Source organism: Pinus tabuliformis, chromosome 2_2 (assembly GCF_031772625.1).
Source record: "Pinus tabuliformis cultivar Carrire ecotype Pingquan chromosome 2_2, CPIR1, whole genome shotgun sequence".
In the NCBI taxonomy this organism is placed as follows: Eukaryota; Viridiplantae; Streptophyta; class Pinopsida; order Pinales; family Pinaceae; genus Pinus; species Pinus tabuliformis.
In genome coordinates, this window is record NC_142300.1 from 1,247,629,637 (window position 1) to 1,247,701,725 (window position 72,089).

General features: G+C 39.6%; 2 protein-coding genes across 2 annotated transcripts; both read left to right on the forward strand.

Moving 5' to 3' along the window:
* The first annotated feature begins 36,187 nt into the window (after positions 1–36,187).
* On the forward strand, positions 36,188–43,485 carry LOC149198018 (putative beta-1,3-galactosyltransferase 2). Its single transcript, XM_089406056.1, has 11 exons — positions 36,188–37,606; positions 39,883–39,979; positions 40,157–40,215; positions 40,371–40,582; positions 40,707–40,767; positions 41,208–41,280; positions 41,388–41,508; positions 41,713–41,800; positions 42,026–42,151; positions 42,258–42,367; positions 42,474–43,485. The coding sequence occupies exons 1-11, from the start codon at positions 37,506–37,508 to the stop codon at positions 42,674–42,676; spliced, it is 1,251 nt and encodes a 416-aa protein (XP_089262182.1). The 5' UTR covers positions 36,188–37,505; the 3' UTR covers positions 42,677–43,485.
* Positions 43,486–62,193: 18,708 nt separating this feature from the next.
* On the forward strand, positions 62,194–63,324 carry LOC149198019 (uncharacterized). Its single transcript, XM_089408894.1, has one exon. The coding sequence runs from the start codon at positions 62,194–62,196 to the stop codon at positions 63,322–63,324; it is 1,131 nt and encodes a 376-aa protein (XP_089265020.1).
* Positions 63,325–72,089: the final 8,765 nt, after the last annotated feature.

The following is a 72,089-nucleotide window of genomic DNA, read 5'->3' on the forward strand; positions in this document are numbered from 1 at the left end:
TTTAGATAGTTTGATCATTTTGGGGTTCTCTGTTGTCCCAATGTTATGTTCTTCTATCTCAGTGTTTATGGGTTGCAATTTTGGTTTTCTGGGGACATCATTGGTGTCAAACATGTCTTCTAGCAGGGTGAGGCCAACCGGGAGAAAATTTTCCTTTAGATCAATGATTTCGGCCTCTGTTTTGGCTATTTCCTCCAAATGCATCTGTTTCAGCTCTTCTATGTTTTCTTCATCAAAGATGGTTGGCTGTAGCAATTTTCTAGCTGTTTCAGTTGTTACAGTTTGCTGGATTTGGTTTATTGATTGCAATGGATCATCCATAGCATCCACATCAATGTTTAGGCCTGAAAACTCATGCTGAATTGTTGATTTGAGCATCATCCTCGAACACTTTCCAGTCTTTAATGTTATTTGGGACAACAGGCCTATGTTTTATTTCAGCAGTGAAATGGTGATTTGGCTCAAAGGGAAGCTTGCATGTACTAGCGAAAGTAGCTAGGCTATGAGCATGAATGTTATGATTTCTTGAAATCTTGGCAAGCTTGGATTTAGTGAATGTATCAAGTATTTCAGTGGCAGCAGTCCTATAAGCTCTTAGCCTTCTATCATTGGTAACAAAGTTGCCTTTCATTTGTTGGATTACTAGGTCTGAGTCACCTAGAATGGAAACTTTGGCAGCTCCTAAAGCTTTGAGAAGCTTAAGGCCTAAGAGGAATGCCTCATACTCAGCCATGTTGTTGGTGCATTTGAAATTCAATCTATAAGCATGACCCTCTGCATGGTTGTTATGTGTATTGTGAATCCATATTCCTGCTCCTGCTCCTAACTTGTTAACAGAGCCATCAAACTCTAAATACCATGTGATTTCTTGCTTGTGGTTAGTATTAAGAGTTTCAGTCATTTTAGGATTGGGCAGATCCAAGCCTTGTGTTTCGGGAAGTTTTTCTTGTGTGCTAGTTGCATTGGCTGTTGTGACAGTCTCATGGGTATGTGCAACCGATTATTCATTGATGTGTGCTGGTTGCATTGGCTGTTGTGACAGTCTCATGGGTATGTGCAACCGATTCTTCATTGATGTGTGCTTGTTGTACTAAAGGCAAATGCCTCTCATTAGTTGGAGAACTTGTTTCATCATTAAACAAAATAAAAGAGACCATATCAGAATGGATTGAATAGATAGGGAAATTCTGGGGATTTTCCTCACTACTTACCACATACTTCATTAGTGTTTCTCTATACAGTCTCTTTGGTTGCCCAAAGACTGAAATAGTGGCATAGGAGAGGTCTAATTGGAGAGATCCTTGGAGTTTTTCCCCCCAAGATCTTGACAACAACATGCCATACTTTGGTGGTATGTCAGCAACCACCACATCCATTAGGATTGTCTTGTTGGGAAATTGGACTAAGGAGACACATAAGTCTTTGATTAAGCCTAAACACTTGACCTGACTTGAGTCAAAGGAGAATAGATCTTTGTAGGGTCTTGTTACATCAAGGTTTAGCTTCTCCATTACAGCTTTGGGCATAAGGTTGTGTGAGGCACCTGAGTCAAACATTGCATTATGTAAAACTTTATCATGTATGTGCAGACTGACATAAAAGGGTAGAACAGATCCATATGTTGATTTTCCATTAACTTCAGGACCGAACAACAGCTCAGGGGTATCATCTAAAACATTCACATCATCCTTGACCTCTGGCATTTGAAGTGATCTTTGAATTTGTTGCATGTACACATCATGTTTGGCAAGTTTTGATAAGGGGATGGAAATCTTAAGTTTGCTTATTTCTGATTCTAAGTTGAATGGTTTCTCCAATGGAGTCTTTGTGTTGGCAATAGCAGATTTCCCCTTTTCAAGTGTATTTTCTGCGTTTTCCTCTTGATTATCAGTGTTATGGTGAGTGATACCTTGCAGTATTTCTATTTTGGGAAGGCTTTTAGGAGTGTTGTTCAAGTTCTCTTTCGAGGAAGAAGGTGACAGAGGCTGATCAATATAAGGCTGTATGTCTGTTATGTCCTCTACAGTCACTTGGTGTGGGTTTGGGACAGTTATATCAGTTGTTTCTGTTATAATAGCCTTGCCTCTTATCTGGTTGGGCTGTTTTCCCTCCTTTGGTTTAACTTTTTCGGGCACATCTATGGTTCTTGTCCTCACCTTATACTGTTTGTGGACTTCATAAATAGCTGAATCATAACCTTGTTTAAAGTCAAAAGACTCACCAGACTTAGTCTGAAATTGACTTATCTCATGGCCATCTTGGTCTTCTTGAGTTAGGAAAATTTGTTGCTCACCCTTCAAATCCACCAAGTTCATGTGAGTGTCCTCTATGGCATCACTAGATGTGGATGCTTCTGTATAATTTTCTTGGAAAGGAGGCCTTATATCACGGTCTGGGCTAGATCTACAAGCGTTTGAGTTCTGAGTGTTCCTGAAATTTTGGTTCCTTATGGTATTGGGCTTTTGTCCTTCACATGATGATTTCCTCTCAACACTCTCTACTCTGTCTCCCAGCCTGTGCATGCAATTGATAATAGCATCTAGCTTTTGATCTAAGGCTGAGGGCTCTTCCTTGAAGGTGGTTCTTCTCTCAGTTCTAGCTCTGTTTCTTTTGGCAATTAAATTTGCCTCCACAGTGACAGCCACATTTTGCATGTCTGCAAGGCTGTTAGGGGCTCTTTCTTTTAATTGGTAGGCCATATCTGGGTCGAATCCATCAGGGAATTTATATAAGGCAAGGTCAGGTGGGGGTCTTAATTTTTGTGGGATAGCATTATAAACGCTATTGAACCTTGCACAATAGTCCAAGACTATTTCTTGTGGACCTCTTTTGGTTGTATCATATTCAGCTAGTATGTGCAAAGGGTCTTTCTTTTTCTCCCATCTGTTGATAAATGACTGGTATAAGGCTTCTGGGTCTGCTATGGAATTGGCTGGAAGTGCTCTAAACCAAGTCCTGACATCACCTGAGAAGCTTTGGACAAAAATCTTCATTCTCACACCATCATTGTCAATCTCATAGCTTTCAAAGTAATCCTGCATTTTCTTTGTATGCTAAAGGGCTGTGCAGGCACTTGTGCCATCAAAATATGTGATTTTAGTTTGGTAATCCTGAGGCATAGCTCCAGGATTCGCAGGTAATTGCAAATGTGCATATCTGTTAGCCATATTCACAGGGATAAGAGGGACAACAGGGATAAACAGAACAGCTAAAACAACTGGGATAATAGGAGTAGTAGTGGTAGTATGTGCAGTGAATGGAGGTGTGGAAGGAGTGCTTTGAGAGGTGGATGAAGAACAAGGGGAACTAGGGGTTGAACGAAATAAAACTTTGATAGGGGTTGGGCCACAGCGTGGGTGAACTGCTTCAGGACTATTATCAGCAAAATCCTCTCTTCGCTCTAGCTTCCTGAGGTTTCTTTGGATTATATTGGGATTTTCAAAAGCTGCTGGGGGATTTGGGTCTGGATTTGACCTTGTATAACGTGAATTATTTTTGGGAGCCAGCTTCTAGCTTGTTTTTTGGGGATTTTTCTAAGAATATAAGGGTTAGAAAGAAACTTTTGAAGGTCTGGTTCCTTCCCAGTGGAGCTTTCCAACTTGATTTGTGAAATTAACTGAGGATTGTCCCCAGTGGAGTCTTCTTACCTTCTTTGTGAAACTTTATGAAATTATCTGAGGAAGTCCCCAGTGGAGTCGCCATTATGTTATCACTCAGGTTGTCCTTAAAGCTCCTTAAAAGATACGGCCGAGGTAACCACAAACCAATCTTTGGACTGCAGGTCCTAGCCTACCTACAATCAGAGAGGGCTCTCTCTATATAATTTAGCTTTTTTTTGGGTTGATTTTAGGCTAGTTATGATTTTCTTGGGTTTTGTTTTGATTTTGGTGGGATGGAGGATTCTTTCAAATAGAGTTGGGATGCATAGTGTGAGAAGTTCAAACCATTGGGCATGGAGTCGTGGATTAGGCTTGCTGTTGCGTTTTCTTGGTCACAAGAGGAATACAGAGCAGGATAGCTACACATAAAACAATATCGAGCTGGAATAAAGATGGAACGAAGGTCAGTGAATGAAAGGCAACTAAGTATCTCTCATTATGCAAACAGAGGGAAGGTGAATGAACATTTATATAGGAGCAGTCAAGGATTCCTAAACAACATTCATATATGAAGGAACTAGCGTAAATATGAGCAAATCAGTATTCATATTTAGGACTAATTCAGAGGAAAACATAGATAAATCACAGAAATTGAGAACATAATACAACTAAGTGAGCTCTGAACTATTCTTTCTTTCTACTATTTAGATAATGAAACAACGATGGCATAAAACATATAAACTGTAAACAGAGATAAGAAACACTTATTGGGCTATGTAGAAGCGTTAGGATTCCATAGTCACTCTTCAGTCATTAAAACACAACAGTCAGTTCATCTCCCAAACATTCCAGCGATCTTTGATTATAGAGACTCTCAGGAAATACAATGCAAGTCTAGAGGAAGTTATCGACCAACCAACCCTTAAAACAGTGCAGAGGGTGGTTTAAATAGAAAATATTTACAAACATCCCTTGAACAGGTGTCAAGGGAGAAAATATCTCAGAATATCTATCAAAACAGATTCAAAAGAGATCTGTGCAATGACTGCTTCTAATGCTAAGTTTTGCTGGAAATAAATGCAATGAAATATCTAAAATAGATGCACATGAGGGAGCAACCTCATCAAAATGGCTCTTTAGGGCTGCACAGGGTCCTGCAGCTTCAAAAATGGACTGAAAGAGTGCCTTGAGCCACGCGCTGTCCTCTATGTGATAACTGCGTAATTAAGGAAGCAGCGCTGCTCCAAAAATATGACTGGGAACAATATCTCTACAATAACTCTGACTTGAAAGCCTTCATCTATGCCTTTAGGTGGCTTTAAAGCAACAAAAGAAGTGTTGGTGAGCCTTAATGGTTGAATGATGCTTGATTGACTTTACTGGGCTTGCTTTGCTTTCATCTGCTTTGAAAAACTGGACTGATACACTCTGTCGCTTCCTGATATTCTTTGGCACGCACCTGGGCTATCTTGGCTTCAAAAATGCACTTAAACTATCAAATCAACACTTACTGGCCGCTGATCGGCCCAAATATCTGCTGTGAGGCCTTCTGCCGCTTTTGGGTGGTTGTCGGCCCTTGGCCGACTCAATATGCTTTAGCAACACTTAAAATCACGAACTGGATGAGTAAAGGGTCATTGAAGGCTTGCTGCGGTGAAAACCTGCTATTTGGGGCAATTTGGGCCTGGAGCGATCCAAGAATGGCCTGAGAAAACCATGTTTTCTTTATACCTGGGCGGGCACGGGCGCCGCACACAAAACCTTTGAAAACGGCCCATTTCCGAATAACACAGAAAATGTGCCAAAAACATGAAATTTTAATGAAAAATTGGCTTTTGGCGGGCACTGTAGCAGCCTTTAAATCCTGGCCGTTGGATCCGGCGCGGGCCGATCCAACGGCTATCGCTAAATCGCATCGGGGCGGACCGGGGGGCGGCACACAAACAATCGCCGAAAGCACGGACCCGAAATGCTTATAGGCCCTTTCTTTATTTGAATCGGGTCCGGCCCATCGGCGATGTCAATCGGCAGATTTAATAAAAAAGAGTTAGCGGACCCGAAATCTATATATGCTGCAGTTTATTATATTTCGGCTCCGCCCCGTCGGAGCCTTCCCTTTTTGCTGTGCAACGCCCCCTTACGGACCCGAAATCCTTTATACGCCGCGCCTTAATTTTATTTCGGCTCCGCTGGTCGGAGCCATATACATGGGGTGACCGCCGATTACATATGGGCCGTTGATTTGGGGCCCAAAAATGGATGGCTGTGATTAATTCGGCAATTCGCTATCGGCGGGGTCATGGGGCTGCCACATAGAAACGCCGAAATGTGGCGGACCCGATATGCTTTTACCAGTCCACTTTATATGTTTTCGGGTCCAGCCCATCGGCATTATGCCCCATGCCTTGAGACTTAGCCATTTCGCTTATATATGCCACTGCCCCCTCCCGATAGCGATATCGCATCGGAGGGGGATCAAATAGATCCTTTTCTCATCAGGGCATGCATTTTATTAAAATGCAAAGGAAACATGAATTCGGAGGAGTTATATATGGTGTTTGAACATATGATTGCCCCCTCTCGATAGCGATATCGTATCGGAGGGGGACCCAAAGGACCCATTTCTCATCGGAGCCATTATTTATTCAAAAATGCAAGTCTTTTGAATTAGGAGGGGGTAACCTTTATGCTTTTGCTTGGATTCTAAGGCATCAGAAGGGGTCCGATGGCCAAAAAAGGGAGGATTTTGTCATTTTTTGAAGCTTTTTCATGGTTTTTGCATGGTTTGCAAATTCTTATGCCTTGGAAGGAGTCCAAAGGCACTTAGGAGGAAAGTGATGTGGTTTTGAGAGGGGTTTAGTGGCCAAAGAGGGTTTCATGCCTTATAAAGGAAAACCAAGGTCAAAGGGGTGATTTTTAAACATGTGAAGGGGAATTATGCAAAGGAATGAGTCCTTATGCACTTGGGAGATAGTTAGGGGGGATGAAGGGTTCTATGCATTGGAAAGTGTCCAAAATGCATGAGAAGATGGTTTGAGGGGGCAATGAGGGTTCTTGTTGAGTTTCAGATAAACTTAGCAATCCCCAAGGATGCATATGGTTATTTTTCAACCAGGGGGAGGGATAAGTATAGAGGGGAGTTATATACATAGTTTTAGTAGGGGAAGGGGAAATAGATAGGGAGCTACATAATAAATTTAGTAGTTAACATGACAAAGATGAGAACAAGCGCTAAGTATGATGTCTTAGGCTATCAATGGGGGAAAATGACTGATAGAAGAAGTGTAAGCATTCCTTGAGTGAAGCAGATCTCCACCAAGGCAAATGATATGGAGAATGATGAATCTAAGAGGTATCAAGAAAATCTTGACCTCTTTGGGGGAAGTTAGTGAGTGATATGGGGAAAGAGGAAGAAGGGGAGTTAGACATGCCTCGCTTGAAGTCCTCCAACTAAACAACTGCCTTCAACTTGTGATATGATAGATATAACACTTGACAATATGAGATGGATCACAAGCCATGATTCTGCAACCACAAAGCTACCTACCCGACCTACTCACCTAGAATTTTCTCTTCTTTTTGGTTTGGGTGCACTTGAACTAGCATACCTAGCTTTTCATTCTTTCTTCTGGTTGTGCTCCTATCTACTTCTACACTTATTTCAGTCGGGGGCTCAGATTAAGCTGTTGAGCACCCTTGTTTCTCTACCTATCTACAAATCTGCCAAGATTAAGCTGTTTGGACAGATGTTCATTCTCTATATTCTACAACAGGAAATTGAAACCTAGGGAAGCCAAGATTAAGCTGTTTGGACTTCCCATGCTTGAAAACTGATCAAAATGGATTACTCATCAAGACTGGAACAAAGCAGTGGCGCTTTAGACTAGCACACTCTCAAACACACTTCTTTAGCCAACTGTAGCAAATATGGAGCATTGCAGCATGCATAGTTCGACATATTTGGCATGTAAAAATGTCGATCATGAAAGATGATTAACCTGCTGCAGCAGGAGGCTAACAGTGTAGTTGTTGCAACGTTCAAAGAGTATATCCACAAATTCATGGAGGTCTATCTGCATGATTGGACTATATTTGGATTGTTTAAGCACCATGTAGTGAGCTTACGCTTGATGCTGGATACTTGTCGACGACACCAAATTGCGCTAAACCTCAAAACTTGCATGTTCCTCATTCTCTTTGGGAACTTGTTGGGACATGTGGTATGCAAACAGGGACTAATGGTAGACCCCACGAAGATTGTAGTAATTCTAAATTTGGAAGCACTGCGAAGTGTTAAACAGTTGCGCGTTACCTTGGGACATACGGGGTACTACATGAAGTTCATAAAAAGCTATGCCTAGATCACCGCGCCAATGGAGAAACTGTTGAAAAAGGATGTCACTTTCTACTGGAATGATGATTGCATGAAGAGCCTAGATGTACTAAAAGAGAAATTGGCCTCCGTCCCAATCCTGGACTTCCTGAAATGGGATGTGGAGTTTCATGTCCATGTGGATGTGTCATGTATAGTGCTGGGAGCGGTGCTCACACAAGAAGGCGGAGAGAGCTTGGACCACCCTATCGCGTTTTCAAGTCGCAGGATTTCCAAAGCCAAAAAAAACTATTCCACAACCGAACGTGAAGGGTTGACTATGGTGTACGCGCTCCAAATATACTGACACTATTTGCTAGGAGGACATTTCAAGATGTATACATACCATTCCACACTGAAATACTTGGTCAATAAGCCTATGTTGGGGGGGCGCATATGCAGGTGGTTCTTATTTTTCTAAGAGTATGACTTTGAGGTCATGGTAAAGCCTGGATGCCTGAACGTAGGATCGGATCACTTGTCACATACTAAGACAGGCGAGGAACCTACTAGTTTGGAGGAAGGATTACTTGACACACAACTTTTTTTTGTGCATGTCACGAACAGACACTTTGAAGATATAATCCGCTTTCTGATGAAAGGGACTGCGCCAAAGGAATACTCTGTCCAGCAAAAGAAGGAACTGGTGGTGCACGCGACTGACTTTTTTGTCATCGCGAGGCACCTGTACAAAATGGGGAATGATGAGATACTATGAAGGTACATACCTAAATTTGAACAAAGTCAGATCCTCATGGAAGCGCATGGCAGCACTGTAGGAGGACATATGCAGGACGCGCGACCATGCAAAAGATTCTCCGTGCAAGGTTGGGTGGCAAAACCTTCACCAGGATTCAAAAGCACATTATAAGGCCTGTGATATATGCGAGAGGACACGTAAACCATCGCATAGGGACGAGATGCCTTTGAATCCACAAATGACGTTGCAACCCTTTGAAAAATGGGCAATCGATTTTGTAGGACCTATTGTTGGCTTGTTGGGGCCTGACCCAGGTTCGAAGTTAATTAGCTAAACAAATCCCAGTACTACTGGCCCTTTTGGCAACAATCCGCAGAGCGCGGACTGAGGCCTCACCTAAAGTAGTATGGAAGGGTGCTAGAACTAGGTTTTTGCACCCTGGAGATGTCTGATGAGTTTTCTTGGTTCGCGGTTTGTCTCTACGTGCAGGTTGCTTCGTGCACTTTCCCATTCCTCGTGGCCTGATATACTGCCTTCGCGTAGCCCTACCTAGGGGTTGTGCACCGTGCTCTGCGTTATTACCCAAAACCTTGCTTATATTCTAATATTAGTTAATTATCTTTACCTACTTGAGTTCTTGAAGTTATACTTAACAACATAGGACCTTCATACAGGTGTGCGCAGTAAATAAACAATATATTTGCAAATTATATCAATCATGCATTAACTCAAGAACATATACACAAAATTACAACAAAGCTTCTCTTTATTGATTCTTTCCCCAGTTACAGACTCGACTCGCCCTGCGCACTTAGATGCGGAGGTCCGCGCACTCAGCTACGGACTACTAGGCCTCCGCGCACTCAGATGTAGAGCCTTCTCCTACTCTACGACCCACAGACATGCTCTACGCTTTGACTCCACCACTTAGACTTCTCATTCTTCCTTCATTATTAGTTATTCTTCTTTTACACTTAGAGCCTCGCCCTATTTATACAATCCCATGGTCCGTGGACCATGGGTAGTTCTATCTAGCCGACATTACATTACAAAACTAGGGTGGACAACCCTGTGACTCTATCATACTTTCGCACCCCGTGCCCACAATTCGCGAAGCTTTACAACAAGATTTAGTCAAAACTTGGGCTTTAAGCCCCACAACATGCCTTGGGGGGATTCCATGCCCAACAGACCCCCAACACAAACATCGTGACTTGCCCTCGATTCACTCTGTCAGCGTGGTGATCTTTGCGCGGAGTCCCTCCAACTGTTCTTGAACTGCAGCAAGGTCAGCAATGCACTGAGCTGCTGCTTGTTGGATTTGCTACATTCATTGTTCTAAGACCTCTGTTTCCAAACTGCTTCTCTGCATTTGTGCCGGTGTCCCCTGAATTTGTTTATAGTCCCGTGTCTTTGTCCAGATCCTTGGAGTGCGAAGACTATGCTTCCACCGGTTAGTCAGATAGTCGGGCCACCTATGTAGGGCTTCAAGTAGCTGCCATTCACTTTACCTGGGAAAGGCTCTCCATTTAGTTTGACTAGCTGTACTACACATCCATCTATGACCTGCTTAACCATGTATGGTCCCAGCCAATGAATTCTGAACTTTCCTGGGCATTTTTCATACTTACTGTCATACAGCAGCACTAAGTCATTTACCTTGAAGGTGGGCAACTTAATATGGCGATCATGCTAGGCCTTTTAACGCTACTTTTGTACCTGCTGATGAAAACCAGCCAGGAACCATTCCTCCTCAAGTTCTTCCAATTGCACGAGCCTTTCTTCCATAGCTTAGGGGTTCGTCATACCTATGAGTGTTGTTATGCATAGACTAGGTACAATATACTCTATCGACATGATAGCTTCCATGCCATAAACTAATCGGAAAGGTGTTTGTCCCGTCAGTTTCTTGCACGTTGTCCTATAAGCCCATAGTACTTCAGTTACGTGCGGGTCCCAATCGCTTCACTGCGCATTATACACTTTGGCTAGCGCAGTCTCCAGTATTTTTTGTATGCTTCTACTGTCCCATTAGCTTGTGGGTGATATGATGTGCTTTTTTGATGATACACGTAGAACTCTTCTGTGAGTGTCCTGATGGTTTCGTTCAGGAAATGTGTACCACGATCACTCATTAATATTTTCGGACAGCCAAATCAAGTCAACACGTGTTAAAATAAAAACTTCGCAACCATGGCGGTCGTGCAGTCTTTGACCGGCTGCGCTTCCAGCTAATGAGTTAGGTACTATGTCATGTTGATGATGTATCGCGTGCTCATTTTTCCCTAAGGTTTGATAGGTCCTACAAAGTCGATTGCCCATTTTTCGAAGGGCTGCAGCATCATTTGTGGATTCAAAGGCATCTCGTCCCTACGTGATGGTTTACCTGTCCTCTGGCATATATCATAGGCCTTACAATGTGCTTTTGAATCCTGGTGAAGGGTTGGCCACCACAACCCTGCGTGGAGAATCTTTTGCATGGTCGTGCGTCCTGCACAGTGTCCTTCGGCAGTGCCGCCATGCACTTCCGCGAGGATCTGAATTCGTTCAAATTCAAGTACGTACCATCATAGTATCTGATTATTCCTCATTTGTACAGGTGCCCCATGATGACAGAAAAGTCAGCCGCGCGCACCACTAGTTCATTCTTTTCCTAGATGGAGTATTCCTTCGGCGCAGTCCCTATTGTCAGAAAGTGGATTATATCTTCAAAGTGTCTGTCTGCGATGCGCACAACAAAAAGTTGTGCATCACGTAATCCTTCCTCCAAACTAGTAGGTTCCTCACCCGTCTCAATACGCGACAAGTGATCTGGTCCTGTGTTTAGGAATTCAGGCTTTACCAAGACCTCAAATTCATACTCTTGGAACAATAGGAGCCACCTGCATATGCGCCCCCCAACACAGGCTTATTGACCAAGTATTTCAACATGGAATGGTCCGTATACATCTTAAAATGTCCTCCTAACAAATAAAGCCCGTATTTTTGGATTGCGTACACCATAACCAACCCCTCGCTTTCAGTTGTGGAATAGTTTTTTTTGGCTTTGGACAGCTTGCAACTTGCAAATGTGATAGGGTGGTCCAAGCCCTCTCCGCCTTCTTGTGTGAGCACCGCCCCTAGTGCTATACAAGACGCATCCACATGGACATGAAACTCCACATCCCATTTCGGGAAGACTAGGATTGGGGTGGAGGCCAGCTTCTCTTTTAGTACATCCAGGCTCTTCATGCAATCATCATTCTAGCAGAACGTGACATCCTTTTTCAACAGTTTCTCCATTGGTGCGGTGATCTGGGCATAGCTTTTTATGAACTTCCTGTAGTACCCCGTATGTCCAAAGGTAGCACGCAACTGTTTAACACTTCGCAGTGCTTCCAAATTCAGAATTACTACAATCTTCGCGGGGTCTACCATAGCCCTATTTGCAAACCACATGTCCCAACAGGTTCCCAAAGGGAACGAGGAACGTACACTTTTTGAGGTTCAACGCAATTTGGTGCCATCGACAACTATCCAGCATCAAGTGTAAGCTCGCTACATGGTGCTTAACCAATCCAAATACAATCCAATCATCCAGATAGACCTCCAGAAATTTGTGGATATACTCTTTGAATGTTGCAACAACTATGCACAAAAAGATGGCCGACACGTTTTTAACCCAAACGTCATAACAATGTATTGAAAGCAGCCCCACTCAATCACGAAGGTGGTCTTTCTCCTATCTTCTGGCGCGATTTTGATCTGGTGGTACCCTGAGAACCCATCAGTAAATGAATATGCTTCTTGCCCACCGACATTTTCCAATACTTCGTTTGCGAATGGAGTCGAGAATGGGTTGTGCACACACGCATCATTCAATTTCCTAAGGTCCACGCATATTCTTATCTCACTCTTCTGCTTATTCTCCTCTATTACCATAGGGCTTACCCAATCGGATTCTTCCACTGGCTCAATGATTCCCGCTGCGAGCATTTTGTCTAGTTCTACACGGCTACTTCGGATTCAAGCGGTAAGGCCTCTACTTAACCAACTTCATGTCAGGTTTTAGGGTGATCTTCATCATCCCAAAATCACCAACAATCCCCTTTAAGTACATGATCTTGTTTGGGAATAAGTCTTGGTACTCGTAGAGTAACTCAATGACCTTATCCACCATTGCATCATCCCAATAGTCATCAAGCATTGCATACTTCGATTCAGCCTCCGTACCAGTGTTTACTTGCTTTTTTTTTACCAGCGCGATAATGTCAGGGTCTTCAATCAATGGCCCTTGAACCTCATGATAGCCTTCAATTTCTAGAATGTTAACTTTGCGTGGATCTTTGTCGTCTTCTTCAATGTTTACATTGTAACACTCTAGTGTGCAGCTCAGCTGGGTTGCCCATTTAGGCTTAAGCACTTCCATTGGCTCCTAGGGTATTTTAAAGATAGCTGCTTTTACTGATTGTAGCACATCATCAACAGTATCCCACCAACGTTCCTCAAACATGAAGGTTAACAGGAATCCTTTGTGTAAGATATCCCCTTCATTCATGCCATGGTGAAGCTCCATCTCTATATACCAATTCATGGGTATAATATCCAGGGTGTGACAGAATAGGTGCACCCACTCAGGTTGTGGCTCTTCCCCATAGACCTTTGTCCATTTTGCAAGGTGCGTACGTGGATCATCCTGTCCATCATACTTGTCTTTCAATTGCATCTGAGGCTTCCCAAATCATAAGCGCATCATCCTCCTGCATTCGCACCAGTCCTCAAAACTTCTTTGGTGCGTACCCCACCACCTTGCGGGCGTAGGATGTAGTACCCATTTTAGAGCACCTAAACGTTGTTGTTCCAACACTTCTTTTTCAAATTTGTTCAGGAAATCATCCACCTCACCAAACCCATCATACGTAGGCAGGTCTCTTACCTCTGTTTCTATGCAGCACAATGACCTTTTCATCATATTACAGTTGAGCATGGTTACCTTGTGTAACCAGTTCTGCCATCGTTCTATCTCCTTGTCAGAATCTAAGGTGCAGGAGCTTTCACGTTCCCAAGTGATTCGGCCATCCGTAGTTGGATTTACCCAATCTTGCTCCAGCGCGGTTATCTTGTAGATGCAGTCAAGATCGTCGTCGTTGTCATTGTCGCGCACTGGTTCCGTGTAGCACGATCCTTCTATAGGGTCTAAAGGTACCACTATGCGTAGTGACTTTTTGTCGAAGATCATCTTGCGCTTCTTTAGATTTATTACTCCATTCATGTTAGTGGCCCAATCTATTCCCAATAATGTGGGATAGGGATTGTTGTTATCTAAAATGTCTATCACTTCAAAATCTGCTAGCGTAATCACTCCTTCAATGTCTACTGTGATTCCCTACAATCTCCCCATAGGTAGGATATTTTGGTGGTCTGCCATTCGCAGTTGGATAGGAGACCATTGCAGCGCAGGCCTGCCCATGCGCTCCCATGTCTACTTTGGTAGGACATTCACATCTGATCCTAGATCCAAAATCACTTGATCCATCTCATATTCCCTGATCTACGCAGTCAATCTCATCTCCCTTCCTATTTGTGTCGTGTGCTTCCCGAGCTTCCGAACTACACACGGTTCTCCTCGTGCAGTCCTAGCGCATCTAGTTATGAGTTCTTGCAGCCCCTTTATAGTCTTGTTGTCGCATAGCAGCTTCATGCATGTCTCCAAGAACGTAGTGAGAATCGATGGGTCCATTTCCAGCTCCAGTCTGTCTTTACTTCCTGAAGTGGAGGCATCCGCGAAGCTCCTCTTAGCTTCCATGAATGTCTCCTTAGCGCGCTCCAAGTCAAATTTTGGTTCCTTTATTGGAGCCTTGCGAACCCAAGTACTTTCTTCAGGCTGCTTGCCTTTGTCCTCCCCTATCGTAATACCACTTTGGAGCATGCTATTTACATTTGGGTCTTCCTCGCGCGGCTTAGACCTCATCATTTGTAGGTTCTGAATCAAGGGAGGCTGGAGTGCTCCTTTATCGTGCAACCTCGCTATCAATGTGGGACAGTCCTTTGTCTCATGATCAAACTGCGTGCAATATAAGCATGATGGTCTCGTTGGATTTGTACAATCGTGGGCATAATGCCCTGGCCCTCCACAATTGTAACATATCAGTTATCTGTGACTTCTTCCTAGTCCCATTCCACCTCGACCTCGTCTGTGCCTCTGAAATCCGGTTCGCGCCATCCCTGCGTTCTGGTCAAGGGGCCGTATTTTGGCCTGAACTCTGTAGGTAGGACTCTGATCCATCATCAACTCATAACTTCTACAGGTGCTCTCATCATGGCCTACTGATCTATAGAAATTACAGAACAACTGTTGTGAATTCTACGTATACTTCTGTAATAGATGGCAGTTATCTATAGCATGCTTTCCTCCTATCTAACAAATCACGCACCATAATGCAGGCGCCACGCTTGATCGTACTTGTGCCTCCGGTCTTAATGGAATTGGTCCTTCTCCCGCGAGGTAATTCGTGAATACTAGGCAGTGGTCCTTGTCATGCCCTTGGCCCTTGCATTTTATGCACCATACCTCGTTGCACACTTCTGGACGACCAGGTTAAGATCTTGTATCGGAGTCTCGTGTAATCTCATTGCAACCTCCAAAGCCTCAGCCTAAGTGGTTAGCCTTTGTTGCAATAGTGCACTCCATAGATGAGGTGTTAAGGCTACAAACCATTCGCAGTGTTGCCCATCTGTTAAGATCATGTTCTCTTCATGAATTCTGCACTTCAGTCTTTGATCCAACTCCCACGGGGTTTCGCCTAGTAGCATTGTGATTTCCTTGAATCCAATGATCGACTGCGCCTCCAATTTTGGTCTGCTAAATTCCTTGTTTAGCACAGCTTGGATATATGCTATCCTCACATTCGGATTGTCATTGGGATTCTTAATGTACCAGGTCAGCGTGTGATCCTACAGAGCGCTGACCAATGTTGCTTTCTTTATATTGTCGTCTATGACAGCCTGTGTTTCCCATACCACTTTTATCACAAACCAAAACTGGTCCGGATCTTCATTCCCTACTCCTTTGAACACTGGTAGTTTTATTGTGCTAGCCATACTACTTCGTGGTGGTAGCGGAGGTGGTATGGGCGAAGTCGGGGGTGAATATGGTGGAACTAGGGGTGGTGTGGGTGGGGGTGGTATGCGCAGAATTCTCTGCCTTATCAGGTTGATCACGCTTCTTGGCGAAACCTTCGTGAGCTCTTCTTCGCCCCCTCGTGGAGGTGATATCAAGGGGCTAGTTTCTAGTTTTGTGCTACCTTCGTTTCTATAGATTTTCTCACTCTGCGTAGCCCCAAACATCAATTTATTCGCATAACCCACTTTTCACACAGTAGCATTTTAATCCAAGTGTTCAAAGATTTAACGTACTTGCCTTGCAGTCCCTTGAGGAAGCATCATTCTGCCTTGCTATAGGTGACCGAAGTATCTACCGCGAATTTAGTGATGAACCCTCCTATGATTCAATCCAGCCAGTGATCGACAACGTGCGCAATCTTATCTTCCGATGCCTCTAGTCTGCACACCAATTCTGGAGTCCAAACAATAGGTTTGCCGAGTTTACACATTCCTTGGTTGTCTTCTAGCCTGGTGATCCACTCGTACAACTCAGTAGTGAAGGATGCAAAGAAAATTTCATGGATTTCCATATATAAGTAGAAATCTAGCCACTCTTCCTTTGATAATTGCGGATTCTTGTCTTCCTGCGCCGCGAACTCATGAATATTTCTATCCAACCACTCTTCAATTCCTTTCTTTGTCGGATTCCAATGATATGACATCAGACATCTCTATGCAAATCTCGGTCCCAGTAACGGAACCATTTGTTGGCTTGTTGGGGCCTGACCTAGGTTTGGAGTTAATTAGCCAAACAAATCCTGGTACTACTGGCCCTTTCGGCAACAGTCCGTGGAGCGCGGATTGAGGTCTCACCAGAAGTAGTATGGGAAGGTGCTAGAACCAGGTTTCCGCACCCTGGAGATGTCTGATGAGTTCACCTGGTCCGCGGTTTGACCCTGCACACAGGTTGCTTCGTGCACTTTCCCATTCCTCGTGGCCCGATATACTACCTTCGCACAACCCTACCCAGGGGTTGTGCGTCGTGCTCTGCGTTATTACCCAAAACCTTTCTTATATTCCAATATTAGTTAATTATATTTGCCTACTTGAGTGCTTGAAGTTATACTGAACAACATAGGACCTTCATACAGGTGCGCGTAGTAAATAAAAAATATATTTTCAAATTATATCAATCATGCATTAACCCAAGAACAGATACACAGAATTATAGAAAAGATTCCCTTTATTGATTCTTTCCCTGGTTACAGACTCGACTCGCCCTTCGCTCTCAGCTGCAGGGGTCCGTGCACTCAGCTGCAAACTACTAGGCCTTTGCGCACTCAACTGCAGAGCCTTCTCCTACTCTATAACCCACAGACATGCTCTACACTTTGATTCAACCACTTAGACTTCTCATTCTTCCTTCATTATTAGTTAGTCTTCTTTTACACTTAGAGCCTCGCTCTACTTATACAAGCCCATGGTTTGCGGACCATGGGTAGGTCTATCCAGCTAACATTACATTACAAAACTAGGGCAGACAACCCTATGACTCTATCATACTTTCGCGCCCCGTGCCCGCAATTCACGGAGCTTTACAACAATATTCGGTCAAAACTTGGGCTTTAAGCCCCAAAACATGCCTTAGGGGGATTCCATGCCCAACACCTATCAAACCTTAGGGAAAAACGACCGCGTGATACATTATCACCGTGACAGAGTACCTGACGCATTGGGCAGAAGTGCAGCCAATTAAAGACTGTACGGCCGCCATGACTTCAAAGTTCTTGTTTGAACATGTGTTGACTCGATTTAGCTGTCCGAAAATCTTAATGAGTGATCATAGTACACATTTCCTTAATGAAACCATCAGCGCGCTAATAGAAGAGTTCCAGATGTATCATTAGAAAATCACACCGTATCAGCCACAAGCCAATGGGACAGTAGAATCATTCAACAAAATACTGGAGACTACGCTAACCAAAGTATGAAATGCGTAGTAGAGCGATTGGGACCTGCGCATACCTGCAGTACTATGGGCTTATAGGAAAACATGCAAGAAACTAACGGGATAGACACCTTCCCAGTTAGTTTATGGTGTGGAAGTTGTCATGCCAATGGAGTATATTGTCCCTAGTCTGAGCATAGCAGCACTCACAGGTATGATGGACCGCGAAGCCCTAGAAGAAAGACTTGCGTAGCTAGAAGAACTCGAGGAGGAATGGTTCCTGGCTGGCTTTCATCAACAGTTGCAAAAGCAGCATGAGAATGCTTGGCACGATCACCATATTATGTTGCACACCTTTAAGGTAAATGATTTAGTGCTGCTGTATGACAGTAAGTTTGATAAATTCCCGGGAAAGTTCATAATGCATTGGCTGGGACCATACATTGTTAAGGATGTCACAGATGGAGGCGCGGTACAACTAGTCAAACTAAATGGAGATCCTTTCCCTGGAAAAGTAAATGGAAGCCGCTTAAAGCCCTAGATAGGTGGCCCTACTATCTGACTAACCGTCTGAAGCACAATATTCGCGCTCCAAGGATTCGAACAAAGGCTTCAGACTATAAACAAATGCAGGGGATACTGGCACAGATGCAGAGAAGCAGTTCTGACACAAAGGTCTCGGAACAACGTATGCAACAGATCCAACAAGTAGTAGCTCAGTGTGATGCTCACCTTGCCGTAGCTCGAGAACAGTTGGAGGGACTTCGCGCAAAGATCTCCACGCGCCATAGAGTGACTTGAGGGCTAGTCACGATGTTTGTGTTGGGGGCCTGTTGGGCATGGAATCCCCCCAAGGCATGTTTTGGGACTTAAAGCCCAAGTTTTGACCAAATCTTGTTGCAAAATCTCCACGAATTGCGGGCGCGGGGTGCGAAAGTATGATAGAGTCACATGGTTGTCCACCCTAGTTTTGTAATGTAATGTCGACTAGATGGACCTAACCATGGTCCATGGACCATGGGATTGTATAAATAGAGTGAGGCTCTAAGTGTAAAATATAACTAACTAATAATGAAGGAATAAGGAATTCTAAGTGATTGAGCCGAAGTGTAAAGTGTGTCTGTGGGTCGTAGAGTAGGACAAGGCTCTGCAGCTGAGTGCGCAAAGGCCTAGTAGTCTGCAGTTGAGTGTACGGACCCCTGCAGCTGAGTGCACAGGGCAAGTCGAGTTTGTAACCGATGGAAAATCAATAAAGAGAAGTTTGGTTATCATTTTGTGTATCTGTTCTTGGGTTAATGCATGATAGTTATAATTTGTAAACAAACTATTTATTTACTACGCGCACCTGTATGAATGTTTTGTATTGTTAAGTATAACTTAAGACATTTAAGCAGGCAAAGGTGCTTAACTAACACTGAAGGATAAATAAGATCTTGGGTAATAATGCAAAGCGCAACACAGCCCCTAGTTAGGGTTGCGCAAGGGCAGGGTACAAGCTGCGAGGCACGGAAGATGCACAAAGCCACCTACTAGGAATAGACAAAGGACTAGTCGAACTCATCAGACATCTCCAGGGTGTGGAAACCTGGTTCTAGCACCCTCCCATACTACTTTGAGTGAGACCTCAGTTCGCACTCCGCGGACTGTTGCCGAAAGGGCCAATGGTACCAGGATTTGTTTGGCTAATTAATTCCGAACCTAGGTTAGGCTCCAACAAGCCAACAAATATTCTGGGCGCATGACAGCTCAATTCTCAAATGACCAAGTGTTGTTTGTTGGGCAGTCCTTTGCAATTTATAACGCCTTTTGAATTCAAATTCAACTGTTCCCCCCAAATTTGGTCCATTAATGCTCCTTTGGCGGCAAATTTTCCCAAATCTTGCTCATAAAGCTCACCTTAATTGCCTACTGCCCACTCCATTTGGTATCAAACCAAGCATCACATCATGAATAGTGACTATAACGGTCACTTTCCAGGCAACCCGCACGACAGTGCAGCTACCCTTACGTTATCGCGGACCCTGTGACACTTCGCTCTTGCGCACAGTCCTGACATCACGCAGCTCTTGGGCAGAGTAGTTTATAGTCCCGTGCCTCCTTTCAACTGCCTAGAGTGTGAAGACTGTGCTTCCCACGGCTAGTCAGGTGGCTGGGCCACCTATATACGGCTTCAACCAACCATCAATTACTTTTCTTGGAAAAAATCTGCCTTTAGCTTTACTGTCTACGTCACACACTTCACCATCTGCATCATGCCACAATTGGTGATCCCTTTAGTAATATACGGTCCAATCCAAGGCACCAAGTTGATCAAATCTCGGTGGTAGACCCCAAATTTTTCAACGTAATCGTGTGCATCTTGTTTTATTACCACAGTTTTCTTATCGAGAAAATCCTTCTTTATTCCTTCCTCAAGCTTCTTGACTTCTGCTTCCACCAGAGTGCTTTTCTCCCTTAACCTAGCTCTTTCATTCATGAGTTCTTGGAGCCTAAGATTAACCTGTTGGATCTCTTCATCAGGTCCCAATCGTTCTTCTTCATTCAGCTGCGCGATCCCTTCTTCCAAGGCTCTGCAAACCGTCATATCCATATGCGTGGACTAGGCATAATATACTCCATCGGTATTACAACGTTTGTTCCATAGGCCAGCCTAGAAGGTGTCTGTTTCATCAGTTCCTTGCACATCACCCTATAAGCCCAAAAAAAATTTCATACGTGTAGGCCCCAATCACTTCGCTACACATTATATACCTTGTTTAGTGCTTCGAACACTTCGTTAAATGCTTTTGCGTGGGTAACCTTCTGCACACTCATTCTTTCCACACTCTGTCATTCCAACTTGAGCGACCGTTTGCATAATTCCCCCCCCCCCAACACATGCTTATTGACCGTGTTCCTCAACGTGAATTTCATGTGCCTCAGCAGGTTGTTTATCATATGCTTGTACCCACCTAGATAGATGCACGCACTAACCATCATGTTCATTGTATTTTTCTGTTAATTGCACTCTAGGCTTCCCAACCTGTGCACGCATCATCCTCCTATAGGCACACCAGTCATCAAAGTTTCCTTTGTGCATACCCCACCACCTTGCGAGCGTAGTGCGCAGTACCCAATTCAAGGCTTCAAAACGTTTCTTTTCCTGCACCTCCCTTTCAAATTTGTCCAAGAAAGCATCTACCTCACCTAATCCATCATAACTCTGGAGATCTTTCACTTCTATCGATATGCAGCGCAGTGATCTTGTCATCATATTACAGTTCAGTGTGGTCACCTCATGCAACCGGTTCTGCCATCACTCTATTTCTTCATCCGAATCCGAAGTACAGGAGCTTTCACGCTCCCATGAGATTCATCCATCTGCAATGGGATTTACCTAGTCTTTCTCTCGCGTAGTTATCTTGTAGATGCAGTCCAAATCGTCGTTGCTTTCATAGTCAAGCACTGGCTCAGTGTAGCACGATCCCTCAGCAGGGTCCAAAGGTACGACTATGCACAGAGACTTCTTCTCAAAAATCATCTTGCACTTCTTCAGATTAATCACCCCGTTCATGTCAGTGGCCCAACCGATTCCTAAGAGCACGGGGTAGGGATTGTTGTCATCAATAATCTCTATTATTTCGAAGTCTACTAGTGCACTTGCTCCTTCAATATCCACGATGATTCCCTGAAATATCCCCATAGGTATTATCTTTTGTTGGTTCGCCATTCATAGCTGTATAGGAGACCATTGCACCGTAGGACTTCCCATGCGCTCCCATGTCTGCTTCGGCAGAACGTTCGCGTCTGATCCTAGGTCCAAAATTACTTGGTCCATCTCATATTCTCCAATCTGCACAATCAACCTCATTTCTGTTCCCATCCTCGTCGCATGCTTTCCAATCTTCCAGACTACGTGCAACTCTCCTAGCGCAGTCCCAACACATTTGTTAATGAGTTTCTGCAATCCCTTTACAGCCTTACTATCGCACTAGCTTCATGCATGTTTCTAGGAACATCGTAAGAATAGATGGGTCCATTTCCGACTCTAATCTATCTTTTCTTCCTGAAGTGGAGGCATTAGTGAAGCTCTTCTTAGCTTCCATGAAGGTTTCCTTAGCGTGCTCCAAATCAAACTCTGCTTCTTTCGTCGGAGCCTTGCCAACCCAAGTACTATCTTCGGGTTGTTTTCCTTTATCATCTCTTGCCGTAATTCCACTTCGGAGCACAATTTTCACATTTGGGTCTTCCTTGCATGGCTTAGACCTCATCATTTGTAGGTTCTGAGTTGGGGGAGGTGGTAGTGCTCCCTTGTCGCGCATCCTAGCTATCAGTGTAGGACAATATTTCGTCTCATGATCAAACAAGGTACAATACAGACATGATGGATGCGCCGGATTCGTACAATCACAGGCATAATATCCTAGCCCTCCACAATTGTATCATATCAGCTGGTCGCGACCTCTTCCAGGTCCTCCTCCACCTTGGCCGCGCCCGCGCCCCTAAAATTCGGTTCACACCACTCCTGCATTATGGTCAAGGGGCCGCAATTTGGCCTGAACTCTGTAGGTGGGAGTTCTATCCATCATCAGCTCATAGCTTCTACAAGTGCATTCATTGTATCCAACCGATCTACAAAAATTACAGAACAACTGTTGCGAATTTTGTGTGTACTTCTGTAACAAATGGCAGTTGTCTGTAGCATGCTTTCCTCCTATTTGACAAATCGCGCACCACAGAGGTGCCGCGCTAGGTACTTCTTGTGTCTCCGGTCTTAACGGCACGGTCCTCCTCCCATGTGGTAATTCATGAAAACCAGGTAGTGGTCCTTATCATGACCCTGACTGTTGGGTCCCTATAATACTAGTGATTACCCCATTACTATTGTAGTTATACCCCTTATTTATATTGATGTACCCATGTAGTGCCCATATTGTTACTATTGTGCCACATAGAAGCCCACTATTGTTATTGTTGTGCCCTACAATATTATTGTTATGTAGGCTTTGATTGTATTGGGACCACTTAGACTCCTATATATAGAAATGAGGTATTTTCATTTGTATCATCCAAGAATTGTTCATTTATGTAATGTAAAGGAGGTTGCCCCCTCGAAGAGGCTGAATTATAAGGCGTGGATCTCTCTTTTCTATCTTTTTGTGAGCTGGTTTCATAACATTTGGTATCAGAGCTTTGGATTCTAGGGTTTCGCTGCTCCAAACAGGCCATCGTGGCATTTTCGCTATAAATTTTTTTCTGTGACGTTTCAGAAGTCGCAAAAAAAACCCATTTGAGAAGTAATCGCGCTGAACCTTGGATCCGAATTTCAGATCTTTTCGCGTGATATTTTCGGAGATATGATCTCAGGAAGTTGGTCTTTTTGCAAACTCCTGAATTACACTCAAAACAGGTGACCTGGGGAAAATCGTCATAACTTTCTTTCTGAGCATCGGATTGAAATTTCGTAAGAAGTTACAGAAAGAGGACGAACTGTAGTTTTCTTTTATATATTTTTCAGAGTCAAGGGTTGAAACAGTGACACGTGGCACTTCATACAAGTTCGCTCTACTGAACCAGTCTATAATCAGGTCACTGCGGGAGATTGTGCATAACTCTTTCTTGGAGAATTCAATTTGGTTCAGACTAGTGGCATTGGAAAGAGGACACAGAAAGCTACTACAGATCACAATTTCAGAACTAGATGATTCGAAATTACATAGGTACATCAGATTCAATATCAGGCTTCTACAAAGTAAAAAAGGTGTGTAGTTTTTATTTTTTATTTTTGCATAAGCTTGGTTTGAAGGAATTCAAAGGGCCTAGTAAAGCATTATTATCGGTAACTGATGCCCCGAGGAAAGAAAATGCAAACACCTAGTAAGGAACCTGAAAGCTCTAGCATGACTCATGAAGAAGAGGAAGAAATGCTACATGATATATCAAAATTACAAGAACAAGTGCAACAAATGTCACGCTCACAAAAGCTAACAGATGCTAAGATAAAGGGCATGGAAGCTAAGATGGACGATTTGAAGACTGATTTGAAGACAGATTTGAAGAAAGACATGGCAAGTTTGAAGACAGATTTGAAGACAGACATGGCAGATTTGAAGACAGATTTGACAAATTTTATACAAGAGATACTTACTAATGGTGAAAAGGTTGTAAAGGAAACTCATGATATGAACAAAAGTAATGTTAATCATGATTCCATAGATTCTAATGTTGGATCGAAGACCCACCATATTCCAAAAATCGATATGAGGAAGTTTGATGGGAAGGATCCCGCCACATGGATATTACAGATGGAGCAGTTCTTTGATCTCAATAATGTGCAAAACACACAAAAGGTACGTATGGCAACTTTATATTTGGAACCAAATCAATTTGTTTGGTATCAATGGCTTTGCTCTCGTAAACAATTTATCACTTGGGCAATTTTTACGGAAGAATTGATAGCACATTATGAGGATACAAAAAGCAACACTTTTTTTAGCCAATTGATAAGTCTCAAACAAAAGGGTTCAATAATGGAGCACATTGAGGAGTTCCAAAAATTGAACATAAGGGTAAAAGATATTCCAGAGCAGCATAGGATTGATGTGTTCATAGGGTCTTTAAAGGATAATATCCAACATGATGTTCGCCTTTGGGAACCTGATTCATTAGAGAAGGCATTCAGGTTAGCAAGAAAAATGGAAAGTAAAATTATGGCAACTAGGAAGCATACCATTCACAACTATAAAGATGGAAGTGTTGTTGCCCATAGTCTTCCACAACCTACAAGGTTGACACCACAACAATTGGAAGAAAAAAGAGCAAAAGGGCTTTGTTACAATTGTGATAGCAAATACACAAAGGGTCATAAGTGTGGTGAGAAGAAATTATTCTACATAGATTGTGAAGAGGAAGAAGAAAAGGAGCAAGAAAGGTCAAAAGAAGAAGATATACTCCAGGAACAAAGCCTAGATGAAGAACAAATAAATCCAACCATATCTTGTAATGCATTGGCGGGAATTACCACTCCTCAAACCATCAAGATAGAAGGACAAATCAAGAAGAAAAAGGTGATAGTGTTGATTGATTCAGGAAGCACCCACAATTTTATTCATTGTAGGGTAGCAAAAGAATTGAATTGCTTCCTATATCCAGCACCAGAGTGTCAAGTGATGATTGCAAATGGAGGAACAATAAATTTCTCTGGAAAGTGCCATAATATCAAGCTATCCATGGGAGAATATGTATTGACTAGCCCAATGCTTTCCATTCCAATGGGAGGTGCTGATGTTGTACTAGGAGTCCAATGGCTACAATCCTTGGGTACAATAGCTTTTAATTTTCAAGAACTTTTCATGAAATTTTCTGTGGAAGGAAAGGAAGTTGAATTAAGGGGTATTGCAGGGAAACCAGGAAAGATAATCAGCTCTAATGGTATGACAAAGCTTCTAAAAAAGGAGCAAAGGGGTGTAATTGCACAATTATGTTCGCTAGATGTTTCCACATTAGAATCATCTATTTCTCCAGATCTCAAAAAAGTCCTGGACAATCATTCCAAGGTATTTGAGACTCCCAAAGGTCTCCCACCTATGCGTGATCATGATCATGCTATTCATCTGATTCCAGGAAGTGTTCCTCCAAACATCAGGCCGTACAGATATCCCTATGTCCAAAAAAGTGAAATTGAACGTATGGTTGCAGAAATGCTAGAGGCTGGTATAATTCAACCGAGTCAAAGTTCTTTCTCTGCTCCAGTAGTATTGGTGCACAAGAAGGATGGATCATGGCGCATGTGTCCGGATTATAGGGAGCTCAACAAGCTCACTATTAAAGATAAGTTCCCCATTCCTGTCATTGATGAATTACTGGATGAATTGCATGGATCAATTTACTTCACCAAGTTGGATCTTCGTTCAGGATATCATCAAATCAGAATGAAGATTGAAGACATTCCGAAAACGGCATTTAGAACTCATGAGGGTCATTATGAATTTTTGGTCATGCCTTTTGGCCTTACCAATGCACCTTCAACATTTCAAGGTTTGATGAATTCAATTTTCAAACCATTCCTTAGAAAATTTGTGTTAGTATTTTTTGATGATATACTAATCTACAGCAAGTCTTGGAAGGATCATGTTGAACATGTTGACAGGGTGCTACAACTATTGGAAGAGAAACAATTATATGCCAAAAGATCCAAATGTTTCTTTGGAGTCCAGGAGGTGGAATATTTGGGTCATATTGTATCTCATGAAGGAGTTAAGGTAGACCCTAGCAAAATTAAAGCCATTAAGGAATGGAAAATCCCCACATCCATAAAGCATTTGCGAGGATTTCTTGGGTTGACAGGGTATTATCGCAAGTTTGTTAAGAATTATGGGAGAATAGCAGCACCTCTAACAACATTATTGAAGAAAGATGCATTTTCATGGACTCCGGAAGCAACAAAGGCCTTTGAACATCTTAAAGAGGCAATGTGCCAAGCACCGGTCTTAGCTACACCGGACTTCACAAAAACCTTTATTGTGGAATGTGATGCTTCAGGAAATGGAATTGGTGCTGTTCTAATGCAAGATGAAAGACCCATTGCTTTTGAAAGTCGTCCAATCAAGGGAAAGTTTTTAAGCAAAGCTATTTATGAGAAGGAAATGTTGGCAATACTCCATGCACTTAAGAAATGGCGACCCTACCTAATGGGAAGACACTTCAAGGTAAAAACAGATCATGATAGCCTTAAATACTTTTTAGAACAAAGATTATCCTCTGAAGAGCAACAAAAGTGGGTCACAAAGATGTTGGGTTATGACTTTGAAATCATCTACAAAAAAGGGAAGCAAAATGTGGTGGCAGATGCACTCTCAAGGAAGGATGAGGATGTGGAAGCATTGTTGTGCGCTATTTCTATCATCCAACCAGATTGGATAAATGAAGCAAGGGAGGAATGGAAGAATGACGAAGAAGTGTGGGCACTTATTCGAAAGCTACAACAAGATTCCAGTACGTATGATACATTTAGCTGGAAAAATGATTCGTTATGGTACAAAGATCACTTATACCTCTGTAAGAATTCCCAGCTAAAACAAAAGATTCTTATGGAATTGCACACTTCTCCCTTAGGAGGGCACTCAGGATTTTTAAAAACTTACCACAAGGTTAAGAAGGATTTTTTTTGGGATGGCCTTAAATCAGATATTCAAAAGTTTGTGGCAGAATGTTTGGTTTGCCAACAAAATAAAGTTGAAACAATTAAGACACCGGGTCTATTACAACCTTTATCCATTCCAAGCCAACGTTGGGAGGAGGTATCAATGGATTTTATCACAGGTTTACCCAAGTCTGAGGGAAAGAGTGTCATCATGGTGGTAGTTGACAGACTTACCAAGTATGCACACTTTTGTGCATTATCACATCCATTTAAAGCCAATACAGTTTCTACTGCATTTATGGAAACAATTCAAAAGCTACATGGAAACCCAAAGATTATTGTAAGTGACAGAGATCCCATTTTCACTGGAAATTTTTGGACAGAATTATTTTCTTGTCTTGGTACTCAGTTAGCTCATAGCTCATCTTATCATCCTCAATCTGATGGGCAAACTGAGATAGTAAACAAATGTTTGGAAGGATATCTTCGTTGCTTTGTATCTGATAAACAGACACAATGGGTCAAATGGTTGCCTCTGGCTGAATGGTGGTATAACACTTCCTTTCATACAGCAACAAAAATGACCCCATTTATGGCACTTTATGGGTATCAACCACCATCCATCACATCATATTTAAGAGAAAATTCTAAGGTTCAGGCAGTGGAACATCACATCGAACATCAACAACAAGTCCTCCAACTCTTAAAGGATAACCTTGTGTTGGCACAAAATAGAATGAAACAACAGGCAGATCAACATCGTAGTGAAAGAAGTTTTGATGTAGGTGATTGGGTATTCCTACGGCTACAACCATATAAGCAAATGTCCCTCAAGCAAGCTAAGAAGGATAATAAATTATCACCAAAGTATTATGGTCCGTACAAGGTGTTGCAAAAGATTGGTACTATTGCATACAAATTGGAGCTTCCTGCAGCTTCTCGATTGCACCCAGTTTTCCATGTTTCATGGTTAAAGAAGGTTATAGGCGACAAGCTCCCAGTTCAAACAATATTGCCAGAACTTGACGAAGAAGGAAAAATTATATTGGAACCGGAAGCAGTTATAGAAACAAGAACTCGACAGCTACGAAATCGATCAATTTCAAAGTACCTTATCAAGTGGAAGAACTTATCCGCTGAAGATTCCACATGGGAGGATGAGAATTTTATGCAGAAGTATCCTGAACTACTCAAGCGTTGAGGACAACACTTTTTTGAAGGAGAGGGGCATGTTGGGTCCCTATAATACTAGTGATTACCCCATTACTATTGTAGTTATACCCCTTATTTATATTGATGTACCCATGCAGTGCCCATATTGTTACTATTGTGCCACATAGAAGCCCACTATTGTTATTGTTGTGCCCTACAATATTATTGTTATGTAGGCTTTGATTGTATTGGGACCACTTAGACTCCTATATATAGAAAGGAGGTATTTTCATTTGTATCATCCAAGAATTGTTCATTTATGTAATGTAAAGGAGGTTGCCCCCTCGAAGAGGCTGAATTATAAGGCGTGGATCTCTCTTTTCTATCTTTTTGTGAGCTGGTTTCATAACATTGACCCTTACATTTAATGCACCATACCACTTTGCGCACTTCTGGTCGAGCTGTCCTATCTTGTTTCAGACTCTGCATCTCAAGGCATAAGTTTTTCAACTGCACGTGGATCTGCTGAATTCCCAAGTTAGGATCCTGTTTTGGGGTCTCATGCAGCCTCATCACGATCTCCAAGGCCTTTGCTTGATTCATTAACCTCTGTTGTGATAACGTGTTCCTCAAATGCGGCGTTATCGATACTACAAACCATTCGCAGTGTTGTCCATCTGTCAAAGTCATATTAGCTTCGCGAATTGTGAACTTCAGTCTCTGATCCAACTCCTAAGGAGTTTTTCCTGGTAGCATTGTGATCTCTTTGAATCCAATGATCGACTGCACTTCTGACTTCGACTTGCTAAATTCTCTGTTCAACGCAATTTGGATATCCGCGATCCCCACATTTAGATTGTCATTAGAATGCTTAATATACCAGGTCAACGCACGATCCTGCAGAGTGCTGACCAACGTCACTTCCTTTATATTATCATCTATAACTCCATGTGCTTCCCTTACGACTCTTATCACGAACCAAAACTGGTTTGGATCTTAATTTCCTACTCCCTTGAACACAGGAAACTTTATCGCGCTTGCCATATTAACTCGCGATGGTGGCGGAGTTGGTACGAGTGAAGATGGAGTTGAAGGCGGTGACGATGGTGGTGGTGTGGGTGGGGGTGGTATGCACAAAATTCTCTTCCTTATCAAATTGATCACACTTCGCGGCAAGACCTTCGCAAGTTCTCCCTCATCCCCTCACAGAGGTGAAATCAAAGGGCTATTCTCTGGTCCCTTACTTCCTTTGTTTCTGTAGGTTTTTCCACTTTACGTGGCTCTAGACATCAAGGTAATTGCATAACCCTCTTTTAACACAATAGCATTTTAATCCAAGTATTCAGAGACTTTACATACTTACCTCGCGATCCTTTGAGAAAGCATGGCTCAGCCTCACTATAGCTAACTGAATTATCTACCGCGAACTCAGTAATGAATCCTCATATAATCCCATCGAGACAGTGATCAATAATGTGCGTGATCTTATCCTCCAATGCTTCCAATCTGTGCACCAACTATGGGGTCCACACAATGGGATTGTCGAGCTTCCACCTTCCTTGGCTATCTGCTAGCTTCACGATCCACTCGTACAGCTCAATAGGGAAAGATGTGAAGAAAATTTCGTGGATCTCTATGTACAAGTAGCAGTCTAACCACTCTTCTTTTGTCAGTCATGGGTTCCTATTCTCCTACGTTGCGAACTCATGAATTCTCCTGTCCAACCAACCTTCAATTTCCTTCTTAGTTGGATTCCAATGATACGACATCAAACATCTCTATGAAGATTTCGGTCCCGACAAAAGAATCATTCGTTGGCTTGATGGGGGCCTGACCTAGGTTCAGAGTTATTTAGCCAAACAAATCCCTACACTACTGGCCCTTTCAGCAATAGCTCGCAGAGTGCAGACTGAGGTCTCACCCGAAGCAATATGGGGGGATGCTGGAACCAAGTTTCCGCACCCTTGAGATATCTAAGGGGTCAATTTAGTCCAACTGTGAATACCTTCGCGCAGGTTACTTCACGCACTGTCTTGACCTATGAGGCCTTCACGCTTTGTTATACTCAACTTTGCGCAGCCCTAGCTAGGGGTTGAGGTGCTTTCTCGCTACTAAAGCAGCGATCTGTGCTATTTCCCCAAGTTACACCGCGGATCTTACTTATCTTCTTATAACAGTTAGTTATCTTCGCGTAAACAGATACTTTATCTTACATTTGCTTTATCAACACATTCATATAAGTTCACGCATCATATAAACAACAGAAATGGAAATTATACCCAATACATTCAATGAAAAAAACAGTAAAAGATACACAAAATTGATGTAAAACTTCTCTTTATTACTTCTCCAAAGATTACAGACTCAACCCGCCCTGCGCACTCAGCTGCAGGGGTCCGTGCACTTAGCTGCGGACTACTAGGCCTCTGCGCACTTAGCTGTAGAGCCTTCTCCTACTCTACTACCCAAAGACATGACTCGATGCTTCAACTAAGACTCAATTCATCCTCATTAGATCTTACAGACTTCTTTGATTCCTTAGATTGTCTCATTACACTTAGAGCCTCGCTTTATTTATATAATCCCATGGTCCGCGGACCATGGGTAGAACTCTCAAGCCGACATTAAATTACAAAAGTAAGGGTGGACAACCCTATGACTCAATTACAACTACGTGCTCCGAGCCCACAAATCACGGAGTCTTTACATCGGACTTAGTCAAAACTTGGGCTTTAAACCCCAAAACTTGCCTTGGGGGATCCCGCGGCCAACAGAGCTCCAACACTGAACTGGCCAATTCCTGCTCTGACTAGCTTTCCAATTGATCCTCAGAAGCCTTTTTATGAATGAGCCTCTATTTTTCTTCATTTTCCTCCTCACATGCAACTTGTGACCTTTCACCTTCCTTTTCTTCTAATTTCCATTATTTTCATAAATAAATGTGCCACAAATGCCTTTTTACTTTCCAAAGCCTTAGCCATTGCCTTTGCCAATTTCCTTAGCCATAAACAACCAAATGAACACCCACTAGGATGTCCTACCCACCATTCAGCTTGGAATACAGGTCCCATCATCCATGGTATTTATATATTTTTACATGGAATTTTCACCAAGGCTGTTACATAGCCAGAGAAAGAAGAAGATAAAACAAGTGAAAATTCAAAAGAATTCATCTATGTGGACTAAGAAGATATTTCTATAAAGTAAGAACAAGAAGAAGAAGCACAATCTCCATTCCAAATAGCTTACAAATTTGTGCAAAAACATTACCCATAGAACCAAATCATAGGAGATGTTGATGCAAGGATACAAAACGAAAGAAGAATGACCAATACACCAAGAAAAGGAAATTTTGATTTGCTATCCAAAATAGAGCCAAAGGATTTTTCACAAGCCAGTAAGGACCAACATTGGGTGAATGCTATGGAAGAAGAATTGAATTATATTGAGAAGAACGGAACCTGGGAAATTTTTCCAAGACAAAAAGATAAAAACAGGATTGGGACAAAGTGGGTATTCAAGAACAAGATGAATGAAGAAGGACAAATTATTGGAAAATAAGGAAATAATTGTTTGTAAGGGCTATGGACAAATTAAAGGAATTGACTTTGAAGAATTTTTTTCTCCAATTCCCAGATAAGAAGCAATAAGAGCTCTTTGCATTCTCATGTTCAAAGGGCTTCAAAATTTATCAAATGGATGTTAAATCAACCTTTCTAGATGGAGATTTAAAGGAAGAGGTATACATCGAACAACCAGAAGGCTTTGAATTTTCCAAAAATAAATTCCATGTGTGAAAATTGAAGAAAGATCCTTATGGATTAAAACAAGCTCTAAGAGCTTGGTATGCCAGGTTGGACCATTATCTTTTATAACAAGGCTTCAAAATAAGGGTAGTTCACAACAATATCTATATCAAGATGGAAAAGGACAACTTACAAATTACACTTGTATATGTGGATGATCTCATTTTTGGAAGCAATAATGATGATATTTCTCATGGATTTGCTTAGGAAGTGATTCCCTCTAATTCCATAGGAATGATGAGATATGAAATATTTTGTCAAGATGACCCAACTAAAGTACAAGTAGGCCCAATTTGGATGCCCTATCATTGAAGTCATTTTTTACTCCAATTACCTAGCTGAAATGGGAGCATATGATATATGGTTGGAAAACTTAGTCTGATACCTTTTCAAGGATATATGGCATACCTTCTTTTTGAAAAGTATGCAACAAGAAATGCTAAAAATAGAAATTGCTAAAAATAGCACTGATATAAATAGCAATTTAGCCATTGGAGGTCTTAGCTACAATGGGTGAAAAGTGAAAGTGCTAAAAATAGCTTTTCTAAAAATAGCATTTTGGGATCCATTCTTATTTTAGTCAGTCCCTGGATTAAACATAGGAAGTAAAATTCGAATATGATATCAACAGCGGTTTGGAAATTAATTAATTAATTCATCTTGAGTTAATTAGTTAAGGAAAATCAAACTTGGAGTCTATGTGAGGACATGCAATAGTTTCTCTATTAATTGAGGAATTTAACCTTCAGTTAAAGAGATAAGATGAGTTGTAATATTGAATTGTAATTAGTTGACTTAGTTTAACTTAGTCAAGTCTAGTTAGATTAATTTAATAGTTTGTTAAATTAATGAGAGTTCAGTTATTTAATGCTTGCATGCATGTAACTATTGTATTTCAGATAACTGAGTATTCACTCATGGATAACTCATGCATGTTAGTTCAGTCAGAGACCCAATTGAGATCAGATGGAGGGACAATGTACTATCAGTTGCTAGGATATTCCTTGGTGAATATTCCTTACATGCAGAAGAAATATTATTCCTTATGGATTGTGCAGTTGGGCCTGAGGTTACAGTGAGTGTGATGAGGCCAATTCACACATGTGATATCATTGGACCCCAATCAAAACTGCGCAAGGAAATAGGAGGCTTGGAGGGCTTGAGGAATATATATTCTATGTCGATTGAGTCTGTGAGCTGTGTTGTTTGATTACAGAGAGAGCAGGATAGCTTGAGCGCTGATTCTTTTTGTAACTTGAACAAGATTTCCACTTGTATGATAATAGAGAGTTGGGGTTTTAGGCTTGTGCTTTCCCCAGTGATATATCTTCTGTGTTATGGTTGATTACTTCTCTATCTCAGTTATATCTGTTCATGCTTGATGTTGCTCATGTTCAATTAAGCTTTCGCTAAATTGTTTGTAGAAGTAGATCAAGTGTTTTTCTTTACTACATTGCATTACCAGGTGATCTACAGTGGGAATTTCTTCACTTCTAACTCCTCACGATTGAGGAGAAATGATTTTTTGAATATTCACCATACATTCTGCTAGTTACACCAGTCGACCTAATTAGTGGACAAGTTGGCCCTGACCCAAAGTCCAAACACACTATAAACAGACATGAGAAGGAGCATTTCTAATCAATTAACTCAAGAATTTGGTTCTATGTTTAAGAGAGGGAAGGATTAGATCTAAAGTTCATACCTCATGAACTAAGAAGAATTGAAGTGAAGTTGAGTTGAAGGAGCTTCCTTTGGAAGGATTTTGACACATCTCGTGAAGGGTTTTTGGCATTATTCTCAGGAACGATTTTTGGTTTGTTTGAGGTTTGTTTTTCAAGGCTGACTACTACTATTTTAAGGCTGGGTTCTGAGAGACGAGTTATGTTATTTGAAGGCTGAGTTTTAGGGTTGAGTTATGTTATTTGAAGGCTGAGTTTTAGGGTTGAGTTATCCTATTTGAAGATCTAGTTCATGCCTGGTTTGAAGGCCAAGTTCATCCCTGATTTGAATTCTATGTTCTGGTGTATTGAAGGCTAAGTTTAGGTTGGAGTCTGCAAGTATTGTAAGCTAGTGCTTACTAAGGATTGGTGTCCTCATGTTATTAACAGTTTGGAGTCTAAAATTTTTGTAAGTTGGTTCTTACAAAGGATTGGTGTCATCACAAGAGATTGTAATAAATTACATATTGTTTTCAAGTTTTTCTTCTTCAAATTTTGATTTTCACTTTAATCTTTGTGTTCATACATTGTGGATTAATGATTATGTGATGTGAATTCAGTTTCAAGATTAACTAAGTGAAAAAATTTCATCAATAATGAAATACTGATTCAACCCCCTCTCAGTATTTCCAGCATCGACGTATGGAAAAAGAGAGGAATGAGTTTCTTGTATATGGAGCTTGTAGAATCTCCCTACCTAACAGGAAGCTTCTATAATCTCCCAAGCTTATGAACCCCAAATTTTTGCTAATGTCATATGCTCCATCCAACCCCTCCCCCCCCCCCACCAACACAAGAAAACCCTTAATTTCCACCTATAAAATAACTACCCCATCACGAGGAATACACATTGTTTGGCATTTAGCATTGTTTTGACATCATTTAGAATTTGAAGTCATGGTGCATTGCAGGTAATTGTGTGAGTGAGCAACATTGTGAATCTTATGTGAGTGAGAAACATTGTGAGTATTGTGTGAGGAAGGCCAAGGCATATTGAGTAATCACAATTGAGTGAGTATAGTGGCATATATTGAAGTGTCTTAGGTGAGTAAGTTGCTTTGAGGAATATTTTGAGTAATGCATCATGAGAAATGGTGTGTGGCATCTTCCCTCCATTTTTCATTTTCTCATACTGACATTTTCTAGGTATGCTTGTCCACTACATTTTGTTGTGAGATTTCTAGTAATGTTGTAAGTTATGTATTCTGATTTCTTAAATTCTACTTTGTGGATTACTATTTGAATTGCTTATGTGATCTCTTAAAGCCTAATAGTAATGTATTATGAAATGGCATGTTTGAAGTTTTTTCCAAAGTTTAATTATAGAAACTAGAGTTGCTACTTATAACTTGTTGAACAATTGCAAGTAGTAAAGTCTAATATACTATATATCAATTCCAACAAATAGTATGAGTTAGAACTATCCTAGATTAACATCCAATTTGATTGATATATAATTGGAAACTAAAATTTGAGGCATTATTGGAGATAAAACAATTCAATAATGATTTACATTTTTATTGAAATAAGTACTAGAGTTTAAACATTGTTAAAAATAGAACACTCATGCTTAGATTTCAATGTGGGGATGTTTTCATTTACCATAAATACAATATAAACATTAATAGGTAGTGCATTCAAGCAACTTATAAATTAAAATATGATATAACCATCACTATTCTTGTAGCATGTATATATGTCATTATCTAAATACATTATCATGTACAATATTTTTGTATTTTTTTAATATATAACATTGCTTCTTCTAACTTGATGTTTGCCATAAATTTAGATAAAGCTTTTAACAAATATTTGTGCACATTCCAAATGTTTCTATATTACATAAGCTTATGAAACACAAACACTTATATTGGCATTTAAAAGCTTATGAAAAATAGACACTTACATTAATTTAGGAAGCACAGACACTTATATTCACGTTTTCATATTCCCATGTTCGAAAAACTTATAAAACACACACTTATATTTACCATTTAAAATTTTATGAAACATAGACACTTATATTAACATTCCCAACATTCCCATGTTCTAAAAACTTATAAAACATAAAATTCATAATAAAAAAATTATATATTAAAAAAATTTATTATTATATATTAAAAAAAACAATCACTCAGAGGGAAAAAAATGATAATCACTTTTTACACCAATTTTTACCTTATTCTGACAACAAATTGAAAAACCACCCATAAAAAAAATGTAAGGAACATGAGATATGAAATATCGTTATGGGATAGTACATTTGTATTTGAATCCACTAAAAGGCCTGCGCATTTCCGCACACATTCTTCATTACTTATCAATGTTGCAGTGCCAAATGCAGTTAATTCATCCAATTAGATTTCACCTTGTTGGGAACCGCCTACCATTGAAAGTAGTTGTTTACGTTATTCAAATTCCAATTAAATATTTTTTTTTAATAATATAATATTCTGTCAATGTCAAGCAATAAACATAAAACAAATACTTAAGACGTACATTTAAAAAAAACTCCAAATTCTAAAAAATACCACATGAGGATGTCGCTGCAAAACTCCAAATCCAACTTTTACTCACATGGAGGTGGGGAAATTCAGTATTAATTTTTTATTTTTACTCTTTTTATGTAACTGCAAGGGAAGCACACCACATGGCCCCTAATTTTCAAACTTCTCAGCAGCTATCCATATCGACATTGAAAGGTGAGCACATGGTAGTTGCAGATGGCGGACCATTGTGCTTAGCCCGCAACCGTGTGACACATACATTGTGATTTATCTTTCTTTCCCAAAGTCCAGACCGTAAAAGCTTAGCTAAGCAATGTATGAGCATTGAAATGTATGCAATTCATTGTACAAACTTGAAAAAACTTGACTCAGAGCATGTGGGATCTCTGACCATATTCGCGGCTTTAGGCTTCCAAGCCCCACACCCACATGCCCCTCATGTTTCTCCAGTTTCGAAAACTTTCTCAAAGGTTATTTAGAGCATCCATGAAGACAGTTAGTATGGTTGTTCATGACCCCTCACGATTTGGAATTATGTCCTCCATTCACTGTTTCTCTGACTCGGGGTTGTGTTTGGTCAGAAATAGATATTCAATCACTATATAGTTCTGAATTCCAATCACGCTTTCAACCACCATACCTGTAGCAATGGCCATAGCTGGATAACTTCCCTTGTATGCAATCCAATGTCTGTCTATTGCTTCCTTGTGTAACACTACCTGCTGAGTGTGCTGGGTTCTTCTGATGCCTTATTTTGAAAGAAAGGTCGGGCAGAGCAGCAGAAAGGGGCATGGTTTATAGGTGCGTGTATAAATGTGTTTGAGATCCACCCACCCACCCAATGATTTTAATGCTATCGCACAATAAGTAGTCTAGAGTCCCACCTTTCTCTATCAATCCCCTGGATATCCGTGAGTGACCAAACTGGTGTGTTTTTCTCGTGAATATTTACCTTGCAATTGAAATTCACATTGTCTGCATTGATTTTAAGGTCAAGGGCTTCATTTGAGTATTGGGTTGTCTGTTTTCGTTGAGGCCTGGTCATTTGGAGCAGAAAGATGAATTGGGTTGTAAGTATTTGAGCGATAATGAGCAGAGAGTCTTCGTGGGTCGTTCTTCCTTGAATTGAATCGGGCTATGAACATTTGACAAAATTGAGCACAGAACTGAAGTGGGTCTTGGGAGATTCATCTAAATAATGGCGTGGGTTTTGGGGACATTCAACCAAATAATGGCGTTTTCTTGATAACTGTGTGCTTGCAGGGTCTTCTATTTGGTGTCGTATACAGCCCGTTTGGGTCAATTCAATCATGTATGAGAAATCATGAAAATGGACATGGTGGTTTTAAGTAATTTACAGAGTTATGGGGACTGATTTGAATGGGAGAGTGCTGGCAATTTTTTGTACAGTTATTTTTTTTGTAGCACACATCATAGAACCATGCGTTTTCCTTGAGCTGCGTTGAAAATTGGGGATTAGTGAATTCCTGTTGAAAATGGCCAGAGGTGGAGAAGTGTCTACTAAAGCCATGGCTTCCAAATGGATAGTGTTCCTTTGTACTGCAAGCTTCTGCGTGGGAATGTTTTTTACCAATAGGTGAGCAGTATTTCTTGAAACTGTTAATTGATCTCTAATTCTTTAGAATGCAGAGAAGTCTCTGTGTGATGACAGGTAATTCTGACTGGAGACTTTACGATTGTGGGTTTGGCATATTGGTCTTTTCTCTGTTCTGGTTTGGGCTTGTTGATTTTGAATCTTGATAGGTAGCAATATGCCGTTAATCAATTGTTCTGATGTGTGATTGAATCTTGATAGGTAGATATATGGTATGATTGAGCTTATCTTTAGATTCCAGACATGCATCAATGAAAGTTTTTCCTTTCCTCTTGGGCTCCATATTTGCAGATTAACCATTTTGTTTGGCTGGGGCATACCTTTCCTAATAGGTTGCACATAGGAGAACTAATGGATTTTTACCATTCACATCCCTGGAAACTGTACTTGGTCACCTACACCGCCATCGACAAAAAATCAAAATCAAATCGTGCGCGGGTGAACCAAACTAAGACAAAATTCCAAAATTTGTAAAGCAGCCGCTTCAAACCTATGAAGCAGGTCTTATGGCGAGAACGTTGGTGCCTCATAAGTTCCGATATAAGTTTGAGCCCTGAACTGTTTGAGCATAAAATAAAAGAACTTATGTTGTGATCAGACTGATTGTGTCCAGTAGATATTGATCTGATTGTGGCTTATCTTCCAAATAAGGGTAATGAAATCCCAGTTGAAAAACATTTGAGATTTCAGGAACTTTGTTCCGTATTTTGTACATTAGGATTGTTTTTCTAGTTCCAGATTAGAAATTCAAGCTTCTGAGTTTTGAATGGGTAACACTGGTTTGTTTCTTTGCAGAATCGCTTTTCCAGAGAAAAGTTTTTCCAGATATCGGGTCAAGATTTGACTTCTTTTAGAAACATTAAAATATATGGAAAAAAAAAATTGTTTCTTTTCTTGCAGCCAGAAGAAGCTGTGAAGACAACATATATCTTTTCTTAAATTTTTAAGATATGCAATCTTCATTTAAACATGAAAAATCTCCTAAATGCCCTCTGTATGTGCTAGCTATGATTGACAGAAGACCTTTTTTCATTGAACTTTAATTAGCTGGCTTGATCAAAACCGTGTTCAGTTTAATGTTTTTGAAAATGAGTAAATTGTAAGATTTTACATCCCTGTATATGTTTGCCCCTTGATTGTTGTCAATTTAGTGGTTTTATTATTACTCTTGATCTTCAAACATGTGATCCAGTTACAAAGCTAAGTAAAGCACTATAAGGTCATGTTTGACAATGCAGTTTGCCTATATTATAAGTCAACAGTAAACATAGTGATAGCCTGATAGGGCATCATCTTCAAGGAGGATATCTCAGTATTGTGCACCATCTGCAAAAGGTATTAGTGACATTAGACAGTTAACTGTTAGAATGTAATTTAAAATTCCGGAGTTGTATATGTTGCCATCACTTCGATTACAAGAAATTGATCATTATGTGCATTTAGAACGTATATACTTATATGTTGCCATCACTTCGATTACAAGAAATTGATCATTATGTGCATTTAGAACGTATATACTTCGCAATCATTCAACAGCAACTAAAAATAATTTTTTTGACTAGTTTGATGTCCTTAAATTTAAGTGCAAGCATGACAGGCTAGACATGGTTGGTTTCATTATGGATCACAAGAATACTGCCATGTTGGTTTGGTTGTATATAAGTTAGAAAAATAGCATCTGGACTCTGAAGCAGGAGAGTTTTTAAATTCATAAGGAAATATGTGCAAATAGCCCTGGTGATTTTCTCAACGATATGGCTATTTTTCAACAAGGAAATCGAAATGCATAGCATTCACATACTCTGAAGGATTTTAAATTACATGCAGATATTGTACTGTCATTAGGAAGAATGTTTTTGAAGTGGAAATTTGAAAGGGATTAGTCGTTTCTTGAATAAAAACATAGAAGTCTTTGTCAAAGCCAATCCACATGTTATGCTAGTCTTGTGATTGACTGGTTAATTGGTGTCATCCTTAATGTTTAACTTTTCTTCATTCTTTATGTTTGCATTTCTTAACAGACAGATAAGTTAATCTCTGTTTCTTTTTCTCACACACAACTTCAATTACGTAATAGTTGCGTATACATACAGAACTTGAGTTTGCATACTTAAATGCATGATCATGTTAATGTGTTGCTGACATATTGCCTCTATATCTACAAGATTGCTGTGAGGAATTTGTGTTTCCATAGTCATGTTCTATAATATCAGCAAATGAAGATAACTTGTGGACTTATTTGTTTTTCTCTTTTCCAGAATGTGGAGCATTCCAGAAGCTAAAGATGTAATTAAATTTAGCAGAGAACTGGGAGATCAGCTCAGGCTTGTTTCTGAAGGATGTGATCCCAAACCAGTGAGTGCACCTTGGCTAAAAGCAACTTTTTCAATAGTATTGTTTGGTTTCAGTTTAACTAACGTTCGTAATTTGTATTTTTAGAGCCATATATTAGTTTTTTGTGGTTATAAGCCTTGTGATTTCCAGCTGAACATGAGCAATATATTAACTGATATGATACATTATGTCTACCAGAAACCTGTAGATTCCAGGCAATATTTGGGAGAATTTTCTAAAACAGATCAAAGTATAGAGTAAGTTGCATGCATCAGCAGTTCTTAGGTTTTCTTTTAGTGGAGTTACCATATTATGTGTTCTATGGGATTTAGTACAGTGTCTGGATGGACATTGTTTTAATGAATCTTCATCTAAGGAGGGGACACCTAATGATGTGTTATTTCTTGTGCAGAAATATTGGTAAAAAAATCTCAGAGTTGGAAAGAGAGCTAGCAGCAGCAAGGTCTGCTCAAGTATCCCTACTGAATGGTGCTCCAATTTCAGAAGAGCCTGTTATTACGAATACAGCAGAACGGCCAAAGGCTTTTATGATTGTTGGAATCAATACTGCTTTCAGTAGCAGAAAGCGCCGCGATTCAGTCCGTTCAACATGGATGCCACGGGGTACAATTTCATTTCTTTTGGAATATGGATTTGCATATGATCATCATCTTTAATGGAATCATTGAACTATTCCTTCCATCATATATGGATGCTAATGTTGATTTCTTTGATTGTGATCAAACAGGTGAAAGGCGAAGGAAGATGGAAGAGAAAGGCATCATTGTCCGTTTTGTCATAGGTCACAGGTATGCTCTTCACTTATATATAAGTTCATTAACATTGATAGGTTTATTTTGAGAGAATTAATTAATGTATGTAGTAAAGATAAAAAAAGGTCCCTCTGGGAAGGTCAAGTTCCCAAAACGATCAAGGTTCAACATTGTTATCATAACTTACATCTATGGCGTTAGGATCTATTTTGTATACATGCCTGATGCAGTTTCATGTGCAATCGATATGAGCAACTTAGTTATAAAGTGAACTACCTCGACCACTAAGAATAAATGTGATTAGTTACACAGAATACAGTCCCTTTTACAAAACAGCTATTCCTGGTCTTTATTTTTCTTGTGTGCTTATCACTTCAAAATATGACTGAAATTTTTTGTTCTGGACAGATTTATCAATTTAGTTATTTCAGACTTTCTATGAGCAGATTTAACTGATGCATTTTATGCGCAAACAGTGCCACAGCAGGTGGAATTCTGGACAGAGCAATTGAAGCTGAAGACATACAACACCACGACTTCATGAGACTGGTACATGATACATTTTCCTTATATCTGACACTTTTTACTGTACTTATTTCTATTATGGGACTGATAAGAAATCACATTTTTCTAAGTTATTCATTTACTTTGAACAGGATCATGTTGAAGGGTATCTTGAGCTGTCTGCTAAGACAAAAATATACTTTGCTACGGCTTATGCAAAATGGGATGCAGATTTTTATATAAAAGTTGACGATGACGTCCATGTAAATCTAGGTGAGGGTTTGATCTCTTATTTTTCTATCAATGTGTGAATGTGGGTGTTTTCCCCAGTGCGCTGATAGGACCTTCGAGGGCCTTATTTCTGTATTTTGTTTTGTATGTAATCAAAGACTCTTGTTCACTTGCTGATAGGACCTTCGAGGGCCTTATTTCTGTATTTTGTTTTGGATGTAATCAAAGACTCTTGTTCACTTCCAGGGACCCTTGCAAAAACTCTTGCAAGGCATCGATCAAAGCCTCGAGTGTACACAGGATGTATGAAGTCTGGTCCTGTCCTGGCGAATAAGTAAGTAGCAAAGGGGAGGGAATATTTATATTATTCCAGACTTGGAATTAATAAGATAAAGAACTGTGGAATTATGCAGCGTCCGTTTGGTCACTGGATTTTGAAACCTTGAACTTAAGCGTCTTCACTGTTGTCATTGTACTTAAATTACTTCATAATTGGAATAAACTTTTCAAACTTTTCGTTTCGCTCTTAAGATTTATGTTTTGGTATATCTTATGACAGGGGGGTTAGGTACCATGAACCGGAATACTGGAAATTTGGTGAAGTGGGGAATAAATACTTCAGACATGCAACTGGTCAACTTTATGCCATCTCAAAGGATTTGGCATACTATGTATCCCAAAATCTGTAAGCCCTTGAATGTTTCTTCATAAATCTTTATAGTAAAATGAAGTAATGTTTTTGGGGCAGTCTGCTCAAATACGATTCTAACTAGTTCATGTTGGTGAATCAGAGATATATTGCATAGATATGCAAATGAGGATGTTTCTATTGGATCCTGGTTTATAGGGTTGGATGTGAAACACATTGACGATCGGAAAATGTGTTGTGGAACTCCTCCAGGTCTGTAACTGCATTTCCTTTGTTTGCTACAACGACAAAACATGTCGATACTGATGCCTTTATATCATCATCTAAAACAATGTCCATTTTCTGTTATGCAATTCAGATTGTGAATGGAAGGCACAGTCAGGGAATGTATGTGTTGCATCTTTTGATTGGAGTTGCAGTGGCATTTGCAAGTCTGCGGAGAGAATTAAGGAAGTGCATCGTCGCTGCAAGGAAAGCGACAATGTTGTATGGAATGCATCTTTGCAGGGCTTAATCTCAACTACCAAAGGAGTTGACATGACCATTAGACATGGCCATTAGCCCGTTAAGCATATGTATCCATGACTGTAAGGTTGGAAAGGAGAAGCAAGATTCACACAAGTTGAGACTACTACTTATCAAATTGCTTTCATGTCCAGTATAAATAGTGAAATTTGTTTGATAGCTATATATGAGTGCCATTTGTATGCAACTCAAGTTAGATTTGGATAGGGAGTATGTTTCTCACAAGGCAAGGATTTTTCCTTCTCTTGCCATGGAGATGACCATAGACAAATAACCTGGGCTTCTACTTCAAAAGGAAGTTATGGAACTCATGTGGATCATTATTTTACAGGGCATCTACTAGTCTGTGAGCAATTGCCTTAATTGCTTGGAATTAACACACTGACAGTCAGACAGTTCTAATGATTGATCTTGCATTCCTGTGGGTATTTAATCCCACATCAACATGTATGATTTCTACACTGGTTAAAGCATCCAACTGCTGGAGCCAAAGTTGAAGATTCATTTAGGATATATTGTATAAGAGCTGGGGTTGATATTGTCTGGTAGTCACTTTGTGCCATACATCATTGCCTCATTCCTGTTAAATGTAATACCAATCATAAAAGGATATTATCATATTATCATGTAGTGGATGGCTGTATTATCAGCTATGAAAATTAGGTGGGTAAATTTTCATCCTTATTTTAACAAGGACTTGGAAAAATCACAATACAAATATCATTGATAATGCAATCTATTATTCTTTGTTCAAAGGACTCTGATTTGTGAGAAATTTGATAATGCAGTCTATCCACAATACAAATATCATTGATAATGCAATCTATTATTCTTTGTTCAAAGGACTCTGATTTGTGAGAAATTTGATAATGCAGTCTATCCCATATATCATTCTTTGTTCAGTCCACAAATATCATTGATAATGCAATCTATTATTCTTTGTTCAAAGGACTCTGATTTGTGAGAAATTTGATAATGCAGTCTATCCCATATATCATTCTTTGTTCAAAGGACTGATTTGTGAAAATTTGATAATGCAGTCTATCCTATATATCTGTGGAAATTAAGTGGTATAGCTTATCCATTAATGGAGAAAATTAAGTGGTATAGCTTATCCATTAATGGAGAAAGAAAATAAGGCAAACCATTTACTTAATTGACACATATATTTCATGAGTTTTGGGCCTTCACCCATATTTGACACATATATTTCATGAGTTTTGGGCCGGCAAACCATTTACTTTTTTGACACATATATTTCATGAGTTTTGGGCCTTCACCCATATTTGACACATATATTTCATGAGTTTTGGGCCTTCACCCATACGGGAAAGGATGCAAATTTCGGAATCACAATACGAATATAATCACAATACGAATATAATGCCAATCTATCTTATCAATTTATTCTTTGTTCGAAGGAGTTTGAAATTTAAGTGGTATATCAATTTTCAAGTGGTATGAATAAATTTATTCTTAGGAATCCGAAAATTAAGTGTTATATCAATGTTCAAGTGGTATATCAATTTAATTTATTCTTTGTTCGAAGGAGTCTGAAAATTAAGTGGTATATCAATGTTCAAGTGATATATCAATTTATTTAATTTATTCTTTGTTCGAAGGAGTCTGAAAATTAAGTGGTATATCAATGTTCAAGTGATATATCAAGTTATTCTTAGGAGTCCGAAAATTAAGTGGTATATCAATTTATTCTTAGTTAGAGAAGTCTAGTCCATGAAAATTTAGTATTATTTAGTATATTGTATCCAATATACAATGAAAGAAAATTAAGTAGTATAAGTCTAGTCCATGAAAATTTAGTATTATTTAGTATATTGTATCCAATATACAATGAAAGAAAATTAAGTAGTATAGCAAACCCATTAATAGGGAAATAAAAAATTTAGTATAGAGTACCCATTAAAAGGAAATGGCTGCGGGAAATAAAAAATTTAATATAGAGTACCCATTAAAAGGAAATGGTCGCAAATTTTAATTTATTTTAGAAAATTAGGCCCAAAAAACCATCTCCCATCTCCCCTTATAGGAAATTAACAAAATTAACAAATTTAACTGTGGCAAATTTTAATTTATTTTAATCTGTATCAATATGGGAAATTTTAATTTATTTTAGAAAATTAGGCCAAAAAAAGCCATCTACCCCTACAGGAAATTAACAAATTTAACTGCGGCAAATTTTAATTTATTTTAGAAAATTAAGCCCAAAAAAAAACCATCTCTAATCTGTATCAATATGGGAAATTAGCAAATTTAACTTATAATGCATTGGGAAAATGTGATCACTAACAAAATGCACTGATATACTATATTGATATACTATGCACTGATATACCATATTGATATACTACATTGGAAGGAATCAACAATATGTTTTTTTTTAAATACTAAAAACTGCAAAAGGTATCACTTAAAATACTAACAAAATGCACTGATATACTACATTGGAAGTAATCAGCAATGTGTTTTTTTGAAATACTAAAAATAAAAGGTATTACTTAAAATACTTTGACATAGGAAGAAATAGAAATAACTTAATTGCACTTGACATAGGAAGAAATAGAAATAACTTAATTTACTGGCTGACATAGGATATTTCTGCTCTAACCGATAGAAAATAAAAAATACTGGGACTAAAGGTGGTAATAAAAATAGAAATAAAAATATATACCCGCACTTGACATAGGAAGAAATAGAAATAACTTAATTTACTGGCTGACATAGGATATTTCTGCTCTAGCCAATAGAAAATAAAAAATATTGGGACTAAAGGTGGTAATAAAAATAAAATTGACATAGGAAGAAATAGGAATAACTTAATTTACTGGCTGACATAGGATATTTCTGTTCTAACCGATAGAAAATAAAAAATATCGCACTTGACATAGGAAGAAATAGAAATAACTTAATTTACTGGCTGACATAGGATATTTCTGCTCTAGCCAATAGAAAATAAAAAATATTGGGACTAAAGGTGGTAATAAAAATAGAATTGACATATGAAGAAATAGAAATAACTTAATTTACTAGCTGACATAGGATATTTCTGTTCTAACGGATAGAAAAAAAAAATATTAGGACTAAAGGTGGTAACAAAAATAGAAATAAAAATATTTCTGCTCTAACTGATAGAAAAGAAAAAATACTCACACTAAAAAGTAACATTTAATTTATTTACTGACTTAAGAAATATAAATAAAAAATATTAAGGTGGTACTTAGTTTACTTGCAGACATAAGAAGAAATAGAAATAGAAATATTTCTATTCTAACTTAAAGAAAAGTTAATTGGTCAAAAATATTAAAATCTGAACAAAACATTGTAACTTGGTCAAGGATGTAGTGAGTAATATAAACATTGGAATAATTAATTTATTGGAAATGAATATTTCTCCTATTAAATTTGAAAAAAAATAATTGGTCAAAGATATTAAAGTTTTAAGTAAAATGTTTGAAAATTTTTTATTAGTCAAGGATGTTGAAATTTGAACAAAATATTGTAACAAAACACAAGATGTTTTTTTTTTTTTTCAGAGAGAAAATCAACATATGGCCAAAGCCCGCAGATAATTTTTTACAATTTACATATGGCCGAAGCCAGCAGATGAGCAGAATTTTTGGCCGAAGCCAGCAGATGAGCAGAATTAAGGCATAGCCGTCACAAATACACCATAAGGCGGGGCCTCAACCACCGCCACAAGAATCGATCCTGGCTGGGGGAGCGAAAGCCATCCGCCCCAGCCATCATTTCATGCACGTCACCTGCAACAAAACATGAAATGTTGTGAAAAAACATATATTTTTTAAGCAAAATATGATACAAGGCTTGGGATTTACATTCAGTGGGATTTTCCTCAGGTAAATGATTGTATCTGGAATTTTGGTAAAATCAATGATTATATGGAATATAATCTGAACTTTGTGTTAAACTTTGTGGTCAAAATATAAACATGATTTTTTAAGTTTTGTGGTCAAAATATAAACATGATTTTTTTGAACAAGATTTTAGTTTTCAATCCGTGAATAAATTAAAACTTAACATTTTAAAACATTATTTTTTTTGTGAAACCATACTTTAATTCTCAATCAGTAAATATAATTTAAACTCGACATTTTAAAACCTTTGGCCTATTTATATATAAATTTACAAATTGATGCTGTTAATTCCCAACCAAATAATCTTTCATCTTCTTAAGGTACAACTATCACTTTTTTGGAATCATCAAAAGCATGCCTTTATTTTTTTCCTATTTACGTAGCGTTGCTTAATGGGTGGACAACACTTAGACAAAATATTCTTTCAGAACTTTTAAAGAATTTTGAGTATGCATGGATTCAAGACTTTGTATTTTTATTTAATTGATTTTGAATTTGAAGTTTTGGGTAATTTTTAGAGTTTATTAAATTTTATGTTAATTGATTTTAATTGGTATAAATTTTATGTTAATTCATTTTTATGTGTAAAGTAAGATTTTTTTAAATATACATAGTAATTTTTTTGGAATATGTTAGAGTTTTAATTTATAAATTAATATAGGTATATAAATGGAATGGTTGTGAAAGAAAGATAAAGATCAAAACCATTTATAATACATTTTATACTATAAAAATAAAAATATAAAAATTAATCAAATTATAAATTTATTTTAAATTATTATTAACTCAAAAATATTAATAAATTTATTAAACATTTAAAAAAACATTTAATAATATTTTTAAGTATGGAGATTTGTAACTTGTAAATATATTTTGTTACAATAACATGTCCTATTAATACTACATGTTCCAAAAAACATAACTAGTGTTTATATGATATTTATTTAATTTTAATTATTCAATTTAATTAAAAGGGAATAAAGTACAAATATTTTGAGATAAATTTCAACTTTTGATTTATTTCTCCTCTTCAGAATACTCTAAAACATTCTATGGAGGTTAAATATCTACCATGCAATTAATTATTATTAATAATAAGTATTTCCTGCCGTCTCAAAATGGTAAGTGGTATTTTGCAAATTCACACGATTACTCTTAACGGTTGACATGTAGCATGGGAAAACCACTTTTCTCGCATGCTCTCGACTTGTTATGCATCATGTAAGAATCCACGCGCGATTATGCGATAGCTGATGGATCAAGCGGGATTGATTGACGGTGGGGATCGGCCAAGCTAGTTGGGGAGCGAGTTACGCAGATTGAGGAATGCTAGTTGGGGAGCGAGTGAGGCAGATTCAGGAATGAGATCGATGGTGGAGATTTAATGCCCTAAAGGTTTGTGGAGTGGCGTACACAATAAGGTTATGAACTAGGGTTTTAATTCATTTTGGTTCCATGGAAAAATTAAAGTTTTTCCATATATCGGGTAAATTAAACAGTTCTGCTATTTTAGCAGAATAGCTAAATTTGGAGGTTGAATATCTACCATGTAGTTTATTATTAATAATATATATATATATATATATATATATATATATATATATATATATATATATACTTTCTAAATTCTTTAAAATTTTCTTCTAAAATGTTATAATTTGAAAACTAAATACCTATATAATATTACTGGAGTCACATTAATCCCTTCACATTTATAATTTTAATTGAATGTATCATAAATATCATCTCCAAAATATTTTGATATTTATAAAACATCTTTCTCTTAACTATTATCGTTGTACAAAAAATTAGGGTAATTGTTCTCCCTAGATTTGATGATCATAACCTTTATTATTGTACATAGAATTAGTGTTTCCCCATATTTGAGGATCATAACCTTTATTTAATCGATGTTTTTTCACGTTATCTAGCTCTCATATAAATGTTTGATGATGAGGAATTCCTTGACCACATAGAAGGGGCTCTTTTCAAAAATAAAACTAGCAATTACACCAGATATTGCAAAGGAAACGTCGTAAGGCATAAATTCGAGAAGCATTGTAACATATAAAAAATCATTGAAGATAAAAATTAGTAAACAAATGCTATTCAACTGTCTTAAATCACAAGCAGTAGTTTCATGTGAGCTATTAAATCCTTGAAAGCGTCCATTGCCAATGGCATATCCCTGAAGTGACAATTCATTCAACAGTGGAGAAAATTTTGGAGGTCCTTGTGACCCAAGTGAAATTTGAATCCTTACCATATCCAAAACCTTTGAGTAATAAACCATTATAGCAAAAATCACCTGAGAAATTGTTGGGTCCTGCCTTTTCAGACATATAATAACAACTTGAGCTAGCTGAAATTTGAGAATCATATTATGTTTTTTTTCGAGCATAACCATACCAATTTTCACCATACGAAAACTAAGAATATCGATTTTGGTGACTACCTAAGATATCTCCTTCCTAAACATTGTGAAAATAAATTCTGGGTATAGCTACACTGACACCACAATTAGAATCTAGTGTTTTACATGCAAAATATTTTGGCTGTGTTGGCTCCAGCACAGGGATCACCCCTAGAAATTCAAGCATCCGTGAGAGATCCTTATCATCATTATCACCATTAATTTGACTTGAACCACTGAGTTCAGGCATAATGTTGAAAAAGCCATCAGATGCACCATTGCTAAAGTAAGTAAATGGTTCACTGCTTGAGAGACTCATGCATTTATTACCATTTGAAAAGGGAGTAAACAATCTTGAAGGCATAGTACTGGGAGTTGGTGAAGAGGACAAATCAAAAGAATGAAGTGAATAACTATATAGGGCATCATCTACCTTCAACGAGTGTTTAGTTTTATAGGAAAATGGATATTTTTCATCACTAATGGAGCTCAGAAAATTTTCCAAAATACAGTTTTCATGAATGGCAGGGAAAATGTTTGAATTATTTTGAAAACCTTTTATTTGTTCAATTGGAATCAACTTGTTATTCTCCAACAAATAACCTGCAGGTTGGCAGGCAAAGGGTTACAGGGATTAAAGACCATCCTCAAACAATGACTAGGGGATCTAAACAAATGAACATGGTTGTGTCAAATGCTAATGGTAACCTACTGCATTTGAATGTGGTGAATGTAATCCACAATCAAGCATAAGAAAACCATAAAATGGAGGAGGCCGAGAAGGTCGAGTGGTAGTTGGTGATGATAACCCCAAAGACAAAGAATTTTTCCTTCCCACCCCATCTCCTGCAGCCAATACAGTACAAGTCATTACTTTCTTAAGTTCCACTCTTTTTCCCAGGAATGGAATGTAGTGCCTCCGTACAACTTCATATCTATCTTTTTGCTTTTCAAATACAACAAAACGAATCTGTTTCAAGACTATTATATTATTTTCCCAAATTCTTTTAACAATTTCAGATGCATCAGTGGAGAAGTCCGATTCAACATCAAGGCTTGGATTCCATGAAGCTTACTCTAGAGGCATCCTTGAATGCCAAGAGAGAAGGATTTGCCCCCTTCTTCAAAAGAAGATCAACACATTTATGAAAATGATAAAAACTTGCAAAATGTAAACCTGAACATTGATATGCAAACAAGTAGGAAAGAATATGGAGTTCTCATCTTATTGCACTTTTGTTTTACTTCAAATCAAACCTATGGGCACTTTGTTAGGGTTTAAGATTATGCTTATGTCTTGATGGTGTAAACAACACAATTAAACACACAGAACAATAATTTTTTTTCTATGACTGCATTCGAGAATAAAAAGAGAAATTTAACCTTTTCTTCTTTTGGGGAAATATGTGCTTAGCTCCATTGTGGCATCAACACAATTAAACAGACAGATGAATAAATTTTGTCCATGACTATTCAATATGAAAAAAGAAACAAAATTGTTCATGTTGTACAAGAAACTGAAATGATTTGAAACAAACAGAGATACAATCAAGCCTTGTTATGATTATTATCACTATCTTATGTATCTAAGAAAATAGGAAATTCATGTTTAAATATTGATTTGGAAATGAAGTTAAAGAAAAACAAAATATGCATTATAGGTCATTGATGACAGCAGCACGAAAGTACATGTTGGTTTGTACATTCCACAAATGGGCACCAAAATTAATTCATGGTTGTGTTGGAGTTTTGGGTTTAGCACATGCTTGTTGTTTCCAAAGAAAATGATCTTGTTCATAATGACAATGAAGGCCTTCATGCGGATGTGATATTGTCGTATAATATTAGGAAAATCAAGGAGGCGCTTAAAATATTGAAAGTAGTGGATCAACAGAGCATCTAGCCATCGTCCAATTTCTATACTTTTCTTATGCATGTTTGTGCCAAGATGGATTCACTTCCACGAGGAAATCACCTAAATTCCCATGCCACTCAAATCTATATGGCGTTTGATATTTATGTGGGTGGTGATGAGCCTCAGTATTGCAGTAAGGATGTTGCAACTCCTAGGGCTACCAAATTTACTTTATCAACCCAGGGTTCATACAAACTTGGAGGTGATAGTGTTGTATGCACAGTAGATGCAACAATCTACTCTTGTCATTTTTCAAGTGGGGCAATAGACCACTAGGGTTTTCAAACCAGTCTTCTATTGACTAGAAGGAGGCTGACTACTGACAATGAATGTAAAGCTATATTTAATGCAGGAAATTAAATGCTTGCCTATTCTATGAAAATGAAAGTGCTGAATGGAAAGTGCTATGAAATGCCATGAAATAACCTAGCTAAGAATTGACACACATTACTTGCAGAAGAGAACTAATATAACCTTGAATTCTATCATTTAGCTAATTGGACTAAGTGGGCATGGAATTTATCCTATCACTGCTATGACTGATGTATGCATGTGCTAGCTATCTTATGTTAAAATTGCAGAAAAAGAGTCTTTTGATTTTTGATTTAGAAATGTAAATGCTAAGTTAAACAACTTTATCTTTGCATGGAAGAAATGCATGTATAATTTGGTCCAAAATGGAAATGAGAGGCATGGAATTCATGTGGAGGGCCTACGCTATTCTCATATCATCATTTATGCTCAAAACAGGTTGCGACAGGGTTTCCTGTAGTTACTACAAGATGTACTGGTTTTCTATGGAAACTGGTTGAAGGCTATATGAAGGTAGGGAAGGTGAAATGAAGTGTTGGGAAGATGTCTGATGGTGGAATAAGGTGTAGGGAAGGTGCATAGTGCCCAAGGCTCAACCCAACACTTCAAGATGGTTGGATTTACTCAAGGTGGCTGCCCACGGTGGCTATAAAACAAAAATTCAGATTAGGGGTTAGTAGGCATTAGTAGTAGGTGGAGAAGGATTAGATGAGGCTGGTGGAATGAGTTCCTCCTTACAGATCAACAAATCCTGCAACAACACATGTTCTTCTCTTCATTTATGCATAACTTCGTATAAATATGGAAAATATGAGTTGAATTTGAGAAAATTGATTTATTGATGGCTAATGATTATATCTATGGAATGAAATGCCTTCTTAAACTACAACAAACTCAAGAAACAAAATGACAACTGTAGGTGCTTCCAAGAAATTATAAACAATGATCCTTTCAACAAGGAACCCTAAGCTATGCAATGATCAAAAGATAATTCTATTTTTGGTGCTATGAGAGTGGGGGCCTCAAATCGTGATCCCATGAGGGAGATGACGAAGAGGCCACTGTTAGAAGATTTTACAAATTATTCTCTTTCATTATTTTACCACTAATCTACTTCTTCAACTAATGAAAGCAAGACTAGATGATCATCCAACTACTTGTAAATTAAACAAAGCAGAAATAACTTCAAGTGCTAACTATGATTTTAACCTAAGAATACATGCATAAAAAGAGGAACCTCTGCTGCTAGGGTTGGGCCCTGACCCAAGAGCTTCAGCTCTCTAAGTCAACTCAATACTGGATCAAGGTAAACCTTTTCATTGTCATCAAAATGTCAAAAAGAACATAAGAGTAACAGTCACAATGTCTTAGCTCCAATTTGCCTCTTGGCTACAACAAAAAATTGAATCTTAATGAGGCCCTTGGCCTTCTTATTTATACAGACTGAAGCTACCAACATCTTCCTAAAAATTAGGGATACTTGGCTCCCAAACTCGAGAATGACTTGTCTTCACTATCATTGGCTGGGTTGCCAATGAACTCGGTTGGCTTGGCTACTTGTAACTTCGTGATTTGAATGAGAAAATTAGTTTTCCTGTGCTAAATTCCTCTTCAGAATATGTAAAAGTTCTTAAGGATTCACGAGGTTGATTTCAAGTTTAAACATGAGTTTTTGAGTGTTTTTATGTAAATTTCATGTACAAATTAACATAAACAAATGTCTGAACAATAACATATAATAGACATGAACATCACCAAAATAATATCACAACAACACATGATGAAGGAGTTCACCCCGCCCAGGCTACGTCTCCTTGGTCCAACTTCCAATGGCTTGACCCTCTCTATTATGCTCAAAATTGTGAATACATCAATTTACAATGCTCAGATAGCTCTAAAACCTATTCCAATGGCTCCATAATGCCCAAAAATGTCTGTCTAGCCTCTTTTTGCTCTTGATTTGGTCAAAAACTGAAGGAGTTATGATTTCCCCAAGTTTGGTTGCTATTCGCTCTACAAACTCCCCAAATTATGGCACCAAACCCTCAATTTCATCTAGATTTCCACTAACCGGGCGCCATTTCCGTTGATTTTAGGGCGAATTTATCGAGCGGTTTAGAAGCCCTATAAGGCCTTAAATCTGAAATTTTGGGCCACATGGGGGCGAAGTGCCTGGGGCTAAGGCCAACGTCCTGCCCCCATTGGTCGGGCCCCCACTCTGCTCCACTAGTGGTCATGTTGCATTGCGCACCCAAGGGCTAGCCCCTGTGGCTGACCCTTATTTCGGAATGCGCACGATGTCAAATTTAAATAAACGCCGACACCCATAGTTATTAAGACACATATGTGTGGCGTGTTAGTAGGAGGCTTGGCTTGTCACTTGTAGGTTGCGGGTTCGACCCCCGCCACTGTTACCCAAACCTTAATTGAAATTTTGTTGACCCTCGAGCTGCCACGTGGTGGCCTTTGGCTTGGCCACATGTTAGCCTATGGTTGGCCACCTTCCAACCAATTAAATTTTGCCAAACACACACCCAATGAAAAACTTCCACTTGGCATCACATGATTCTCCGAAGGAGCCCATTGACCAGTCAACTCTGCCACATCAGCATACACAGTCAGTGCCTCATCAACAGTATGGACTGTTTACTGGGCTGTCACATTTTGCAAAAATTTGCGTGTTTGGGAAAGCGAACATAACATGTTTCTAGGAGCATACAGAGTCTGCGTCATGCGAAACGAATTGTGCAAGACCCAGGATGACAAGTACTACACAGTCATTCAGGTTCCACACTGATCTGACAACTTTGATTTTGAGCTATTTTTTTGAGCACCTGATCACTCCGAGATGATGAGATATGGTAGAGGAATCTTTGAATGATTTTAGGAGTTAAGGAGGGAGAAAAATTCCCTACAATCCCTCTTACTTGTCCACATCAAGTTCCTGCAATTAAATTAGCCAAAAAAACCGCTCCAATTCCTGCAATTAATGCATATTAGGCCACATGACATAAGATCTCACCTTTACCCTTCTCACTAAGCAAAATATAATAAAATATGTAAGTAAATGTGAGAAAAGTTGATTTTAATAAGCTGGAGAGTGGCATTAAGACCCATATAGTTTACCTATTGATGAGCCTCATCATCACCCCCCTACTGAAGGTGTTGCTCATCCTTTGAGCAACTTATTCTATGTCCATATCTTTCATAACCCTTGTGGCCTCTTTGACATCCCAACCCTTTGTTGATGGAGTTTCCTCTTGAGGATTGAACCCTGAATGTTTCTTTATTTCTTCCCACTGCTTTCTTTCCTCCTCTTCCTTCCTACCTTCTGTCAAACCCAACAACAAGGGTGGACTGAGTTTCAACCCAATCCAATTTATTTTTAGTCTCTGCATGGAATTCTTATACAGTGGGGTCCTTTCCAGTGCATTCCTCAACTTCTCAGGGGAATGGTACTCTCTGATCCTTAGACTATGTGGTAGGTTTCTCCATCTCCTCTGGCATGCTTGCTGGCTTTCATTTCCCAACAACCTCAAGGTGTCTTAAAAGTGGGTGATGGCCTGTTCTTGTATAGCTAGGTATCTTAGTCCAAGTTGGGCATCATTGGACATGATGTTATGGGTGCTAATGACAACCATTTAATTTATCTATTCTTCTTTGATGTAAAGGGGCTCCCCTTCCTCTTTTTCCAATATTCGCTTCACCTCCTTAGCATCGACCTCCTCATGACTCATCCTTGATGCAAAGGCCATTAGTTTTAAATCCCCCAACTTTGCATTAAGGTCCCACACATTCAAATCTGTTAAGGCCAAGTTGTGTAGTTAAAATTCAGATATCTTGGCCTTATCTTCTAGGGTGCTCTTGCCACATAGTTCAGTGAACTACCTATAGCCTTGGAAAGGCATAATCCCCTGTTGTGCTAGTGTCTTGATATGAAATTGCAACCATTGATCTTTGAGGTATAGTGCATATGATCTTGATGGCATCCTGCACTGAAGTGCCTCGATGGAGAGGCTTGCCATGTTGGCCAATTGGTTCTATTTTCTTGCAACGACCTCCTTAGACATGTGTTTTCTGCCTGTAGTTGATATCTCATAATTTTTCCTTGTCTCTCATCTCACTCAAATCCCTACCCATTTGTGTGCCCATTTGTGTGCAACACAACGACAACAGGTGAAGAGGCAGATAGATTGCTGAAAGAAATTAAGTTCACTTTGAGCTTTACATGGTCTTATGACCCCAGTGGTATCATTTCAAAGTTCAAAGTAGAGAATAAAAATACTCCTTATATTCATAGTCCAAGACCAGAAATAGAGTAGTATGACAATCAACTGGAGTGGATAGAAAATACCTTACAGGAAGTTGAAGAATAGCTTGTTTCTACTTCTAGTTTGCAGACTCTCATTCCTTAGGAATAATTAAGCAAAATATAGAGGGAGGAAGGATCATCATCAAAAACTGTGAGAGAAGCTAAAGAATTCAGGATCACCTACAAGAAAAGAGCAAAGGTGACTCCTAGAGTAGAATTGGACAAAGAAACTGAGGAGCATGCTGCCATTATTATCACAGATTCATCGCCTGCAACCAACAAATTCATAACATCTCCTAATGAACCTTCATATTCACAAGGTCAAATGGAAACTGAGTTAGAATCACAAAATGTCCATACAGACAAGGAGAAGACAATATTTCATAGGTACAGGGAGATAAATCTCAGGAATGAAATTCTAAAAAATAGAACTTATAACCAATTCTGGAAGCAGATCTCTAGCTCACAGAGTAGGTTGTTGTCAGTCTTTGACACATAGCATGTCAAAATGTAGATGGCCTTTCTTGAGGCCCAGATTCCACAGCCAAAATCAGGAGCATACTACAAGAGCACCACTTTCGAATTTAGCACATAGGACATACATCCCATTGATCAAATGGATATGCATAAGAAAACTGGTGAAATGATATCCTCCACTTTGACTAACACTATTGTCACTTTCTAAATTGCAGGTTTCTTTTGCAAATGTCCAGTCACAGTTGAAAATGGAGAAAGTGTCCTCCTTAGCCAAAGATAATAGGATCAAGTCTTTGGAATACTTGGTGATTAAGATAGGGTATGACCCTAAAGATGTCAATGTTGTTGAAGAGATTATGAAAAAGAAGAACCCGGACATTGCAGCCTTAAGAAAGCAGCTCAAGCTGCTAGCCACAAAAGATCCAATGACCAAAGATATTGAAGAAGGTGAAGCACAGAAAGCAGATATGATGAAATTGATCATAGAACATAATATACATATTAGGCAGATGGAGGCAGATATGGAGAAACTGATAAAGGAGAAGGAAGACAACCTAAAATGGCTATTGTCCCCTAGATGCCATACCTATTTCTCAACTTCCATCAATAGGGACAATGACTGCAACCACTCCTTCCACTCAGACTGTAAGTGTTGAAGGGGTAACACAGACACTATAGAACATGTCACTCCAGTCAAAGGAGATTGAGACTTTGTAGGGCCAAATCAAATCTTTGGAAGTACAAAAGGCTAAAGCTGAAGTTGCCTGGGTTACTGAAATGCAAGTATCTTGAAGGCTGTTGGAGAAGTTGTAGAAGGCAGAAAGAGACACTTCAATTGGTCAGACCTTGGCCCAAGCCAAGGAAACCATCTAGATGAACATACTGGAATCCATGAATGAAATTTGACCTTCTATCCAAATCATATTTGAACAGAAAGAGCTAATAGAAAATGCTACATAAACTATTGTGCATGGAAGAGATAAAATCGGAGAAATACCTACAGAAGCCTCTAACATAATCAAGTTCTTGGAATCTAAGTCCAAGTATGAGCTGGAAGAAGTAGGGATCACTGACAGGACTACTAATATTTTGGAAGTCAAGAAAATCTTGACAAAGAGAAATCTCATTGATTAATTGGAAGAAAGGTGTGAAACCTTGGAGCTGCAAGTAAACAGGTTCACAAAGAGAACTGAATCATTAATCCAAAAGGGATTGCCCAACATCTATGTTATAAATGAAAAATTAATCACTTAGGAAGATTATATCTTGAAGATGAAAGAAGTGGCTAGAACCAACATCAAGGTTAGTGAGATTAAGGGTAGTGTAACAACAAAGACCTTTTTGGAAATCATGTCAAATGATTTCTATGTACAGAACGAAGTAAAACACATTTTCACTATGAAGCTAACCTTTGCCAAATACACAAATGTAGATGAAATTTACCGCAGAGTAACAAAGCTGACAATACTAGATGAAAAGAGATGGGAATAATTGGTCGATTTACTGGATTGAAGGATAATTCAGGAGCAGTAAAACAGATTGCGAGTGCAACAATTAGCACAATAGTCAGTTCAGCATCGCAACACTATTTCGGGCTGACTTAGCAACCGAAACCATCAAAACATGCCACCTTTCATTTCAGTTTCCTATGTGGCCTTTTCGTCTGCCAAGATTAGATGATATCGTTTGTAATCAGGCTAATAATACACTATCGGTTTGACAATGATTTTGTAAAGCATTTTTGTAATTTTCAATATAAATACTTCACTGTTTGAAGTATTAAGGGTTGATTTCCGAATGTAATTTCCTTCTGCATATTGTATTTTCAAAGTACTGGAGCATCAGTAATACAAGGAACTTTGATCGACAAGAATGGCTATTTCGGTTTCAGAGCTCTGCAACTACGGTTTGAGCAAAACACTGCAACGGCACAGAGTGCATCTCCCCAACCGCACCACAACAGTAGCCGAAAGAAGAACAATAATAAGCCGTTGGTTTAGCGAGAGCAGAAATGGGAAAATCCCAGGGGGGGGCCTCAAAGCCCTCCCCCACATCTGATCGAGAGCCCTCAGCGCAAACCTGGTCTTTACCTTCAGGGTCGGAACATGAGGAAGAGGATAATAGAGAACCCCCTCTGCAAGACAAAACAAATGCGCCCCCTAGTCAGTCAGAAAGAAACAACGAGATACCAGAAAGGAAAATAGTGCATGCAGAAGCACCCAAGGTCACCTCGAAGACATGCAAACCCATAGTAGCTGAAAGGCCCAAGATAGAACTACCCAGTCATAGAATCAATGGGAGAATCCAGTATATGAGGGATCATGCACTCATTGGAAAATTTATTGGATTCTGGCCTACAGAAAAAGCATTGCATGGATGGATCTCGGCTAAATGGAAACCCAAGGGTCATGTCACTCTGCAGCTAGGACCAAAAGGGTTCTTCACGGTGATCTTTCTCTGCATCGAAGATAGGAATCGAATAATGGATGAAGGGCCATACTTTTTCAACTCTGCAGGTCTTTATCTAAGGGAATGGGTAGCAAGATTCAACCTAAGACAAGGAGGACCTCAGTTGGGCGCCAGTGTGGATCAGGATGTACTCACTGCCAGAGGAATATTGGGATGAAGAATCGCTCAAAGATATAGGAAATGGGCTGGGGGAATATATAAAAGCGGTAGAAGAAATGAAGATGCGCAAATATACATCCTATGCCCGCATCTGTGTCTTCATGCGCCTGGATAAGGCCTTGCCGGATTCGGTAAGTCTCTTCCACGATGATTATGAATGGACTCAACCATTGGATTATGAACACGTACCCTTTCGCTGTCGCAAATGCCATGCTCATGGGCATCTCTTTAGGGACTGCCCGCTGAATGCCAAGCCTCAATCCCCTGATCCCTCTGACATGCAGACCCAAGATGGCTTCACCAAGGTAACTAATCGCAAAAGATCACACAAAAACCCTCGAATGGGAAAAATCCCCAGCTGGAAGCTGCATCCTTTCCTTCTACCAGCAATAGCTTCGAGATTCTAGCCAATACCTCTGAAGATCAGCCCCTGAATTCGAAGCCTAGATTCCCGCCCTTCTTCGCCCCCGCCAACCCTCCTCCCTCTAGATCCACTCCCACTCCTGGCCATCCGGAAGAGGACCATGGGTCTCCTAAGGAGAACAGAAAGATCTCGAGCGGGAAAGAAAAGGACATGGATGTGGATGGATTTCCCAACCAATCTATGAGCATAGCCACAGCCTCAGAAGACATGAACCAGCCACAGGTGATGGACGAAGAACCGGAAAGCTTCGACCTGGGAGGACTTGACATTCTGGAGCTCGAATCAGCATGCAAAAAGAAGGAGTTTGACAAGATTCCAGAGCACCAGCTTAGCACACTGGAAGTCATCATAGCCAGGGCGTACCAGCAACAACAGCTAGGCATTCAACCGGGCAGTCACTGGGACGGTGGTCTCACACCAAAAGACTCCAAGAAGAGAGGGAGAAGAACTGATCTCCAACGAACAATCGCATTAGGGAAAATCTTGGTTGACTCAGGCAGATATGCGAAGCTGACTAAGTACTACAAACCCACTGCCAGTAGTGAATCACAAAGCTTACTTCATGGAATTTAAGGTGGCTCAATAGCCTAGGGAAAACAAGAATGATAAAGAACATGATAAAGCAGGAAAAGCCACAGATTTGTTTCCTTCAAGAATCAAAGTGTAACAATAACACTCTGGGAAATATACTTTCCAGAGCTTGGCTACGCAGTTGTTCAGTAGCAGTGGATGCCTCCGAGGCCTCAAGTGGATTGGCTATTGCGTGGAATCCGCAAGTGACAATGCTCTCAGATATGCATGCATCCCACCACATTATTCAGGCCACTTTTCATATATTAGGTACTAACATCCACAGCCATCTTACAAACGTCTATTTCCCACAGGAGGTAGGTAATAAAATGGCTTTACTAGATACGATAGAAGCACTAAATCTACATAGAGTCCATCCCCTCTGGATTACTGGAGGAGACTTTAACATGATCACTAAATTAGAGGAAAATCAAGGAGGACAAGCCAGGATGGAGCAGGAAAACGAACACTTCAAGGAGTTCATCCAAAACAATGCTCTAATCGATCTTCAGTTTTGTAATGGAATGCATACATTGAGTAATTTCCAGACTGGAAGGCAACAAATCACATCCAAACTGGACTGATTCCTCATGTCTGATAATGTGGTCCATTTAGGAGGAGATATAGCGGTAGCAATTCTCCCATACGCAGGCTCTGACCACTGGCCCATATCCCTTCAGTGGCAAAGACCGGGCAATGCCAATAAAAGACCATTTCGCTTTGAAGCGTTCTGGCTCACTCACCCCGCATTCAAAGACTTCATCAGAAATACCTGGAACAACTTCCAACCTCAAGAGGGATCCAAAATGTTCCAGTTTCAACAGAAACTCAAATATCTCAAATCTCGCATCAAGCTCTGGAATCAAGAAACCTTTGGAAACATTTTTCAGGCGCAACAGGACCTAAACAGGGAAATGAAATAGCTCCAACAGAAAATAATCACCGGGGGACACAATGAAGAAACTTTGGAACAGGAGCAACGCATTCACAATCAATTGGAGGAGAGGAGAAAGCAGGAGGAAATATTATGGAAGCAAAAATCAAGGATAAGGTGGCTGAAGGAAGGGGAGAGAAACACTAAGTTCTTCCACAGAACAACTGTACAACAGAGAATGCACAACACTATCCCTTTCATTCAGAAGCAGGATGGGGAAAGAGTAGAAGAGCATGATGAGATTGAGCAAGAATTCATAAGGTACTTTCGGCAAGTTCATCAAGAGCCCCAAACAGATAGACGGCCAGCTATTGAAAAAATCACCCGAAATGTGCCAAAAATAATCACTGAAGAACACAATAAGCTCCTACTATGCCCTATTCTACATCAGGAAGTGGACACTGCAATGCATCAGCTCAAGGAGGGAAAAGCCCCTGGCCCGGATGGCTTTACTACCACTTTCTTCCACACCTTCTGGGAGCTGATAAAAGATGAAGTCTGGCAGGTGGTGGAGGAATCGCGCTCACTTCACTGGCTTTTTCCCTCTCTCAATTCGACATTCATTGCGCTCATTCCAAAGGAAGAAAGCAACAATACTCCGGATAAGTTTCGTCCAATTTCTCTATGTAATGTAATCTACAAGGTGATATCAAAGGTCATAGCCAATAGATTAAAGCCGCTGTTTCCCCTGCTCATTTCGTCTAAACAATCTGTCTACGTGGAAGGGAGACAGATCTTGGATGGCATCATCCTCACGCACGAAGTCATTCACTCTCTCAAGCACACCAAACAAGCAGGTATGATTCTCAAGCTTGACTTGTCAAAAGCTTTTGATAAGCTAAGTTGGATATACATACAAAAAATGTTAATAGCTTTTGGTTTTTCTCCAATGTGGGTTCAATGGATTCTGAGTCTCATATCTTCAACTTTCTTCTCCATCCTTGTAAATGGCATACCATCCCGTCCATTTAGTCCCTCAAGAGGCATTTGGCAAGGCGACCCTCTCTCGCCATTCCTTTTTGTTCTCATGGCGGAAGGTTTAGGCCGCCACATTAATCAGGCTCTCCTTTCCCAGCAAATCAAAGGCCTATCAATTCACAACTCCCCTGCTATAACCCATCAGCAGTTTGTCGATGACAACATGCTTTTCGGGTACCCATCTATCAAGAAGCTTCAATGTACAAATCCCTGCTGAACGACTTTGCTGAGGCTTCGGGAACTAGCATTAATAAGACCAAATCTCAAATTTTTTTCTTCCACACTCCTCCTGTTGTTTAGCAGGCCATAGCTCGTATTCTGGGTTTTTCCATAGACTCTCTCCCTTCCAAATATCTTGGAGCCCCCCTTATTGACTCAGCTATCAAGCATACCTCTTGGTGCTTGCTCCTTGAGAAGCTTGAACACCGACTCAACTCATGGACTCACAAATCTCTGAATATAGCTAGTAGATTGGTGCTAATCAAGGCTGTCCTACAGGCAATGCTCGCTCTACCTATTTTCAATCCTTGCAGCTCCTAAATGGGTGATTAAAAGAATAAAGGATCTACAACGCAACTTTCTCTGGGGAGCGACGGGTAAAAATCGCAAATGGGCTTTGGTAAAATGGACCACTACGTGCAAGCCTAAAGAACAAGGGGGTATTGGACTGACAGACCCCAGTCACAGTAATGCTATAATGTGCGCAAAAATCTGGTGGCAATGGCTATCTACCCCCAACAAACCATGGGCGGCCATTTGGACTGCTAAATATGCCAACCACAGGCCACAAGAGGAGTTGATCAGACTAACGCCCAATGCAAAAGGTTCACTCATTTGGAATGCAGCTAAAAAACACTTCTTAATGATACAACAACACAGTTTTTGGGAAGTCAGAAATGGCAAAACAACACGTTTTTGGATGGATGCTTGGAACCAGCTGCCAAAGCTCAGCGGCTTTCTCAGTCAACTTCCAGGCCACTCCGAGGAAGAGCAGCATCAAGAAGAGATATGGCATTATTGGACTCAGGAAACAGATCGAGGATATAGGCAGTGGCAGCAAAGTGACATGATAATCAGTAGAGCGGATCACCAAACCATTAAGGAACTGGAAGGGGAGCTCCAAAAATGTCGGGTGAGATACTCCGAGGGCAGAGACATCCTTCGTTGGGGCTACTTGATAAAAGGAACCTTCACCACCATAGAAGCATACAAAATCATATGTTCAAATACCTCGCCCCTGGATCCTATATGGGGAAGAATATGGTCAGCAGGTACCTGGCCCAAAGTCTCACTCTTCCTATGGCTGGTGGGGCATAGGAAAATACTTACATGGGACAAACTCAGGCGAAGAAAATATCATGGTCCCTCAATATGTGTCAATTGTAAATCGCAGGAGGAAACCCTTCAGCACCTTCTGGATTCCTGCACCCTTGCTAACCAGATGTGGGAGAAAGCCAGCTTTCGATGCCAAAGAAGATGCAGGGTATCAGATGATATCACCGACTCAATTCACCAATGGCATCAGAATCCATACAAAAGTGAAGTTCTCAACCAATTATGGAGATTAATTCCTGGGCTCCTCACTTGGTGTATTTGGAAGGAAAGGAACAAGCGCATATTCAAAGATCAAACAACTCCTTTAGAGATCATCTGGGGCAACTTCTGTCTGAACCTCAAAGAGACATTGGCACTCCGCACATGGATGCCGGATGATTTTCCCACTCTGGAAAATGAGAAGGCCATTTGGGCTAATTGGAATTTGCCTCTCCCACAGGGAAATCCAACTCAAGCCCCCTCAGAAAGCAGCAAAGTAAAGACGGAATCCTAGACCTCCCCTCCAAAGCATACTTTCAAGCTCAACTTTGACGGAGCATCAAAGGGCAACCCCAGAAATGCTGGATATGGGGGAATTTTCAGAAATCATGAAGGCTCGCCCCTCCTTATCTACTTTGGCAACATAGGATGGGACACCAATAACTCGGCAGAATTGGAGGGACTGTGGCAAGGACTTCTCCTTTCCAGAAAACACAACTTTCACCCCCTGGAAATTGAAGGTGACTCCCTCGTCCTCATCAACATGGCCAAACAAATCCTTAATGGGACTCATGCTAGGAAAATTGCCAAAAGCTGGAGACTTGAAGCTAGATTGGAGGCCTTAGAACAATGGCTTCACAATAATCGAGCCATCATCTTCACTCATGTTAAAAGGGAAGGAAACAAGGTTGCAGACCTTCTAGCCAACCTAGGTGTGGAGTCTGAACACACTCTAATCACAAGGACGCTCGACATAATTCAAAACCATGATCATGAACATGAATGCAAACTTCTGGTTCAAAAGGATGCTGCTCTCCCGGATGCGGGTGCCTGTGGTGAGAATTAAACTGACGGGACAGGGGCTGGGCAAGGCAGAACGCCACTTGCCTGACCAGTACAAGGAATGTAAAGAGGATACGGCATCTGGCGCACGACATAAGCGTATGGATGGGTATTTGGGATTGCAAGGCAATCGGTTCAGCTCGCACACCAGGTTTACAGTGATGGAAATCACCTTCGCACGCACCAGCATGCAGCAGAAAGCACGAACCATCAATGTAGCAGTTATGGGAGGAGCCTCCCGAGGCATGACAAAGAATGATAAGGCCAGGGGAGGGCCTGGGGAGACGGAAACTTCATTGGCTTTTCTGCTCTTCCCGCTTGCCTCCGGTCTCGCAACGAATTCCAGGGCGCATGAGGGGAAACGGGTTCTTGTGTCGATGGGCTTGGCCATCCCAGCGAAGCTAGATCTTCTCCTACCCGTGTTTCTTTTCGGTGTTTCATACTGTTGTTTTCACTTACATATCTCAGTAACTCATCTCTTTGTCTGGTCATTGGTTTCGTATACAAGCAGGGATTTCTCTGATCCAGGTTTGGCACACCAGGAGGACGGGTTCAAGCTCAGCAAAGGAGGCTCGACTAGAAGGCAAAGCTGCTGCCAACAATTGGTTAGTGCTCTGGTGCTGCAGTCCTGGACCTTGGCTGTCGTCACTATCAAGATGCCTCGTCTGAGACCAAGGATGGGCAGCCGTAGAGGGCAGCCGAGGAGGGCTCCAACTGAATCGTCTTCCAGTGAATTGTCAGGGAGGCGACGACCTTTAACACGCAGCAGAAGAGGAAGATCTCGCGCCACCAGCTCTCGCCCCGGACCTATCCCTACCTCTGGTTCCGCCATCTTTACCTTTGATAGCGCACTGAACAGACCCAGGATCACTGCCTATTTTACAGTGGTTTTTCAGGAAGAAAGCCAAGCAGAAGATATAAGGATACAGTCAAGGAATTCAAGGGCAATCCCGGCTCCCTCTTCTTCATTACAGTTGGATGTTGAAAATGCTCCTCAGCAGGAGGCAAATGAACAGGCGGGCAGAGCTCAGGAAGCGATGATGGTTGACCCGGATCCCGCTGCTCAGAACGCGACTCAGACAGAGGACTTGCCAGACATGGGCTGGTGTCGCATCATAGAAGAGCCCCTTGATGATTAGCACGTCCACCCATGCTTCTTTTTTTGGCAGAATGCCCCTCACCACTGGGCACGACTGTAAGGCGAATAGGTTCTGGGATCTTTGGTGTTTCTTAGTTTTTTGGAGTTTTTGCACTGTCATATGTATCACAGATCGATCCCCTGCGAGGGACGTAAAATTAGACAGTTTTCATATATGTTTGTTTTGGACAGTTCTGCCTCTTACAGGAGCAGAGTTCTTGACTTCGGTCATGATGTAAATTTACCATTACCCTGTTAATATAATAGAAATAGTCTTATGTAGAAAAAATAAAATAATACAAGGAAATTTCACAGGATTCATGTGGTGTACTAAATAGTGATGTGTCTCTTCTATCTATTTGTTTAAACATTGTTTTTCCTTTCTCTATTATTCTAAATTTATGAATTAATCAACAGAAACTGTGATAAATAAGATTTGTTACTTAGAGCACCCTATTTTACATGTTGATAATTTTAATGTTTTCCACAGAAGTCAGATCAAGGAATTCTTAATTTCTCCTTGGTTTCTACTGAACCTTACACTTCTGCTATTCCACAATTCATTTAATTTATGAAAAGATCTAGTTAGTGCAACCTGGCTTTCCCTATGAGAACTCCTCTAAAAATTGATGCAAAACTCCAATTTAGTTTATAGACTCCATAGCTCAATGGAATTATAACACTCAAATCAACCAAACCAATCAAACAAAACAAACAAGCACAACCATAACTAGCCTAAAATTCACATAAATAAAGCTAAATTAAACAGAGAGATCCCTCTTTGAAGCTAGCAGGGCTAGATCCCAGCTTCCAAAGTGGTTTTGATGTTGTACTCCCTCAACATCAAAAATAAAGAACAACAACACTCACTACGCCAGCACCAAACTTACGTTCGATGTGGAGCCTGATTTTCTTCCTTATTTAGAGGTTTTTTTTCAACTACATTTGGATCCCAGTTCTTGATTGTCGGGGGGGGGGATTTTTCCCCCATTATTTCTGCTCGGGTGCCCCCAAATAAAAATTAGAGATAAAATTTCCTTGTAAAAAATTGTAATTTCATAGTTAATATGGCCCTTTCATTAGGCAAAATATATCACAATATAAGTTATGTTAATTTAGTGTTTTTCCCTAGAAGGAAACCCTTGGTTAATATGAAGGAATTATATTAAAATTGTGGATTATTTTGTGTACGAAGAGAAGTGGAGAGAATGTGTGAGAGAGAAGAGGAAGTTACAACAAATTTGTTGTAGGTTGTATCTCTTCATTTTCCTAGATAATATAAAAATAAGGCCTGACTATTTCTTCGTGGACATATCCAAATTGGGTGAACCATATATGTCTATGTCTCTCTTGTTCTATGTTTTTTTGTGTTTTTTTCAAAAATATTTAATATGTTTCATTTCTTTGTTAATTAATTTCTAACAACTTGTGCATTTCTGTTACAATTTGACTACACAGAGAACCAAAATGCATGTAACCCATATAGTGTAGAAAATCTGACTGTAGGTTAACCCGATAATGCAATATAGATCAAAGCAGAATACTATAACCTACTTCTACTATCAATTTTTGGAAGCTTAAAGATTGAGTTGAACAAGATAACCAGAAGAAGAAGAATCAATGCACAATACACATGAGAATACTTTGGTGAAAGCCTCAGCTAAAAACCCCACTATTTGTATTATAATACAAGGTGGAAATACATAAGAATTATACAAAGCCTTAGCTCTCATAGCTAGCCAGCTCTCAGTACAATCCTCACAAATGCTCATAGGAAATCCTGGCTTCTCTCAAGCTTTCCTCTCTGCCCTCCAATATCCTATTTCCTTGTGTTGTTCCTCTAGGATGATTCAGCTTCAACCAAGTGGAACACTCTGATCTCACACACTGTCAGAACTGCACAATCCTCAAGGAATAATTCCTTGACTGCATGCATGAGTTTTCTTTATAAGAAAACACATGCAACTGATAGTACATTGTCCTTGTCTTTAATCTCAATTGGGTCTTTCTCAGAATAGACATGCATGAGTTTCTGATAAGGGAATCTTCAATTAACTAGAGTACACTAGTTTAGTGCATGCATGCATCAACTGACTATTAACTCTCTATTAGTTCCTCAAACAGTTTGGAACTAATTTAACTGGACTTAACTCAGTAAACTGAGTTAAGTAATTACAACTCAAATATAACTCAATATTATCTCCTTAATTTAAGAGATAACTCTTGCATGACTTCAGAAGACTTCTAACTTGAATTTATCCAACTAATTAAGTCAAAATAACTTAATTAATTATTTCCAAGTAGCTGTTAAGACTAAATTTGATTTTAATTCAAAATTTAATTCAAGGACAAATTAAATTGGAATATTCTTGTTGCCACATTTCAACACTCTCTCTCAACAAGAAAGGGATTATCTGCCACCCCGATCCTGACTTTATGGAACTCGAATTTACATTTTGACAATGCCTTTGTCAAAATGTCAGCATCTTGCTGCTCTATCGAAATATATTGCGGCAACATGATCCTCCCATCATCAACAACTTGCTTTACCTTGTAAAGCCAATGAGAACTCACAACTGACTTGTTCTTCGGTCTTGGAACCACGTCCCAAACACTATTACGAACTATGGAGTCATACTCCTCCACCATAACATCAACCCAAATCGGCTACTGCACTGCTTCCTCAAAGGAAGATGGCTCGGTCTCAACACATTCCCCAAGAAGGGCCATGTATCCAGTGTACCTCTCAGGTGACCTCCTCTTTCTGCGCTGAGAAGATGGTGCTCCCACATTCTCTCTCGCATCCTTCAACAATCTGTCAGCTTCTCTTGTGTGCTTCTGTCCATCTCTGGAAGACTCTACTTGAGTGGATGTCTCCACTCTTGGAACCTCTGCATGCAGCTGCTACACATCAGTCTGAGGTTCCTCCTCCTTAGGAACCTACTGTTCCTCCACAACTTGTAGTTGGAGCTCCCTCTCAAGGGAAACTCACATGGCCTTCTGCTCATCAAACTTGAGATCTCTATGAACCACTATCCTCTGACTAGTAGGAAAGTACACCCAGTAGTTGTTAGGTGTATTAGTGTACCCCACAAGTATCCCCAACTCTGTTGTCGGCTCAAGCTTCTTTCGTGCATCCTTTGTCACATGGAAATATATCGATAAGCCAAATATCCTGAAGTGACCCACATCTAGTCTCTTACCAGAGAAAGCTTCCTCTGGTGTCTTCATCCCAAGTATGTGATACAAGCTTCTATTCTGCAAATAGACCACTGTGTTGCATGCCTCAGCCCACAAGTGAATTTGTAGGCCTTGGTCATGCAACATTGTCTGTGCTGCCCCTACAATAGCTATGTTCTTCCTCTCGACCACCCCATTCTATTGTGGCTTATGAGGTGCTGTCAACTCTCATTTAATTCCCTCTGCTGCATAGAATTCCTTAAACTCTTGAGAGATGTATTCTCCACCGTTTTCACTTCTCAAGGCCTTGAACTTCTTCCCTGACTGTTTCTCAACCAAAGATTTGAACTCAGAAAACTTTGTGAAATTCTGGTCCTTCTTCTGCATGAAATAAATCCAACATTTACGAGAATAATCATCAATGAAAATCACAAAATAACTTTGCTTCACTATGGATGCCATCGAGAATGGTCCACACACATTAGTATGAAATCTCTCTAAGATAGCCTCTGCTCGACTGTCTCGATCATGAAAGGAAGACTTGGTGTACTTTCCCAAGGTACAACCTTTGCATGTGTCAACTTGCTCAAGTTTACCTTTGGGAAGTCCTATAGATATCTGCTGCATTATCTTCAAAGCCCCATGACGCAAATGGCCCAACCGCCTGTGCCACAACTCGCCAATGTCTTGGCTTGGCACAAATTCTGCATATTCAATGTTGCACAATCATTTACCTCTAGTTTATATAGATTCTTCACCCGAATCCCTATCCTATTGGTCTGACCTGTGGCTTTGTGTCTTAGGAATGCCTTTCCTTTACTGAAGACAACATCGTAGCCTTTGTGCTCCAATATCGTGACTGATACCAAATTCTTCTTCAGTCCAGGCACATACTTTACATCTGTCAAGGTGAGAGGAGCTCCATGCTCCCTCTCAAAAGCAACTATGCCCACTCCTGAAACACTATACCTTCCGTTGTCACCCATCTCTATGCGCATCTTGAGGTCATTCTCCTCCAAGGCACTCAATAAAATTTTATCACCAGTCACGTGGAATGAGGCTCCACTGTCAAGATACCAGATAAAACCCATCATCAATGACACCATGCATGCGATGAGGGTAAAGTCCATTTCAAACTGAGAGGCTAATGCCTCACCTTGCGATCCTACCAAGGATCCCTTCTTGGACTTCTTCGATGGGAAATTAGTCGCATAATGTCCCATCTCGTGACAATTAAAGCATCTCACTTTAGACATGTCACCCTTCTTCCCTCCATGAGAAGAATTCGATTTGGAATGGGAAGCCTTCCCCTTCCCTTTCCTTACCTTACTTGCTAAGGCCATATTTTCTTCATCATCATCCTTGGATGAAGAACCATCTCGTGTGCTCCTCCTGATCTCCTCCTGCATGAGATCTAACCACAGTCGTTCCTAATCCAACAGTTTCTCCCTTCCATTCACAGAGTCCTTGTATCTATTCCAACTCTTTGGAAGGCCAAGGAGAGCGAGGCTCACCCTATCATCATCGGAAGTAGTTATTCCCACACTGCCAAGCTCATCTCTGCAGGTGGTGATCTTGTTCAGATATGTGGAAATAGTATTGCCCTTCTCCATCTTGATTCTTCGAAGCTTATCCTTAAGCACCAATTTCCTTTGGTCGCTACTGTTCTGGTAGAGGTCCTTCAATGTCTTCCACATTGAAAATGGAGTATCCTTCCCATGGAGACTCAAGACAATATGGTCTCGAACTCCCTCAAGATGATTTATCTCGCCTTCGCCACACACTTCTTCCACTTAGCCAACTCTTGTGCATTAGTTGAAGCTGGCTTTGGGATTTCTTGATCAATGAATTCCTTCAAGCCATTTTCTTCTAATACAACCTCCATTCTATCTTTCCATGCGATGTAATTCGAGCTACCTTCCAAGGAATACTCGAGTCTCAAGCCATATAACGCCATTGACCAATCTTGAAGTATGATATGAATTCGATATGCACCTGCAACCCTGAACTTCAAAATTTGAATTATCTTCTCAGTATACTATTCACAGATCTGATACCATGTAGAAAATTTCTACAAATCCAGCTTTGATACCATGTAGAAAATCTGACTGTAGGTTAACCCAATAATGCAATATAGATCAAAGCAGAATACTATAACCTGATTCTACTATCAATTTACGGAAGCTTAAAGATCGAGCTAAACAATATAACACGAAGAAGAAGAATCAATGCACAATACACATGAGAATACTTTGGGGAAAGCCTCAGCTAAAAACCCCACTATTTGTATTATCATACAAGGTGGAAATACATGGGAATTATACAAAGCCTTAGCTCTCACAGCTAGCCATCTCTTAGTACAATCCTCATAGATGCTCACAGGAAATCTTGGCTTCTCTCAAGCCTTCCTCTCTACCCTCCAAGCTCCTATTTCCTTGCACTGTTCCTCTGGGATGATTCACCTTCAACCAAGTGGAACACTCTGATCTCACACACTGTCAGAACTGCACAATCCTCAAGGAATGATTCCTTGACTGCATGCATGAGTTTTATTTATAAGAAAACACATGCAACTGATAGTACATTGTCCTTGTCTTTAATCTCAATTGGGTCTTTCTCAGAATAGACATGCATGAGTTTCTGATGAGGGAATCTTTAGTTAACTGGAGTACACTAGTTGAGTGCATGCATGCATCAACTAACTGTTAACTCTCTATTAGTTCTTCAAACAGTTTGGAACTAATTTAACTGGACTTAACTCAATAAATTGAGTTAACTAATTACAAATCAAATATAACTCAATCTTATCTCCTTAATTTAAGGGATAACTCTTGCATGACTTCAGAAAGACTTCTAACTTGAATTTATCCAACTAATTAAGTCAAAAAAACTTAATCAATTATTTCCAAGTAGTTGTTAAGACTAAATTCGATTTTAATTCACAATTTAATTCAAGGACAAATTAAATTGGAATATTATGGTTGCCACATTTCAACATATAGAATACGAGTACACATCCATATGTGCGACCACACATACAAAAAGAAAAACATATTCTATTTCTCCAAACTAGGGATATTTACAGAAGGATTACAAGGGCTCTTTGCTCAAGCTCTCTAAGGCTCTTCCAACTCTACTCCTTCAACTCTACCTGCTGGACTAACTCCAAAACTCTACGTACATATCTACCTTTAACTACTAGGCATAATATCTTTCAACAAATGAAGATTCTTTAGACACTTATCCCAATACTACTAACACCTCACCCAACACTTGTCATTTTTAACAACCAAGATTCTATCTAGAATCAGGACACGTGTATTTTCATGGGAAACTCACTATTTCTAATTTGTACAAAATCAAAATGGAGGAAAATCTATTCTCTCTAGGAAAATTTGATGAACCTCTTAGGTCTAGACAAAATTGGATTGCCTAGGGTTTGATGCTCCTACATCATTAACGTTTATAATTTTATCTATTTCATCTAATTATAATTGCTATTCTTGAACTTACCAATTAATTTTTCACAAAACTTTATCACAATAACTCCCAATCCAAAATTAATTTCTAATATTTTCATAAATACAATGTTAAAATATTTTATAAAATCAAAGAAGTAATGTAATACATGAATTTTATTAACTAGACATTCTCCACAATAGTCATATTGATAAAATGATCCAAGATTTAATGATAATTTCCTCTTGAAAATAATTTTTAGAAGTTTGATAAATTATTTTTGATTATAATGTCAAAAGCTTTTATAAAGTCAAAGAAATAACATAATAGATACATTTTATTAAATAAACATTTTTGAAAATAATTTGACACAATTTAATTGTAGGAGTAATTATATTGGTTTTATAATACGAGGGACTATTTTTATCATTATTTCAAAA

Coding starts and splice junctions, on each gene's coding strand:
- LOC149198018 (XM_089406056.1), top strand. CDS start 37,506: ATGGCCAGAGGTGGAGAAGTGTCTACTAAAGCCATGGCTTCCAAATGG. Junction 39,980..40,156: donor AAGGATGTGATCCCAAACCA/GTGAGTGCACCT, acceptor TATGTCTACCAG/AAACCTGTAGATTCCAGGCA. Junction 40,583..40,706: donor TTCAACATGGATGCCACGGG/GTACAATTTCAT, acceptor GTGATCAAACAG/GTGAAAGGCGAAGGAAGATG.
- LOC149198019 (XM_089408894.1), top strand. CDS start 62,194: ATGTGCGCAAAAATCTGGTGGCAATGGCTATCTACCCCCAACAAACCA.